The following is a 72089-nucleotide window of genomic DNA, read 5'->3' on the forward strand; positions in this document are numbered from 1 at the left end:
CTCGCCGGTGATCGTCCAACTCCACCGGTCCTCTCGCCACGCATGCTGCGATGGACTGTTTTCCTGGCTGCCTACCACTACCGGCTCGTCCATCGCCCGGGGAAATCGATGGGCCATGCCGACGCCCTCAGCCGTTGCCCTCTTCCAGCATTTGTGGAAGACCAGGCTCCAGCTTCATCGCTCCTTCTGATTGAGGATCTTCCGGCAGCGCCTGTATCAGCTACCACTGTGGCCTCCGCGTCTGCCCAGGATCGCACCATCAGCCGGGTGCTCAACTGGGTGTGGAGGGGGTGGCCACAAGGGCCTTTTGCATCGGAGTTCCAGCCCTTCGCAACCAGACAACATGAACTCTCAGCTCATCGCGGCTGTCTGCTGTGGGGAGACCGCGTCGTGATTCCCCAGGGACTCCGTCAGCGCGTCCTGGAGGCTCTGCACGTTGGCCACCCGGGAATTGTCAAAATGAAGGCATTGGCTCGGTGTTACGTCTGGTGGCCTAATATGGACGATGCCATCACTGCCTGGGTGTCCGCCTGTCAAGCGTGCCAAGAGTCGAGGCCTGCACGACCGGCAGCTAAGGGACACACCTGGGAGACGCCAAAGACACCCTGGTCGAGGGTGCATATCGATCTGGCTGGCCCCTTTCACGGCCGGACCTTTATGGTAGTGGTGGACGCCTATTCCAAATGGCTGGAGGTCACCCTGATGCCCTCCACCACTACCGAAGCTGTCATCTGGGTGCTGCGAGGCCTGTTTGCAACGCATGGGTGTCCTGATGTCCTTGTCTCTGACAACGGACCGCAGTTCACGTCAGGCACCTTTGAGCGGTATCTTTTGGGACTGGGCATCCGCCATGCCCTAACGGCACCCTTTCATCCATCCAGCAACGGGCAAGCGGAAAGAATGGTGCGCTCGGCAAAAGAGGCACTGGCGCACCTGGACCGGGGAGACTGGCATGAGCGGGTCGCCGAATACTTGTTCGTGCAACACATCACCCCTCATGCGGCCACAGGGAGGAGTCCTGCTGAACTGCTTATGGGCCGCCGCCTCAGGTCACCGCTCGACCGGCTACACCCGGACTTTGCCGTGGCTGAGCCCCCAGGCTGTGCCAACGCGCCACGGTCATTTGTCCCAGGAAACCAGGTCTTTGCCCGGAACTATGTGGGGGACATTCCTTGGGTGCCAGCCACAGTAGTGGGAGTCACTGGACCTCGCTTGTACCAGGTGGCACTCGAAGATGGACGCTTGTGGCGACGGCACATAGACCAGCTTAGGCGCAGGGTTGGGAACTTGGACACTACCAAGGTGCCCCCAACTGCGCTTGCAGCTCCAGAAGAGACACGTACAGATGGCGAGGCCCCACCTACACCTCCCTCGCAAACTGCCAGCGTGGAGCCGAACCAAGCCGCTTCAGAACAGACTCAGACCACTCCACTTGCGGAGGCTCCACCCACAGCAGCGGATCCAGGGGAGTTGGTTCCAACGCCACCTAGGGTCGCACCACAGCCTCAGCAAGAACTGTGTGGCCCTCCGGACATGGCTACCAGTCCCCGGCGGTCTGGCAGAGTTTCCAAGCGCCCAACTTATTTAAAGGACTATGTTGTTGGACATGTATCACTGTTGGTCTAAGTATGGGAAATGTAACCGATATGCTTTTGTGCCTAATTGAACCATTACGCGTAGTGCTGTATATAAGGAAACCATTACGATTGTAACTAACACCTTATCTCGGTGGGGAGGGGTGTTATGTAGTGTAGTTTCACCCTGGGCCAACAGGGGGATACTGTATATAGTTTTCACTCAGGTCTGTAGATAGTTTTCACTCAGGTCCGCAGCAGTTATTTTAGGCGGGAACTCTGGGCTGTGGTTGTTACAATGTTGACAGCCGGCTGCCTATAAAAGCAGGCCGGCTGAGCTGTTTGCAGTCAGTTCTATTCCAGCTTACAAAATAAAGAGCTACTTGAAGAAATCGCTGGGCCGGCTGCTATGTCAACCCACAACTTAATAATAGACATTTTAAATTGCCCGCCCTGGAGTCCAAGACCACCCCCAGACACATCATGCATACATCACAGAAGGGGTGTTCCTCAAGACCACCCTCCCAGACACATCATACCTACCTCACAGAAAGGGCGGTCTACAACAGAAATTTGAGTGTGTTATTTACCCCCTTTCTGGCAGGTTACCTGTTAATGCTTACTTGATTGGATACCCTGGGGAGCCTGGCCAGTCTTTTGTAATGATAAATACTTAGTTCCTGAGCCAGGTCACAGGTTCACTCTATTCATACACAGACATACACTTAAGACAGGATTTGTGAAGGAAAGACAATGGGGAGGCTTTTCAATTTTCCTTGACCTTGCAGAGAAATCATTTGGTCAGTTTGGGACTCAAAATGGTTTTCAGGGCTATTTTCCTGTGCTGCTTCAGACATGTGGTTTATATATTTATGTACGTGTTTGCTTGGTGCATTTATTATATATATAAGACCTTAATTTTTTTATTTCAGTAGGCTTCAGAACTTTATCCATGCAGGCATTTTTTTAGTAAAAAGCAAGAAGGCTTCGAACGGCTGACACATCAATATGCAGACATGGACATCGCAGAAAGTTGTATCCAATGGCTTTTTTTGCCAGTTACCCTCTGCAGTTGTCTGGGGGCTTCTGGTTGGATTTTATATGTATTTTTTTGTGTGTGTGTGTAAATCCTATAAAAACTCCGGGTGGACAACACCTAGGGGTTCAGCTTTTGGGAAATATCCCACTGCATCTTACTTTGTGCAAAGTAATATAATTGCTGGACTCTCTGTCTCATCTGGCTCCTGTGTCTAATTGGCAAGATCCAGGAAGAACAGTTTTTTTTAACCTTCAACGCTTTCACTCACCTGAAGATTCAAGCCCTCCACCTGGAGGGGACCAAACAAACCTGGAGACTTCAGGATTTTGAATAATCTGGTTTTTGGTATGTGTAATGTTATGTACTGAAGTTCTCACCCTGGGCCAGCAGGGGGATGCTGTAGATAGTTTTCACTCAGGTCCACATATGCAAATAAGGGATTGAAAGTGACGTTCAGTGATTGGATAGTTACAGAAAATGGTTACTGTTGCGTTCTAGTGGAGCTCTATATAAGCAGGCTGGCCGAACCCTTCAGTTGAGTTCTGTTCTGGCGTAATAAAGAAGAGCTGTTTGAAGAATCGCTGTGTCGTCTGATATGTTCACCCACAACTTAACATGTAACATTCATCAAGCTGCAAGGGCCAAACTGTACACGAGTGGTTGCATTTTAAGAGGTCTCATTTAAAAAAGAAAAGAAAACCAGTTGTGGGGAATGTATAAAAGGATGAGGGTCATGGCATCTAGTGAGGGGTAGCAATTCTTTCTCTCCTGCCATATTTCTTGCCTCCTAAAGTTACTATCTGTTGCAGGAGGAAAACGGCCCCAAAACACCTTCACTGTTCTGTCAAAATAGTTGGGGGGGATATTTTCAATGAAAGATGACTAACTTCCTGTCTTGTGTCCTGAAGCCCATCAATTGTATCTGCTGTTTTAAAACGAATCAATACCGGACGTATTCTGTGCAATCAGATATTTACCAAATCTAGTAATCTGGGTCTTAACTGAGACAGGTCTACCACTGCCTTGGCAGAGAAAATTGGAAAGCATTTATTGAATACATGGGAAATAATTGTGTACAGTTGGCAGCATAAAGATAAATTCAACAGTGTAAATAGGTTTTGATGGATGCAATAATAGATTACTGAATGGTATAGTTTTTAAAAAAAATATGTAGGGATTTATGAAGAAACATGGAAAGAGAAGAAGGGAAGTCGTTGATATTTCAAGGATGTAAAAATGAGTATTTGAAATTGTAAAACAAAAATTTAATTAAAAAAACTTATAAAAATACATAAATACCTTGATCCTCACCTTCACCGACAGAGTTAATCTTTGTGGTGATTTCCAGTGTCTGAATTTCAAGCATGAGTATGAGGTTCGTTTTCCACAAGTGTACAAAAATGTATGATTAATGCCATTATTCACACAGCTATTAATGAAGATGAGATATCCTGTGTCTGGCCTCAAGTCCTTAATTGGGCATTAATCATGTAATTCTGGGAGTTAGTAGCCAACAGAGGATGCATATGATGGAAAAAAGAACTGGCACCTCTTTTTTTAAAAAAAGAAAAAAGCAGCCGACAGTACAGTAACTTAAAAATCAGCTTTCCTTTATTATTCCTTTTAGGATTGTCACGGTGGACCACGCAGCTTGCCTTAACAAGCATACATCAAATCTCTGGTAAGGAATGTGATTCCTTGCCTTCATCAGAATCTTTGTTGATGTTGAATGGGGTCTGATTCATCAAGGTTATTTAAATCACAAGCAAGCAGGTGCAGACAGAGCAGTATGAGGAAGAATGTGTCACAGAAGTCAAAGGAATGTGCTTGGATTTTTAAAGAACAAACTAGGCGTTTCCAAGTTACCTACGGTGGTAGTCAGCTAACTTTTACCTCGAATAGATCTACTGAAATTCACATGAGCAGCTTGAAACACAGCAAGGTCACTATCCTCTGCTGCGTTACAAGTCGCATTCTTACATTGCAGGCACTCCTGTCTTCCACTGCCTCCCGCAGTTTGGTCAAACTCATGCTGGTAGCTTCGAGAACACTGTCCAACCATCTCGGCCTCTGTCATCCCCTTCTCCTTGTGCCCTCCATCTTTCCCAACATCAGGGTCTTTTCCAGGGAGTTTTCTCTTCTCATGAGGTGGTCAAAGTATTGGAGCCTCAGCTTCACGATCTGTCCTTCCAGTGAGCACTCAGGCCTTGGAAATGAATTAACTACAGCTAAAATATTGTGTTCATTTTTCACATGGTCTAGCCTTCCCCTGCCCACCCCACTAATATTCCTAAGAGGGTCTCTTCTCCAGGCTTCAGAGAGTAGCTGGAAGTGGGGAGGCAGAAAAAGGTCCTCCTTTCCTTCCACTCTGAGGTTTAATCTGAAATCTTAGGCGCCCAGAGCTCAGAAACTGCTCACGCTAATGAAATTCCTTGTCGCAAAATGCGCCTAGAACAATGGGAGTTTTGAACACTGCTGGCCCCTAAGCAGAAATGGTTCTGTCAGAAGGGAGGATACGGGTTAACAGTACACTGTCATTCCTGATTTTTCACCAATGATCCATAACCAATTACCGTATTTTTCACTCTATAACACGCACCCGACCATAACACGCACGTAGTTTTTAGAGGAGGAAAATCCGTAGGCATGCCACCCGTAGGCATTCCCTCCATAACACGCACAGACATTTCCCCTTACTTTCTTGGAGGAAAAAAGTGAGTGTTATGGTGCAAAAAATACGATACATGCACATCAAGCAGCACCAGAATGATGCCATTTTGAGCAAAATTCCTGCCAATTTGGGACCACCAGCAAACCAAAAACCGGTAGTTCAAATTTAAGTACAGTAGTTACTTAAGATGCAGGTAAGCAGCGGTTAACTGTAAACATCATTTTATTTCAGGTTTGAAGAACTCACACATGTAAAAAAAAGACCCTTTGCATCAACATGTCCCTCTCTATTAAACACAGAAAATGCATATTTTTATTATTAAAAAAAACAGCCTGGGATTTAAGAAATTACAGCATTTTAAGACTGTGGAACAGGAACACTGTGGATTTCAGTCAGGTACAAAAGTGGCACAAATATTTACAATGACAGTATCATGTAAGACAACACTTCAAATGCAGCATTAAAAAAAAGAGGACTATACAGTGAATAAGTTATTGAGCGGCATATAGAAATAGTGGCATCAAAACAAGTAACTTGGGGGATAATTATGCAACTCCAGTCTGAGCCTGCAATTCTCATGAAGGTTTTATTGCATAGTGTTCTGCATTCACAGAGGCTACAAGAAATACAATTCTATCTGAGGGGGGGGGGGATTGTCACACCGCCAGGAAACGAGGTTTTACGCAACTTTAGCAAGACATAACATACTTTCCCATTTATAAAATAGGCCCAACCTTCCAGGACAAATTCGTATGATATATGCATACAAAAATGATGTTTACGGAGACCCAAGCCTCATCCATTTCACAACCGTCCAATGGGAGATGCCCAAGAGTGAACACGAGGCCAAGATATTTCACACAGACCACAGAATGAACTGCAAAAAGACATCCTGACTACTGTATGTAATTTAACTGATCAGAGCCAATACACAGATTAGAAGTACTATTAATGTGAAAATTAAATGCTAATGATGGAAACTGGAGTTACTGGCTTCAACCTATACACATTTAGAGTGAAAAGATCTGAGTGGTACAAATTTACATGGCTGCACAAAATTTACTGAATGTGTTACTTCGAAGGAATCCAGAAAAGTTCTTTGTAAAACTACAAGGTGCTGCTCGTTTTTGCCAGCTCAGAAGTCACGGCTGATATTTCACCTGAGATTCAGAAGCAACTTAAACTTAAGGCAAGTGCAGCGTCTTTGGGGAAGGATGCCCCAGAAAGCCCCATTGCTCTCACACAACATCACCAAATAGCCTTCTGGATTTTAACTATTATCCTTTTTCTGTGGCTAGTTAAAACTGCGTATGATGCACACGCACGCCCACAGACACACGCTGCCTGAAGCAGCCCTTGCTCAAGAACTGCTGAGGTAAATGGGAGTTCTGCAAGAGGCCTTGCGCAACAGTCAAACACTTATGTACAAAGATGAAATGCTAATGTCGAGTAGCTGCCACAAAGCCCAATGGAAATGTTTCCCCACATTGTATTAACTGCTGAATATTTCTGAGTGAAGCCTGTGTACGGCAATCGTATTCAGTCAAGTGACATAGTGTTATGTCATTTAAAAAAAATGCAAACTTTGCCTTTCCATCCTTTCCTAACTTGCATTCTGTTTAATCATCACTTTGCAAGAGTTAATTCACACTAAGCCAGCTGGCGCCTCTCTGGAAGTCTAGCACAGTGTGCAAAATTATTTATGTTCCACAAAGCGGCTCACCTACCCACAAAATCAGGCACTTGAATACATAGGTTTGGGGAAATTTATCCTGCCAAAATCCAGAGTCGTACAGGCCATGAAAATGGCATTGTTGTCTTCCTTGTTCTTATATATTTGAAGGCAAGGACTTAGCCATTGGTTGCACATATGCATAAAAAGTTGCATATTTTCACGTGTCTTCAGAACATAACATCTTTTAAACATCCATCGAGGTCAAGCCCATAAATAATTTTGAACATTTTACACTGAAGTCTATCGTTTTTGCACCATAAGGGTTGCGCAGATTAGCAGCCTCATTCATGCTGAACTAATCATTTCTTTGCACAGGAACCTTGGCAATATTATATCATTTGCATATTTGCTGGCGAAGTGGAAACTGCTATGTTATATGCATGAATAAAAATTAAATAATTGTTTTTATTTAAATAAAAATAAAAAAGAACCTGGACGACACACTGGTCTTAGTTTTAAAAACATCACTGGAGGACAATCACAACAAAATTATAGATGAAAAAAGAAAGAAAATGAAATGTCCTGAACTGTATATATACATACACCATACAATTGATTGAAAAGAGAAGTAGAATTCTTTTTCACAAATAGCACAATAACTTTTGCTGTTCAGTTGTTGTAGGCATTGTCCATTCAAGGACTGGTGTAATCCTCGTCACATCCAAGGAAGTGAATCCACGTGAATAATAGAAGTCATATTCCTATGACAAGGCTACGGTGTGAAAAAACCATCTTCAGACTATGCCATTCTACACACCCACATTTTTTATTCTGTAGTATGGCTGAAATCTTCACAAGAAACACAGGAAGGAAGATATTTTTGGCAAAATATCCAGCTTCGTTCAAGCTCCAATGTGCCATCTCTTCTTGCCTTTTAAAAAACACAGGTCTGCTATTACGACGACCGAAAATACAGCTTTGCTGTCCTTTTCCATGTTCAAAGTTACTTGTATCCCTGCAAAACATGCTACGGAAATACATCGTCTGAGCACGTTCATTCGAAAACTGGAACAGAGTTGCAGCAGCAACCAAAGTATTTTGTTTTCATTTTTTTGGAAAAGGTAAATCACGGAAAAATGGGTGCAAGATTTAGTTTATTATCTGAACCGTCAAATAAACATTAGAGCTCTGAATTTTCCTGTTCGTTTTCCTCAAGCAAGGACTTGCCGACATCTCCATTACCACTCGAAGTCACGTCACCATTGGCCTGGAGTTCTTCCGGTTTGCGTTGTGCAAAGGTATAGATCTCACTGTCAGTCAATATCGTGAAAGAGGATTCCTCCATACTGGGCACTTTGGATATTTTCCTGATCGGAGGCGGCGAAGGGGCCGTACTCACTGGTCCAGTAAAAGGCTGGTACACGCCTATTTCGGCATTTTCCGGTTTCATAGAGTCATCCAGCAAGTGCCCATAAACCATGGTGTCATCAATAACTGCATAGATATGAGACTCGTTCTTTTTCCTCTTTTTGAATATGCCCTGCTTTCCAGGCAACTGGGTGTTGACGTTACCGTTATACACTCCTATGGGTGGAGTCTGGTTTTCCTGTTTTTTTCTGGGGGGGGGGGGGGAGAAACAAGAAACGTTAAAAATAAACTTGCATTCTCTGCCCGGCCACCCAAAAAGAGCTCCTGAAGCCAATCGGGAAGTCCTGTCGGATGTTCGGGTTCCAAAGAACATTCGCAAACCAGAACACTCACTTCCGGGTTTGCGGCGTTCAGGAGCCAAAATGTCTGAGTACCAAGGTGTTCAGGATCCAAGGTATGACTATATTAACAAAGACAACAGCAAGTATAAAACACTCAATTTGGCCCAGAAGCTTCATGGAATAAAAACAGCTAAAGCGAGAGGAATTGAACTTGAAGATAACCAGGTGACAGCAAAAACTGCAAATTGTTTAGCAGGTGCAATTAGGATAAGATCTGTTATTTGATTATTGATGTAAACCTCTAGAATGCATTTTGCATAGCTAAGCCTTTACCCTTATCTTTAGTGCATTTTATTTTATTGCTATGGCTATGGCTAGTGACTGATGCAAATAAAGATTCTTCTGATCTGAAGCTTCATGGAATAAAAATAACTATAAGGAAAGGAATTGAACTTAACAGGAAAGGAGTTTTACAGCTAAGGGGACTGTGCTAAAGAGGCCTTGGGCTGCATGGCCGCCAGCCTAACATATCTCAGCCTAACATGTATCACAGTATTTTAATATTCTTTTGGAAGCCGCCCAGAGTGGCTGGGGAAGCCCAGCTAGATGGGTGGGGTATAAATTATTATTATTATTATTATTATTATTATTATTATATCTCAAGATGGAGCGTTGAATTTCCCACTTTATTTTCACACAGGGAACCATGTGAAATAGCCACCCTGCAAAAACGCTGCTGTCAGATAACACCCTAATTTTAGCATTTCCTCTGGTGTAACTTCATTTTATATGTCTCCCCGTTCACATAGTATGGGAAGATATACACATCTTAAAAATAAACGTGATTCAGAACTCTTAAGAGTTCATACGGGCTAAAGTCTTCGTGACATTGGCCCAAGTGCCTCTGAATGGGGGCTAAATGCAGACATGAATCACAGCCACTACTGCTTCATCACGATGTGACTTCCATAAGCAGAAGAGAATTGGGAAACTCGGGTCTCTCCCTTCCTGACTGTATTCTGACCGAGACAGCCAAGGGGGTTGCTTTGGAGGGGTGGCATTTGTTGGTGCTGGTAAAGGGAAACTTGCATGAAGAGAGGTCAAGAAGTCTGTGGTGGAAACCACCAAGTTCAACCAACCATCTATATTAAATTGGAGTCGCCTTAAACAGGGAATGAGGGGGAAAATTACTTTTAGAAGAAATGATTCATAACAAGCAGGCATTATTGGGAGAGAGAAGTTGGAACAGTTTTGGCAAGTTTTCAAGCACTAAGAAATAAATCTCAGGGGAAGAACTTGTCCTTCAAGAGGACCAATTAGAATTCAGCCTTAAAAATCATTGCTAGTCACCTCCTGCTACAAAACGGACTTCTGGGGGAGGCTGCCAGGGGTCTGAATTGATTGCTTACAGAGGGCCACAGGTGGCCCATACCTGCCTTAAGGTGTGCAAATATAGCTCTTGTACCAGTTAACATGCAGCCAGTGTGTGCCAGGACGACAAATTTCCTGCTGTGATTTCTGCCCCGATGCCATCGGCACTGCAAGTTCTAACAGTGCAGGTCACATCAGGAAGAGATCAAAGCATGTTCAAGGCTCCAGATCACAAAGGAATAGTGTTCAGGGTTCCCTGGTTTGGGGCCTGCAATACTCCGTTAAAACCTGTATCTGCCTCTGGCAGAAAATGGGACATTTTAATCTGCACCGAAAACCTCTGAGAACAAGAGAAACCTACTTCTTCCTCTTAGTGCAGAATATGGCAAGCCCGATAGTTGATAGCAGTGCGAGTCCGCCAACCACCACGCCAATGATGACTGCCAAACCTGCAAAAAGTTAAAGTGAGATGTTCAGTGATATACAGAGAGGTGGCTCATCTTGTCCTGATTCACAGTCGCTGCATTCGCTAGCTTCTGAAACATTCCAGATTTTTATAAGCGTGTGCACATAGACACACAATCCAAAGGAACGAAAGAAGAGAGATAGAAAGGGAGGTCTGGAGGGGAAGGGGTTAAGCTGCGGGGTTCTCTCCTGACTAAACTTTCATGCCATGCATTTAACACTTGAGAGAGATTTACAATCTAAAATCCATATATTGCAATTTAGCAGGGACACGGGTGGTGCTGTGGGTTAAACCACAGAGCCTAGGACTTGCCGATCAGAAGGTCGGTGGTTCGAATCCCCGCGACGGGGTGAGCTCCCGTTGCTCGGTCCCTGCTCCTGCCAACCTAGCAGTTCAAAAGCACGTCAAAGTGCAAGTAGATAAATAGGTACCACTCCGGCGGGAAGGTAAACGGCGTTTCTGTGCGCTGCTCTGGTTTGCCAGAAGCGGCTTAGTCATGCTGGCCACATGACCCGGAAGCTGTACGCCGACTCCCTCGGCCAATAAAGCGAGATGAGTGCCGCAACCCCAGAGTCGGCCACGACTGGACCTAATGGTCAGGGGTCCCTTTACGTTTTTATTGCAATTTAGTACACACACTGGGGGAAGGCAGGGGGAGGAAATGCACAGCAACTTGTAAATCAGGAGAATTTCAACAAATGCAGTTAACAGCTGGATGGTGGGAAGGGGAAGAGAGAAATAGACGTGGTGGGAAATCGCAAGAAGTTACGCAACTGCAAAAGAGTCATGCACAAGATATTCTCTCTTTTAAAAAATGTTCCCACGTATGACATCCTGAATAGAATAGAAAAAGAAGTTTAGATAAAATAATCTCTCAACTGCTATGACTATCTAGCCTCATTTAAAAGTTCAGCTATGACAGGAAATATGTTCCAGATTTGCTCTTCAGCAGCATGAATATTTATACACTAAAAAAGTGAAGTTATTCCCTTCTATATGCAATGTTCCCAGGTAGTTGCCATGTTTCAACGGGGAGTTTCACTAAAAGCACCCCTGTACATCTCTGCCATGGTTGCGCCATGAAAATATGAACCATGTGTGTCTTGTTTGGGTGGATATAAACACAAGGGAAACGCCATAAATAAGACAGAAATGAGATCGTTTCAACATAAGAAAAAAATCTCTATGGAAAACGGGGTTCTAAAATTTCCTGCTCTCAGGCGCCATCTGGTGTTGCATGTTTATAGCGCGTTCCATTCACTGTTTCTTTACTAATGCAGCAGAGTCCTCTGATAGCTCCATCCCATTTTACACAAAGTTAAGAGTTTATGATAATAATGGAAGCACAGGTAAACTTGCACCTACACCCTACACCCAACAGGTTTTCCTCGCTTACCAGGCTCTGGGAAGGTTGTGCGAGGGCCCTGGTTGCTGGCAGAATCCCACATACACCTCCTTCCGAAATCCTTGTAAGCAACCTCTCCCCCACCTTGCGGGCTGGCGGGAGAAGTGGTCCAGTGGTTTGGGGGATACAAGCTTGCTGAAAGCAGCTGAAAGGATGCTCAACATAGGTAGAAGAAGTGCGTAAGAGAAGGAAGTCCATGTTGACAGCTAGGAACTACAGTGGTACCTTGGTTCTCAAACGCCTTGGTTCCGAAGCGCCAAAAACCAGGAAGTAAGTGTTCCGGTTTCCGAACATTTTTCAGAAGCCGAGTGTCCAACGTGGTTGTCGGCTATTGTTTCCAGGGTGCCTGCACCAATCAGAAGCTGCGTCTTGGATTTCGAATATTTCGGAAGTCAAACGGACTTCCGGAACAGATTAAGTTTGGCACTTTCGTTTTGCTATTTATTTCACATTTTTGTTTTTGAGGCTTTTTCAGTTCATTTGTTTTTGCGACTGTGTGGAACCCGGTTCAGCTACTGATTGATTGATTGATTGATTGGTTGGTTGATTAATTGTGTGACTGCGGAAATGGATAAAATCCCCCCATCCAAACAATGACTATCGTCAGTGCAAGTAAGAAAAAAAAATGAATTTTAATTTTTATCATCTACAACACTGTCTTATTTATTTTATGGCACAGTACATTGATTATTGCTTTCATTTTATGGATCAATGGTCTCATTAAATAGTAAAATTCATGTTAAACTGCTGTTTTAGGGGTTGTTTTTAAAAGTCTGGAACGGATTCATCCATTTTGCGTTACTTTCTATGGGAAAGCGTGCCTTGGTTTTAGAACGCTTTGGTTTTGGAATGGACTTCCGGAACGGATTAATTTGAGAACCAAGGTACCATTGTAGCCCAGGAAATTAACCCCTGTGTGACTGAAACCAGGTAGAAAGTTCTTCCCCAACTCTGTAGGTTCATGGGAAAAGAACACAGAACTGAAAGATGAACAATTGTCAGGACAGGACCTCCCTTTGGTTATTGTGAAACAATGCACAACATGTGGTACCTCACCTGCTTTTTTCTGAACAAACTTCACCCTGAACTGCATGCTCAGTTGCTGATTGGTCGCCGGCTTACAGTTAGTGATGTTTACCCAGAAATGATGCTTCAGATCGAGAGTTTGAGGTAGTTTCTGATCTTCGCGGCGCACGGTTTCTTCTGCATTCGGTCTCTGTTCCTGAATATAGATGTTGGCCCGGCTCTGTACACAAGTAACACCCATTCGGTCCTTTGGGAACGACAGCTGCGCAACTTGTTTTGCCGGGACGGTGATGTTCCAATACACAGAGGTGAAAGGAGGCAGACCTTCCAGCCAGTTAGGGGTCTGCAGGTAAACTTCGGTTTTCGGATCTGGAGTAACGCTGAATACACACTCTTCTGCGGGGGCACAAAAAAACAAATGTGCGAAGTCATTGCTGCCCTTTACTTCGGTGCAAGACAAAATAAACCCTTTGTGAAAGAAAGCTTAGCTATCTCTAAGACATGCAGATCCTGCAATTTAAGCTGTGCTAAAAAAAATTGTGTACACCCCGCACAAAGGAATCTGCCTGGTTTCACATCTCACTGAATCACTTCTCATAGAGTCATAGAATTGTAGAGTTGGTCATCTATGTCAGTGTTTTTCAACCACTGTTCCGCGGCACACTAGTGTGCCGCGAGATGTTGCCTGGTGTGCCGTGGGAAAAATTGAAAAATTCGAAAGATTTAAAAATAAAGTATTTTATAATTTTTCATATTTCTGTTTACTTACTATTTCATAATAAAGTAATTATAAAATACTTTCTTTGTGTTTATTTGATTCCTATTCAAGAGAATTACTTTATATATAGTCAATATAGGCACAGAGTTAATTTTTTTAACATTTTCTAATGGTGGTGTGCCTCGTGATTTTTTTCATGAAACAAGTGTGCCTTTGCCCAGAAAAGGTTGGAAAAAAAATGATCTATGTCATACGTGTGGAGGAAAAGCTTAAACACATAGCAGTTTCCCAAAAAGTAGACCAGAGGCAATTGTACTTCATCCAGCAGCGCTTTACTGCTACTGAAGGCAAATGAGCATAATGGTCACAAATCCAATACATTCAGGATTGGCACCGTCCATAAGAAAATCCAGTTGCAGCAGACTTAACTAACTTACAATTACTTAACCTATGATAAGATAAAGGTGGATTTGATTTAAATCAAATTGATTTAAATCACTTGTCAGTAAGACTTGATTTAAATCACTTTCTAACAGAAAGACTCATTCTTGCTGGCATAATCTTAATATTTACAACCAGATGAAGGTTTCATTTTTGGAATAATAAATTTTCAGAGTAGTTTTTACATTTACAGTGGTGCCTCGCAAGACGAAATTAATTTGTTCCGCAAGTCTTTTCGTCTTGCGAAGCACGGTTTCCCATAGGAATGCATTAAAAATCAATTAATGCGTTCCTATGGAAACCGCCTTCAGACCAGGTCCGGGGACAGTCTGTCCCCCAACCTCTTCTGAAGGCTGGCGGGGGGCAAAAGTCTTTGCTCCCCCCTGCCTGCCTTCCCGGGAGAGCGGAAAAGGCAGCGCTGCCTTCCCGCTCTCCCAGAAAGGCAGGCAGGGGGGACAAAGACTTTTGTCCCCCGCTCGCCTTCGGAAGAGGTCCAGGACCTCTTCCGAAGGCGGGCGGGGGGCAAAAGTCTTTGTCCCCCCTGCCTGCCTAACCGGGGGCTTTTAAATCGCCCCGGGACTGTCTGGGGCGATTTAAAAGCCCCCGGACGGCTTTTGAAGGCAGGCGGGGGGGAGCAAAGACAGTCCCGGGGCGATTTAAAAGCCCCCGGTTAGGCAGGCAGGGGGGACAAAGACTTTTGCCCCCTGCCCGCCTTCGGAAGAGGTCCTGGACCTCTTCCGAAAGCGGGCGGGGGACAAAAGTCTTTGTCCCCCCTGCCTGCCTTTCCAGGAGAGCGGGAAGGCAGCGCTGCCTTTTCCGCTCTCCCGGGAAGGCTGGCAGGGGGGAGCAAAGACTTTTGCCCACCGCCAGCCTTCAGAAGAGGTCCTGGACCTCTTCTGAAGGCTGGCGGGGGGCAAAAGACTTTGCTCCCCCCCCGCCTGCTTTCAAAAGCCGTCCGGGATAGCGGGAAGCGCTTCCCTGCTATCCCGGACCGCTTTTAAAATGCTGGCGGTGGGGAGCAAAGCCTTTCGCCCCCGCCGGCCTTCCTGGACCTCTTCTGAAGTCCGGAGGGGGGGGGAAAGGCTTTGCTCCCCACCGCCAGCATTTAAAAGAGGTCCCCGGAGATTTCCCTATGGGTTTTCGTCTTGCGAAGCAAGCCCATAGGGAAAATCGTCTAGCGAAGCGTCGCAAAAAACGAAAAACCCTTTCGTCTTGCGGGTTTTTCGTCTTGCGAGGCATTCGTCTTGCGGGGCACCACTGTATATCAAAAATTACTGATTTGGTGATACTAGTAGAAATACAAAGACAGGTAATTATGAAACTATTTGGACAACTTTTCCGCTGTACTTTGTTGGAAGGAGAAAAATAATCATTTCCTTAATAACAATTTATTTAACTGAAACAGTAACATTATAGCATATGTATCCATGTTTGTTAACTGATGTGATTAAACAATTTAAAAAACAACAACAACAGAGTTTTAGCACACATGAAAAATTTAAAACAAATCCTTATTTCCTGATGAATAGCCTTTGGACTATAATGTAACTTAAATAGAAAACTATCTTTAGAAAGGTTTTTCCTCCAAAAGCATTTTATTTTTAAAATCCGATTTAAATTTCAAAAAATCCAATTTAAATAAAATAAATCAGACTTAATTTTTCAAAAAATCTGATTATTATTTTTTTAATCAATGATTTTTATCCACCCTGGATAAGACTAAACTTTAGCACTAAGCATACTATGTACAGAACACCAGTCCCTTGAAATACAGGAATCTCATCTAAAGCATCCGTGACAAATGGCCATCCAACCTCTTCTTAAAAACTTCCAAGGAAAGAGAGTCCACTACCTTCTAAGGGAGACCATTCTACTGTTGAACAGCTCTTACTGTCAGAAAGCTTTCCCCAATATTTAGTCAGAATCTCCTTTCCTGTAACTCAAAGCAACCAGTTCAAGTCCTACCCTCCAGAGCAGGAGAAAACCAACTTGTTCTCCCTTCCATGTTCCATTCTCCCTGCTTCTCTATTTCAGCTATCCTAGAGCTGCAGCGAAACATGCTGTGGAAGATCTAAGCTCGCCCTGCCACAAAACCTGTCTGCAAGCAGACATGCTAAACTCTCCTTTGATAAATAAACCCATGCCCCTTTCCCAGACCATTCGTTTCTCTCTGTGCCGCCCCCCAATTAATTTTTATTAGTTTTCAATTACAAAAATCCAAATTATGCCTCATTATATCCATATCAAATCACAATACCAAATCAAATATAAATTAATCAAATATCCAATTGTATAATTTTGGTGGCCCCTCCACGTGCTAGAATTACAGGTTTAATAAAAAAAATCATTTCTGCTTCCAAAGTCTTATTTGATCCAACTGTATTCCAATCATAATAATACTATATTATTCAACAGCTGCAATATTTATGACTTCTATTCGTATTAATACATTCAATGATTTATTAGTCCACAAGTGAAGATCTTTATCCTTGCTGCTGCGTGTTGTAATTATTTGTCCGTATTTACCAAATCACACCCCTTGGTTTCATGGCAATCTGATTTTTTAAATTATTATTATTTTCCAAAATGTCTAGGCACAGTCATTGCAGACAATGCTTCAAAATCCATGCTGGCGACGTCTGCCGAAATCTCAAACTGAAGTGAATTTTGGTGGGATTTTAAACATTTTCACAGGGATGACTTTGACCCCACGAAAGCTCCCTCTCTTGCTCGTGGATCCTTAACCATATAACCCTTTCAGATGACAACCACCTAGGCTTCCTTGCCATAATCCAAATTTTACTAGATCTCAGATATTACACCCCCCAAAAAAAGAATAGCCACATTTCAACCTCGGGATATTTGACATCAGTTCTGGAAAGGGCATTTCACTCGGCTGATACAAGATTTTAACTTTCTTTACTTTCTGAATGCAGAGAAGGAGCGAAACAGAATAAACTCACCTTGAATAACGGGCATAAAAAACAACGTGAGGTTCGGTTTCAGAGACTCACTAATCCACCTTCTGCCATACGTCTTAAGCATTACAGTGATGTTGTCTTTCATCTGAATTTTCTCAATGGCTCCACCAGGGCAGAAGACACCCAGTCGCAACGCCTTTTCTGGGGCGCTGCCATTAATGGAGTAACTATAACCCCCAGAGCATGCTTGATTCTGGTTTGGGATATGTTGCTTAAGTTTCGAGGCTAGAGACCTGATTTCTATGAGGGTGTCTGCCGGGGCCTGGAGTTTCCACGTAAACGTGTCAAGCAGGATTGGCAGCTCAGTAAGAAATGGCGGTACAAGCAGATGGAAGCGTCTCATCTGGCAGGCTTTGGAATTCCAACAGACTGCAATGAGAAAGACACATGGTTATAGCCATAGGCTCTGGGCCAGAGAAACAGGCAGGTGGCTACCCATAGAAGACATATGGGGTATTCAAAGAGATATGCAGAAATTTGATGAGTCTGGGAGAGAGGAGTCACGGAAAAAGGCCTACTGGGGAGCAAGGAATTTTGCTAAGAGTCGGGTCAACCATGGGGCTGTTGTAGACTAGGGCTAGAGGATGGCAGGGGGCATACAAAAGAGGGGTGTACGTTGTTGTGGACAGGTCTCCCTTCCCTAGGAGGTACCTAGGAATGTGGTCATCACCACCTACACAGGCGACAGATAAGTGGCCCATGGAGGTGATTGTGGTCTCTAAACATGGGTAAGAAGAAGGAAAATATGGAGAACGTCCATTTCACATGATCAACAATCTGATGCCAAACACACATTAACATTTGTGGTTGGAGTCATCTCCGTTTATTTATTTTTTTTAATAGTCAACTCCACTAATTTAAGGGGGGGGAATTAAAACAGTGAAATAGTTATAGCGTTATAAGAATATATTTTTTTTTAAAAATGGAACCCAGCAAAAAGGGTTAAGTCGTTTCCCCCCCCAAAAAAATTATTCATTTTATAATACAAATAAAGGGTTAAGTCATTTTTTAACCAGGCAGAGGGCCTTCTCGGTGGTGGCGCCCGCTCTGTGGAACGCCCTCCCATTAGATGTCAAGGAAACAAACAACTACCTAACTTTTAGAAGACATCTGAAGGCATCCCTGTTTAGGGAAGTTTTTAATGTTTGATGTTTTGTTGTGTTTTTAGTATTCTGTTGGGAGCCGCCCAGAGTGGCTGAGGAGACCCAGCCAGATGGGTGGTGTATAATAAAATTATTATTATTATTATTATTATTATTATTATTATTATTATTATTAATTAAAATGTCATGGATCTGTGATCAGCAAGCGGGAGTGAGATACAAATTAAATACATATAATAAATATATATTTGTTCCCCCAGGCTTTGAGGTTATGAGTTTCCTTTACTGAACAGGTTGCTATTATGTTGTCACACTGCTATGTTATCTTTTTTTAAAAAACAACTGCTGAATATATTTATTGTGTTTTATTGTCAAAACCCCACGCTTTTAAAAATAATGAAGACAGAAGAGTAAGTTTAAAAGCAATGGCATCTGTGGAGACTGAGCTACACTTTTGTTTTCCTGAAAAGAAAGTGGGACTTTCTGCAATCTGATAAAAGATGGGAACTTGCATTCGGAGAACGTACGATGGTGGTCCCATCAACTGACAATTTATGTCAGCTCCATCTGCCCATCTGAAAGCTCAAATGTTATTTCTAATTAGTCAAGCCTAATGAGCAACAAAAGGACAGATGATGAAAACAAACAGCATTTGGAAGGGCGAGTAAAAATAGGAATACATTCTTGTCAGATGTCTCCCCGCCAAATACACACTTTAAGGGAACTAAATTCCAGACATTTTGTTCATACCTTTAGACTGCACAGCCGTTACCCTCACATTCTCCGTATTTTTACACAGTAAGGCGATAGTGTAACTGGAACCGGATACTAAAGTCACGTTGGTCTCACATTTTTTACTACGATTAATACAGATCAAGCATAAACTTCCAGGCTTCGAAAATATTGTAAGGTTTAAGTCCCTCTCTCTCATGAGGTCAACTCTGTAGGTTACATCTGAAAACAAGAAAACAGAGGAGATCATTTAGAAGAACTGCAACACCTAGTCCGTTTCTTAAAAATAAGAAAATAGTGCAGCTGTTGTTCCATGATTTGCAAGATCTAAAGAAGAATCTAAATTACCGTATTTTTTGCACCATAACACTCACTTTTTTCCTCCTAGAAAGGAAGGGGAAATGTCTGTGCGTGTTATGGAGGGAATGCCTACGGGTGGCATGCCTACGGATTTTCCTCCTCTAAAAACTACATGCGTGTTATGGTCGGGTGCGTGTTATAGAGCGAAAAATACGGTACTTAGGGGCATTATGTTTTGAAACCGTTAAGCTGTTCACCTCTTTCTAATTTACAAGGACAGGTAAAGAAAGTTACTATGAAATACCTGAATTCTCCATATAAACAACTGTCATGGCATATTAATGGAATACTTTATCAATCAGTGTGTCATCGATTGTGGGTCCTCCTTTTAAGTTTGTGCTTTTGTAAAGTTAAATGACTTCAATCGACCAACAGGCACAAAAATGTCCACTCAATCTCTCCCCCTTCTTCCAACAGCAGTTTCCCAACCTTGGCGACCATCTCCTTTGCAACAATCCCATTGTAACCCCTGAAGAGGAGACGGCCCCAAGGTTTGCTTTAACGTGAAGTTCTTCATAATGGTATTACTGACAAACATAGTAAACTTTAGCTAGCCCAAAATACTGAATGGATGTCCAACGCCCCTGTCTAAACTTAATCTCTGACAGGGAAGTCATGTTGACAATGGCCTTCTAAATTCAGGAACTGAATTTATTATTAAATCCAATTTCCAATTGTAACCAATATAAGGTACAGCTCCGACTCCATTCCTACTTATGGGCATGAAAATTACCAGAAAGCAGTGCTTTACTTTTTTTATTTTTTATTTTTATTTTTTGAGACCATCTTTTCCAGTACAGTTGTACCTTGGAAGTCAAACGGAATCCGTTCCGGAAGTCCATTCGACTTCCAAAATGTTCGGAAACCAAAGCGCGGCTTCTGATCGGCTGCAGGAAACTCCTGCAGCCAATCAGAAGTCGGACCAGACATTTGGCTTCCGAAAATCATTTGAAAACCTGAACACTCACTTCCGGGTTTTGGTCGTTTGGGAGCCGATTTGTTCGGGAGCCAAGGCGTTCAAGATCGAAGGTATATATAGTGTGGTGTTTTTCCAAAAGAAAAAAGGGTACCTGTATTATTAACCCATAGTGCATATTTTGCCCCATTAAGTTTTGCTGTGCACTCTCTCTTTTACACACACACACATACACATGAACCAAAGAAAAGAGAAAAGGGAAAGAGGGAATTGGTTACTTACTCTCTTCATTTTCAGGGCGCTGAACAAAAACTTTAAAATGCAAATTGTGAGCCCCAGCATTCTGTTGATATTGCTTACAGCCTTGCATGGAAAGGTTGAAATTACCAGCAAGAACGACCGACTGCCCCTCTTTGGGTGTCAGCTCTTGAGGGTGCTGCCCGGGTAACTGGTACTCGACTGTCTGAAAGTTCCGCTCACATTTTGCGGTGGTGTAGTTGAGGATAGAGATACGTGCTCTTAAGTTGAATGGAATGACAAATTGCCAGGCCACCAGTTCATTTTCTGGTAACCCCACCGGGTAGTTGGCAGATATCAAGGTTGCTTCTCCTTCTGTTTGAAATGTGGATTCAACAATGCACAATCCTATTTTAAACACAAAGGGAGACAAGCATTTGTGAACACATACAATCACAGGTGAACCTCAAAATTATAAACTTGTTTGAACTAGACAGTGCTTGCATTGCAGTCCTCCTTCCCAGCCCAGCAGTCACCAGAAACCTCAGGATAGTGACCCTTGCCTTGTTAGAACTACTCTCAAGGCCAAGTTGGTGCCAGAATTAGACCACCAAGAAAAATAGTTTCAATTACCTTTGACTGAGAAAGTACAGACAGACAGACAGACATGGCCACTATGAGCATAAAAGAGAGCCTATGTGTTTAGGCACAGGCAAACTCGGCCCTCCAGATGTTTTCGAACTACAACTCCTATGATCCCTAGCTAACAGGACCAGTGGTCAGGGATGATGGGAATTGTAATCCCAAAACATCTGGAGGGCTGAGTTTGCCAATGCCTGGTTTAGTTTCTAAGGTGATATGTGTGTTGTATTCTCTCATGGGCTTAGCTTGCAAGTTCTGGCTCAAGTGAAGACAGTGACATTGTGGTTTTTGGGGGGTCCCTCATTGTTGGATTTACATATAAGCTAAACAAGCTATAGGCCCCACTCTCTTGGGGGCCCTCCAAAAATTTAAATGGGAAAAAACTGGATGTAAATTTCCAAAATATAAGATAAAAAACAAATAAAACCTACATACAGCAACAGTGTCTTGTGTTGTGCAGGTCCATAAATTACCATACTATATAGCATATATTCAACACACACAAAAACAGTGACAATTTGTTGTTGACAAAGGACAGCTGGACAAATATAGGGCCTCATTACCTTCAGTAGCTCAGGGCCTGATCAAACCTAAACACGGCCCTAGGGTCCCTCTATGTGTATGTGGACTGGTATAAGCTAACTTACTCTTTATTCTTACTAAGCAGCTTTGGCTTATAAGAAAAACCCATTCTGAACGGTCTGGTGGTCAGATTGAACCATGGTAGTTTGGCAGGAAGTATTATAGGTCAATACACAGTCAACAAACAGTACAGATGAGAACGTTCACACACACACACACACACACACACACACACACACACACACACACACGTAATATATATATAGAGAGAGAGAGAGAGAGAGACAAAGAGATGGGGAAATTAGTCCACTATCAGTTTGGTTAAAACGATTTTCAGTTGGTTCAAGGGAGGTTGTTTGAAAGCACACTCACATTACACAGATAAAGTTGTTTTTTTTTTTTATTAAGAGCAATTTTGTCACAGGGCCCTTTCAAACAACCCTCGCCCTTAGGTTATATAGCTGTGAAAGAGAACTGCAACATGCAACATGAAAGAAAAAGGTAATTTCCGTTATGACAAAAAGAATAAGTATATACCAGGGCCACTCCTCACGTTACTTTTTGAGCACATAGGTCACACACACACCTCTTTAAAAGTGTGAGGAGTAACATGCGCCTTCATCCCATCCCACATCCATTCTACTGGACAGGCCTTTAGGATTTTACCTAGTCTGCATCTTCCCTAGATACACGTAAGACCATTCTTGTGTTATGTTGGCACATTATTTAATATACAAATGCACACTTGTGTTTAAGAAACAGCCCAGTGCATTAATTTAGGCCCTTCCATATTGCTCGCAAGTAGGCTTAGGATGCTAAATGAAGGTCAGGATTCTCCCTCCTTTCCTTCAAAAGCTTTCTACTTCCAACCCCGTCCTTCAGTGCCTTCTCTGATCTCCTTCACCCACTGCAAAACCGGAAATGTCTTTGAGAGAAACCTACTCCAGGAAGTTCCCCCTCCAACCCACTTAGAAGAAAGCAAGCCTACAGAACCACATTTAAAGATAGTGTCTTAAAATACCATTAATTTTTTTGCTGACAACATAAGCAAATCGTAAGTAACCTCCTTATACTCACGTTGAATGGAAGACCTCCCTTCGAGCTTAAAGCCAGAGACACGGACATTAGAGTCCCATGGAAGCTTCAGGGTCATAATAACTCCCCCCTGCACCTTGATTCGTGACACAGTACCATTTCCACAGAAGTTTCCGATGTTGACTCTATTCGTATTAAGGAGGGTGCCGATGTTGTAAAGAACTTGGTCAGGGCAAGTCTCTCCAGGCAGAATTTGCCTTAAGAACGGAGAGAACTTCAGTTCAAGCCCATCTAACCTTCTGGCTTTAACATCCCATATGAAGGTCCTGTTAAAGGGCAGGAACCCAGAAGGCAGAAGCAGAACATCTCCGAAGGGACATGGTCCTCTCATACAATCTAGAAACACACAGACACACGTAATGTAAGAATGATCATCACACAAGACCATCCAGTTAAATTATAATCCCTTTACTCTTTCATTTATGTTAAGAGCTTTTAGTAATTCTCTATGCACATCCTAAGCCAGGGTTTCCCAAACTTGGATCTCCAGCTGTTTTTGGACTACAATTCCTATCATCCTGGACTACTGGTACTCTTAGCTAGGGATGATGGGAGTTGTACTCCAAAAACAGCTGGAGACGCAAGTTTGGGAAACCCTGTTCTAAGCAAACAAGGCACTCAAGTTTTTTATGTTTTCTTTTTCTTTAACAACCACCCAGCCTAGTTTATTATTTGAAGACTGAAATCCATGGTTGTGTCTCTACTGAAATCACTATTGTGGTGTTCAGAACTTCTGGGAAATGTGCGAAAGTTGAAGGCTTCGAATGTGATGTGATGAAAAATGGTATTTTATTAGAACGGCATTGATGCTGCAATAACGTAGAGGGTTCATTGATGGGAACTCACTCTCATTCTGACCTGAGAAGTAGGTGCTATTATATTTTACTGTGAACTCACATCATATAGGAAAATAAATGTCACAGTCTCAAATCAGTTGGACTTTGACAGAGGGGAGGCTTAAATAATGCATAGTAGCTATCGATAGTGGCACTGTGGAGGGACGCGGGTGGTGCTGTGGGTTAAACCACAGAGCCTAGGGCTTGCTGATCAGAAGGTTGGCGGTTCGAATCCCCGCAATGGGGTGAGCTCCTGTTGCTCGGTCCCTGCTCCTGCCCACCTAGCAGTTTGAAAGCATGTCAAAGTGCAAGTAGATAAATAGGTACCGCTCCGGCGGGAAGGTAAACGGCGTATAAAAACAGCTAAATAATCAGTTAAAATGAAGATGATTTATACAGTTAAGTTATTTCAGTTCTGTTGACAGCCCCAAGCCCTTATTTAGCAACAAAGAGGGTGGTACTGTAACAAGTAGAAGATAAATAATATTTACCCTTGTCGTTTAGGCTTTCAGCATGCAGCTCAGGTTGACAAATATCCAAATTACTTTTAGAAGCTCATAAAAACTGGATAGCATAGTGCAACTTACCAATATCCCTCTCAATCACCAATTCCCAATAATTCTGCGGCCTTTCACAATCAAAATCAAAACGAAGCCACTGCCCAGAGGTTATTTTCCTTTCGGAATAAGACTTGTTTCCTCCTACAACCAGTGCACACTTTCCTTGCGCTGCAGGTTTAATCCTAACTGATGTGTTGTCAAGACGTTCAAGGGAGATTTCATAGGCACCTGAAACGATTGTTAAAAATGCAGGTTATGTTTTTTGGTTCCAGAGTGGTAGCCATATTAGGCTGCTGCAGCAAAACTAACGAAGATGCCTGTCATCGTCGTCGTCCGTCCCCACACACACACACTTCAAGACAAGCAGATTTATACTGGAATAAACTTTTCCTAGATTAATGTTCACTTTATCCAAAGAACCAGACAGCTGGTTATGAAAACTTATGCCGTAATACATTAGGGACCACCAGATTCTTTTCCTATTATGCCTTTGATAAAAGGATATTCAGCTATACATGTACATATTCCACCCCACCCCAATCCAAGGAAATACAATTTTCCTGCTGGGTGTTTTAACTATTTAATACTTTAGTCTTAAGCCTTCAAAAAATAAAAGTATGGCCTTTTTTGGACTATTTAAATACCATATTTTTCCATGTATAACACGCCTCCGTGTATAAGATGTCCCCTATTTTGGGGGGCTCCAAATTAAGAAAATGGTGGGAGATGGTCCAGAGTTGTTGGTGGGTAGTTGGTTGGTTTTAGTGTGTTGGCTGGTTGGGAAAGGCAGTTGGAGAAGCAGTTGCCAGGCAGTTGGAAATAGAGAAACGGTTAGAGCAGTGGGTTCTTGAGTGAGGGGAGGTAGAAGAGATAGAGAGAGGAAAATAAGACTAAGAAAGTAAAGAGTAACAATGTTTGGAATGCCGGAAAAGTTTGTTTGTGTCTGAAATAAAATACACTCTTCTTTATTAATTGAGCAGCTGACTGAGGCTGAAGTGATTTTACCAGGGAGGACCTGGTTGGTGGCCGCGGATTAGTGGTGTAAGGGTCAATAGTCCGTGAGACTATTGCTCCGTACGAACGCTCCGTACAAACGCCACAATCATAAATTATTATTATTATTATTATTATTACTACTACTACTACATATTTGTAGCCGCTTTAACTATTGCTCATTTGTTGCTTAAAGAGTCAAAAAGGAACCACATGTGTACTGGCACACCAGACTATGAGAGGAGCCTAATGTTGGACAGAGGAGTCACACTGAACTGCTTCGTGGAGTCCAAGGCGGGGGCAAGATTTAAAAATAAATTTGAGCCAACCATTCTGTCAGGAAATAGCACAGTAAACAATTGCATTTTGTATAGGCAAAAGGAAGAAAAAGTTCCACTGTTGCATGAGCAAAACCTCTTTAAAAGCCAAAAGATCTACCCAAAGTAAGGCAAACACAGTCGAAAAGTGTAAGCAAAGATCTCCGCTCACTAAACATTACGGCCCATTGCATAAGCAAAGATAATTACTTACTCAACGTTCAGGAGGGTCAAATGGCTTAGGAAGGATATGGTGAAAGAAATATATATATAACATTTCATTTATCAGTGCCGTTCGCAAGCACCATGATAGCAATGATTCATGTCTTGCTTTTTTCCTTTCTTAAGCCTATGCGTCTCTCTGCATGTATTCTTTTTAGGATTACAAGAAATGCAAAACTTGCTCATAAGGAGGGGAATTCTTTGTGTGTAAAAACCTCGGCTTAGCATGATGACACATCAGATGATGAAGTGAAGGAGGGCAAGCTAAAATCTCCCAACTACCACTGCGCTTTCTTGCTCCGTCGAGGTACACACACACACGATGCAGGCTGAGTGTACACTGAAAGCACATCACCTCCCCCAATGAATGCTGGGAATTATTATTATTATTATTTATTATTATTATTATATATACCCCACCCATCTGGCTGGGTTTGCCCAGCCACTGTGGGCTGCTCCCAACAGAATAACAACAACAACAATAATAAAGCAATCAAACATTAAAAACTTCCCTAAACAGGGCTGCCTTCAGATGTCTTCTAAAAGTCAGGTAGTTGTTTATTTCCTTGACCTCTGATGAGAGGGCATTCTGCAGGGTGGGCGCCACTACCGAGAAGGCCCTCTGCCTGGTTCCCTGTAACTTCACTTCTCGCAGTAAGGGAACTGCCAGAAAGCCCTCAGGCACTGGACCTCAGCATCTGGGCAGAATGATGGGGGTGGAGACGCTTCTTCCAGTATACTGGGCCGAGGCCGTTTAGGGCTTTAAAGGTCAGCGCCAACACTTTGAATTGTGCTCAGAAACTTACTGGGAGCTGATGTAGGTCTTTCAGGACCAGAGTTATGTGGTCTCGGCGGCCGCTCCCAGGCACCAGTCTAGCTGCCACATTCTGGATTAATTGCAGTTTCCGGGTCACCTTCAAATGTAGCCCCACATGGACCACATTGCAGTAGCCCAAGCAGGAGATAAGTAGAGCATGCACCACTCTGGCATGACAGTCTGCGGGCAGGTAGGGTCTCAGCCTGCGTAACAGATAGAGCTGGTACACAGCTGCCCTGGACACAGATTTGACCTGTGCCTCCATGGACAGCAGTGAGTCCAAAATGACTCCCAGGCTGTGCACCTGGTCCTTCGGGGGCACAGTTACCCCATTCAGGATCAGGGAGTCCCCCACTGCCTGTTCCCTGTTCCCCCAAAACAGTACAGTGGTAACTCGGGTTACATATGCTTCAGGTTACATACGCTTCAGGTTACACACTCCGCTAACCCAGAAATAGTACCTCGGGTTAACAACTTTGCTTCAGGATGAGAAAAGAAATTGTGGTCCGGCGGCGCGGCAGCAGCAGAAGGTCCCATTAGCTAAAGTGGTGCTTCAGGTTAAGAACGGACCTCCAGAACGAATTAAGTACAGTGGTACCTCGGGTTAAGTACTTAATTGGTTCCCGAGATCCGTACTTAACCTGAAACTGTTCTTAACCTGAAGCACCACTTTAGCTAATGGGGCCTCCTGCTGCCGCCGCGCTGCCGGAGCACGATTTCTGTTCTCATCCTGAAGCAAAGTTCTTAACCTGAAGCAATATTTCTGGGTTAGCGGACTCTGTAACCTGAAGCGTATGTAACCCGAGGTACTTGTCAGGATTCAACCTCTGTAGTTTACCCTTCCCAGAGCTACAGTCCCCAGCACCCTTAACAAACCACAGTTCCAAGGATTCCTTGAGGGATGTTATGGACTTCAAATGTAGAACAGGGAAGGGCTCATACCCATTCACATCTCCTCAGGGATGGCCAAGAAGCATTCTGGTTCTAGGCAGAGATGCTCATTTTATTCTTCATCATTCCCCATACAAGATTCCCAACTCATTTCAACTTGCTGCAACAGCGAGTTCATTACTTCTTGTTCAGGCCTGCATTAGCAATAACTGGTGTTGACAGACACGGCTGCTTTTGATTTAAGACCCCCCCTTGCCCAGATTCAGGCAGTTCTTGCCTTAATAGGCTTTGCTCAGCCAGTCTCCTTTCTTTCTTTCTTATCATATTCCGTGTTCTCACTATGAATTTCTTCCAGGCTGTTGCTAACATCACATGCAAGGAAATTTAAAGATTGCCTCCAAACTGGAGCTATTTGCAGAGGCTATGAAGTACCGTGAGAATTATCTTATTTAATATTCCTTGTAGTGTATGGGCTAAACAAATTTAGACATTACACAGGAGAATCATACAACCGATACGGTTTTTAAGAAGATGCTGGAGGCTGCGAATTTAATTAGAGGAATGGCAGAGGAAAGAGAGTCATCACTGAATTTTCAGGTAACATATTTTGTAAGTTCACAATGTGCTGCGCAAAGAATTGTTTTGTCTGCCCTGGTGCTACTGCCAAACAACTTGGAGGAATTAAAGACAACATTTTCTCTCTGCCAGCACCATATGTAAATTTTGTTTTTAAAAGCAGAATTTCACGTCATTTCTCCTGCTTCAATTCATATTTGTACCTTGTTTTTCCTTCTGAAAAGAAGCCCAAAGCGACTGACAATAAATAAAACACGAATCAACAGACAAGCTGTGTAAACACACGCAAAGAATAAATAGTTCAATACCATACTAAATCCATAATGGCAAACCAATGAATAAAACAGTTCCAGCAGCTTAACAGCTAGCAAAGTATCACAAAAGCAGTAACATACAACAACTATATTGCCAACCCAGAGCAGCAATAGTACATTAAAAACAAAGGAGTTTCTCCCAGGCTTATACCTTTGGGCAAAACTTGAAAGAAAGAACTCCAGAAATATGCTCTTTGATAGGGCCTCTGAATAAATAATACTGGATAAGAAAACCAGCTATGGGAAAGAGCTTTAATACGTGACAGAAACGTAGATAGCTTAACGGAATAGAGAATTATATTAATATACAAGAGGGGAACTTAAATGATGCAAAACTTAAATCATAAGGTTTTGAACAGCTGATGGTAGAATTAATAGGCTGACTGCAAGTGTTAAAAAGAGAGTAGAAATATTAGGCATGTTAAAGACTTTGTGACAAAATGATATGGAGAAAGCAAACAAACAATACAACAAAAACAACACAACAGTTCAGTTGTGCAGGAAGACATGGCTTTCTAGGCAGGCACAAGCCTCTAACACGCCACAAAGTATATATAAGGTTCCTTTGAAGTTGTTCATAAATTCATTGGAATCACAGAATTGCAGAGCTGGAAGGGATCCAAGGGTCATCTAGTCCAACCCCCTGATATGTTCTAGCCACAGTATTAATAAAATAATACAGAACATATACCCATCATATCCATATACCACATCCATGATGTGAGAGAAATAAGGTACCAGAGGCAAGCAGAAAGCTTAGATCTAGCTCGATTTCAGATTAAACCTCCAAATCAGCCAAACAACTTATAGCGATTTTATCTTAACTCCTTTTTAATGATATTTTTTTTCCAGCCGGAGAAGAGAGCCACTCTCTGTGTTATGAAGCTATGATTCTCACTCAAAAGAAACTGAACCATTTCTGCGGGGTGTGCCTGCACGCTTCCGAGAACAAAGGTTTCAGAAAGCTATCTCTTGGGTCTCTAATACAGGGGTCAGCAAACTTTTTCAGCAAGGGGCCGGTCCACTGTCCCTCAGACCTTGTGGGGGGCCAGACTATATATTTTTTTAAAAATAATATTTATTACTTTTAGAGGTTACAGAAAAAGAAGAAAAAAGAAAAATAGAGACAAGAAAGAAAACAAAAAGTGAAAAAACACCACAATACAATACAGTATACAACCCAAACCCATTAAACAAAACACATAAATAAATCAAAACAAAAACAATTTAAAATACATCTCTCCTTTTCCATATTCTATCCTTCATTTCCTTGTTTCCTCGACTTCCTCACACCTCCCTTTTTGTATTCCAGTTCTTCTACTTGTTTCAGCAAATCCTTTCCATCTTTCTCTGTTTTTTATCATCTTGTAAATAACATATTTTTTAACCTTATTTCCCTTTAAGACTAAATTACTTATCTATACTTAACTTCTTCTAACATTTCTACTAAATCCATATAATGTCATTCCACCATTTTTCTAGCAGTCATTAAATTTTACAAAATTTCTAAATATCAACTTTAACTTCCCAATCTTCTTCCACCCTCTCCTCTCCCTGGTTTCGGATTCTGCCAGTCCTTTCCGTCAAATCCATATAGTCCATCATGGGGGGGGCAGACTATATGGGGGGGGGAATGAACGAATTACTATGCCCCACAAATAACCCAGAGATGCATTTTAAAAAAGGACACATTCTGCTAATGTAGAAACACACTGATTCCTGACCATCTGCAGGCCGGATTTAGAAGGCGATTGGGCCGGATCCGGGCCTTAGTTTGCCTACCCATGCCTAGTATATATAAGGTAGGACCCACCCAGGTGACGAATTTTGAGAAAAAAGTCCAGGGTTAAACACATGCACACACTTGAACAGGGACTACATTTAAACTGGCCACAATATCTTCTGGCTTGGCAAGATTCTCCCTTACTCATTGGCCTGACCAACCAATTAGTAGGATTTATGTTGCGTTCAAAAATTACATCAACTCTTTGCCCAAGGCGTTAGATTATTAGAATGGGATGTGTGCACTGATGTGAAGTATTGCTTATAAGAGCTGCAGTGCATTGTAGAATCGTAATCAATATACGAGTGAATAAAGCATCAAAAGAGGCACTTTTTGTCTGTCTTCTCCTGGGTCCATAAAAAAGGAATACTGGTGGTAACTGGCTGCTGCACAAAATCCCTTTTTAGTACAGTGGCACCTTGGTTCTCAAACACCGAAAACCCAGAAGCAAGTGTTCCGGTTTTTGAACGTTTTTCGGAAGCCGAACATCCGATGTGGCTGTCGGCTATTGTTTCTGTGGAAATGGATAAAAGCCCCCCCATGCAAACAATGACTATCATCAGTGCAGATAAGAAAAATAATAATTTTAATTTTCATCATCTACAATACTGTCTTATTTATTTTATAGTACGATACATTGATTGTTGCTTTCATTTTATGGATCAATGGTCTCGCTAGATAGTAAAATTCATGTTAAATTGCTGTTTTAGGGGTTGTTTTTAAAAGTCTGGAACGGATTAATCCATTTTGCATTACTTTCTATGGGAAAGCGTGCCTTGGTTTTGGAGCGCTTTGGTTTTGGAACTGAGTTCCAGAATGGATTAAGTTTGAGAACCAAGGTACCACTGTACAATCAGGCACTCCAACCATGAAATTATGAAAATTGGGAAAATCAATATTCACTGAAGTTCTGCACATGATGCGCCTTTGCCTGATTTTGAGAGATATTTCTCTCCATATTTCCTCCGTATTTCACACAAAAGCTCAACCCATTCAGGAAAAATCCCTCTAACCTTCAGGAGAAGCTTTTGGATGGCTGGACTTTTTGGATCCACAGGATTTAGCAGTGTAGGGGTCACCTTCCACCTAGCCCCTGCCTCCAGTGTCCATCCATTTTATATACTGTAGAAATGTTTAAATTTGCTTTTACATTGAGAGATCAAGGCGATACAACACGACTTTTGTAAAACAAGCTCTACCACTACTGCCAAGTATAAAAGGAATGGAAGATAGTAACGTGAATAGCCTTTGGTGCACAATAATTTTAAAACGTGCACCCCAGTTTTTGGGTATCAGTATAACATTAAGTCCAGCAAAAACAGTGGATGTGTGAACACTGCTAAACATGAGAGGGAGGCAGGCAAATTACCGTATTTTTTGCTCTATGACTACTTTTTCCCTCCTAAAATGTAAGGGGAAATTTGTGTGCGTCTTATGGGGCGAATGCAGGCTGCGCAGCTATCCCAGAAGCCAGAACAGCAAGAGGGATCGCTGCGCAGCGTTCCGTCTTGCTGTTCTGGCTTCTGAGATTCAGAATATTTTTTTTCTTGTTTTCCTCCTCCAAAAACTTGTGGTCTGGTGCATCTTACAGAGCGAAAAATATGGTAATGCCCTGTTCTTGGAAATAAGTCTAGCTCTTCTTTCAAATTCAAAGGAAGTGGTTGCCACACTCCAAAATCACTTTCACGGTTTATTCCACAATACCAAATGTGGGAAGAATATTGTGAAATCTTGTGTATGTGCACACTCGCTAATGAGATTTGGTTTTCATGAACTAGTATAAAAAAAACCTTGTTTTCATTCCACATTCAGCACAACAGAGGAACTCTTATTCGGGGGATATGTAACAGATTTTCAGAACAACTGCAAATGCTCTCAAATTATCATTCCGGTATGAGCCTGGTACAGATAGGACTAGCCCGGAGGCGTGTGTCTGAGAAGGAATACACACATTGCCAATAAGAGCTACAAACTGTAGCCGGTCCCAAATGATGGAAGCAGTAGGTACTAAGAAGTAACAGGCAGGCTGTTGACCAAATCTGAACCCCATTGGCTGCTGTCTACATTGCAGATTTTATAGCGCTCAGTAGTGCTCATGGCAGTCAGAAAGGGCTAAAAAGCACCAAGCCAGCTGGGAATTAATGAACATGGAGGGGGAGTTAAGAAGTAGGAGGAATTATGTAGACATAAACGTAGCAACTAACAACACTCTTTCCTCTACATTCCCTATCTCCTTGTCTAGAGAACTTCATGAGGACATGTGTGTCCTAATTCCCAGCAGCTCAGAATCTCCAGGCCAGCAAGAATAGAGATATTTGGATGGGAGGCATTGTGACAAGGAAACCACCGCAAACAGAAAGTTTGCACAAATCCGCATTAAAAGGGACAAACTACGTCTTTGCAGCTAAGCTGCAGGTTTTTCAAAATGTATTGCCTGTGCATTTGGGATATGTGTGTGTGATATTTGATGGAATCAGAGCAGGCACAGGAAGGGGATTTAATTATTATTAATACTACCTTTTTTAAGAAATTGCTTCTTGTGCAAGAACTGTCTCAAAGTGACTGAAAGGTAAACGTAAAGGGACCCCTAACCGTTAGGTCCAGTCGTGACCAACTCTGGGGTTGCGGTGCTCATCTCGCTTTATTGGCCGAGGGAGCCGGCGTACATGTGGCCAGCATGACTAATTTGCTTCTGGCGAACCAGAGCACAGCACGGAGAGCGGTACCTATTTATCTACTTGCACTCTGACGTGCTTTCGAACTGCTAGGTTGGCAGCCCGTCGATTCGAAGCGTGGAGATCAGCAAGTCCTAGCCTCTGTGGTTTAACCCACAGCGCCCCCCCCCAAAGTGACTTACAAATCTGTAAAATACACAAAGCTTAAGGGACCCTGACCATTAGGACTCTGGGGTCGTGGAGCTCATCTCGCTTTATTGGCCAAGGGAGCTGGCGTACAGCTTCGGGGTCATGTGGCCAGCATGACTAAGCCACTTCTGGCAAACCAGAGCAGCGCACAGAAACGCCGTTTACCTTCCTGCCGGAGCGGTAACTATTTATCTACTTGCACTTTGACGTGCTTTCGAAATGCTAGGTGGGCAGGAGCTGGGACTGAGCAACGGGAGCTCACCCCCCCCCCCGCCGACCTTCTGATCGACCTTCTGATCGGCAAGTCCTAGGCTCTGTGGTTTAACCCACTGCACCACCCGAGTCCCCTTACACAAAGCTGACAAATGCTCTGTTTCAAAACAATCGCCCTTCCCTGCTGTGCTCCTGGGGGAAATCCTTCTTCTGAACCTGGTATTTGCCTTTGATGTGGGGGGGGGGAGGGAAGAATTTGCCACAAAGAGACATTTCCCCTTAAGGCATTAGCACCTTTCCCAAGGTGGATTTTCCTCCAGACTACAGCAGGGGAGAGTAAGGATTAAATTCCCTCTCTCTGCTCTCACCCTTCCAACCACACCTGCTGGTTCAATTTGCATTTTGAAAAATCAGCAGGCTAGATGCAAAGATACAATTAACACCGTGTCTAACTTGTCCCAAAGAGATATACGCACACCTCGGGCTGAAATGAGAAGTGAAACAAGGGCAAGAGTGTGAGGCAAGATAACAGACATGAAACACACACACACACACACCATTCCAATATTTTCTGCAAGGCACTGCTCGGTGCTGCGCAACACCCAGCACGTAACACTCATAAGCGAGGGCACGACAAAAGAACAAGGAAGTTGTCAGCTGGACGCAGAATCAGTCAGTCCAAAGACGCATGTTTACACTGGTAAATGAAGCTTCTGCAAACATTGAGCTACAAAGCTAAGCCTGCCTTTCAAAGGACTAACTAAGCATGCATTTCTCCTAGATTGTTTACCTTGGACCAGATTGCTTAGGTGCCCTTTAGGCCTTACAAGAGTGCTGAGGGAGGCGCTTTTCTGTGAATTCTTCCCATGGTGTTCCTGTAAGGTCCATGGTACTGTTGGGGTCTGCTAATCAGGCCCAAGCCGCCTCGGTCACTGAAAAGCCAATAAATGCCAAAGGCAGAAGAGATTCCCAGAATCGCTCCTTTATTCAGCTGAGTAAAACAGAGTGGGCAAGCCACACTCACCAGTGTGATGGTGAAGCCGCCCCAAATAGCCTTTATTCGCATTTTTTATAGGTATCCCACATCCCTTTCCCTCTTTTGAGGTTCCTTGCGCTGATCTAAACAGGACACCCTGCCTGGAGACCTTGAAGGGGAGAATTGCCTGGCAGAGGGAGGTTTTCCTGAAAATCGCCTAGCAACGTTATCTGGTCTTCACATATTTGTGGCTCACCCTCCTAAATTCTAAAGCAGGCAGTTTTCTACAGAAGCCAAATGGCATCAGTTAGGCTAACAAAAAAAAAAACAGGACAAGAACAGGCCTCTGTGGCTCTTCCTGAGAGCCCACAGTACCAGTGAACAGGCCTGATTTTAGTGGCTGGCATGCCTGGATATCTGCAAGGCAAGACCACACGGGTAAATGGTGCCTCTGAAATCACTCTGATCTTAAACCTCAGCAGCCTTGTGGGCTATCTTCGGGAGAAGAAAGGACTAAGGAGTAAATACATGCAGAGTGGAGCCCCTAAGATGGTTGGATGGCGCCTTGTACACTTCATTCTGTCAATTTCTTCAGCCAAGCTGGTGCCAAATGTGACATCAGGCCGAGAGGGGAATCTTGTCTTCTTGGCAGCCCAGGACCTTCTCCATACACGCTCCCTCAGGCTTGTGCCCGATGGAAGTCACTTTGGTGCTGCTAACTGCAATGGCGCAACGGCACTTTTTCCCTGACGGCATTGGGCCGACCCTCCCTTAAATATAGTGCACCCCCCTCACAGAACACCCCTTCCACAAATTCCCACAAACTACCCCAGATTATCTAGTGGGGGACTTGTGTGAGGGAAAACTTAATGATTTGGAGTCTCAGGCAGGGTTTGCTCAAATAAACAAGAATGATTTTATTGAACAAAGGAGGTTTATGACACAAAGTGGGTAAAACATAGGATACTTCAGATTATAATGTTATTTCAGGTAGCCGTACACTTAATAATATTTATACTAAATCTAACTGATGTTATGGACTTCTAATCAAGCACAGCTTCTTTTAAACTTCAGTCGCTTATGTTCAGCTACTTCGCTTCAGGTAGATGTTACAGGTTTTTGGACTCGGCGGTAAATGCTCAGCTTATTTCCAGTTATTTCACAATTCTTTCTCAGTTGCTGCACAGCTGCTGCCTGATGCTTTGGTTCTTAAACAAGGTGGTATTTTCTGTCAGTTACACACCCCTTTGACAACCCTACTCCTGAGATACTCCAAGTAACAGACCCAAGGGATCTCCACACCCTTCTTAACTAGTTTGGGAGTCTCAGAGACTCCTTTCTCTAGCTTGTGATATATTCCTCAGAATGGATGTTTCTACCCAGAACCAACTCTCTCTCCTCTCACTCCCTATCTCCTCAACTGTCTCTCCAAATCCTCTCCTTTTCAACTCTCCCTCCTGGAACCCCGGCCAATCAGAGGCTGCCATTCATTAACTGTTTGATGGCAGGTGAAAAAAGCAAAATAAAACACTTGTTGACCCAACCTGCCCAGCAAAACAAACTTTTCCGTCACACTAACACAGTGGCTGGACTTCACCCCCGGAGTGGCACTCCATTGTTTCTCCAGACAATTGTTTCTCCCAAGCCAATGGCAATGGGGGGGTGATGGTGAGGATCAGGTGAAACATGGAGCATTGCAGATGAAGAAACAAGACGTCATACTTTTGATACTTCGTTTATGGTGCAGTCCTACACAAATCCACCCAAAAGCAAGTCCCGCTGAGTTCAGTATGGCTTCCTCGCAAGTAAATGGGTACAGGGCTACAGGCTACAGCTGTCCCTTCCTGAATACTTTGAATATGCTTCTATGTCACTCTATCCTGGCTAGTGATCAGTAGTAGATCCTTTCAAACAAAACACTGGGAATATTTATCAGCAGATGACTAATGCTACATAATAAAACATTATAATGCCATTAGCACCAAGTTGTAGCCATTGATGTGGCTTGTCCAGGAAATTGTTATCAGTCAGTTTATTAGTAATACTGGTGCTCCAGACAATTTTGAATCAGATGTACAGTCATACCTCAGGTTACAGATGCTTCAGGTTGCGTTTTTTCGGGTTATGGACCGCCGAAACCCGGAAGTACCGGAACAGGTTACTTCCGGGTTTTGGCGGCCACGCATGCGCAGAAGCACCAAATCACAACCCGCGCATGCGCAGAAGCACAGCTGTGGGTTGCAAACGCTGCAGGTTGCAAACGTGCATCCCGCACAGATCACGTTCGCAACCCAAGCGTCCACTGTATTTCCAGAAAATGTTCTGATGTTCTAAATATTTTAGGACCTGATTTCACATGTTTGACTTTGCATTCAGTAAACAACACCCAAAGGAGTGTGCCGTGTTAATTTTGGTGCTATGATATAAGTATCTCATGTATTCCCAATAGCCAAGGTCCTGTTTCATCGGTTTTACTTGGAAAATATTTACTGGGGTAGTTGCAAATGCGGGAAAGACCCTGGCATCTCCAAGCAGGGCTAAGACTCTTTCTGAAACCCTGGAGAACAGCTACAAGTCAAGGCAGGGCTACTTGGTCTCATCACAAGGCGGATCCTTATGTTCCCATTGTAAAAGCCAACAATTCAACGGCAATTACTTCCTCTACACTGCTAAAACTCTTGAGGAAAAAAGAATGAAGGAGCTGAAAATTTCTAATACAGTGGTACCTCGGGTTAAATACACTTCAGGTTAAATACGCTTCAGGTTACAGACTCCGCTAACCCATAAATATTACCTCAGGTTAAGAACTTTGCTTCAGGATGAGAACAGAAATCATGCTCCGGTGGTACACCAGCAGCAGGAGGCCCCATTAGCTAAAGTGGTGCTTCAGGTTAAGAACAGTTTCAGGTTAAGAACGGACCTCCGGAATGAATTAAGTACTTAACCTGAGGTACCACTGTATACTGTTACTCAAAGAGCTCTGCACAGCTTCCTGAAACGCTTAATCACATCTTAGGGCAGTTTCGGTTTTTCTGGTGTCGCCTCCATTGTGCTAGTTATTAAACAGTTCACGTTCAGAGGCAGCATACTTCTGAAGAAGGTGCCGCAGAGCAGGTGGAAAGTGACAAAGCCACAAGGGAAACATCTGTGAAATCTCCATCTCCAGCTTTAGCTAATGGTTGGACCAAATGACACTTGGGTCTCTTCCAACTCCACAATTCGGTGATTCTATGACATATGCTACATAGGATGGAAGTACTCTGGGCACTTTCAGGTATCACCAGGTCAGTCCACATCTATGATTCCACCAAACATAAACTGCTTGGAGCCAGCTTTGTGATGTCAATGATTTTGGATTTGGAGCGGCTGGCTGGTAAGTCCAGGGAAGTTCTCTGAAATGTACAGAGCTGCTGTCAAGTTCTGCAAGGGTTTAAGGAATGCTTTTATTCAATTGATTTGCAATTCAGCCCATCTCAAATGTTTGGAGTGGCTAACGAAAACAAACTAGTTGAAACAAAATACACTAAACCTTAATAATTGCACATGGTACATCTTACCATTCACACCAGTCATCAAAATCTAGTTGAAGATGACACGTCTTGAAGAAGACGTTTGCTGTCAGACTTTATGAAGCCTCTTAGATATAATATTCTGCAATTAAAGAGGCATTATCAAGAACGCCTCTCCACACCGACCTTCTCATCCCTAACTTGACACATAGCTAAGTACATATAAGATAGAGAACTCTTCTCTTGTCTTAGGAATGGCAATAAATGTTGAGTCCAAGCTATATAAACAAGCACATAGAAAAACAACAGGGAACAAGAATAATACAGTGGTACCTCGGGTTAAGAACTTAATTCGTTCTGAAGGTCTGTTCTTAACCTGAAACTGTTCTTAACCTGAGACACCACTTTAGCTAATGGGGCCTCCTGCTGCCGCCACTGCATGATTTCTGTTCTCATCCTGAAGCAAAGTTCTTAACCCGAGGTAATATTTCTGGGTTAACAGAGTCTGTAATCTGAAGGGTATGTAACCTGAAGCGTATGTAACCCAAGGTACCACTGTAGATACCATAGGGATGTACTCCCAATGACATATCTAACATCTGGAGTAAGGCCATGGCGATCGGAACTTCCTGTTGTTGTTTAAGCATTATAAAGGTCACTTCCCTGTAGAGAACTTTACAGTGGTCTAGCTTTGAGTTTACAAACCTCCCTCTCTTTCTTTTTTCTTTTCCTTCTCCTCCTGCAATAAGGCTACATTTAAATATTTTAATGTTCCATTATTTTAATGTTGTATTTTATTTTTGTATTTAAGTTGTAATCATTCATCTTGTTTTTATTATTGCTTGTAAGCCGCTCTGAGCCCGGCCTTGGCTGGGGAGGGCGGGGTATAAATAAATATATTATTATTATTATTATTGTTGTTGTTATTGTTATTGTTATTATTATAAGACATGAATGGTGGCTGCTATGCACCAGGGTGGATTTTATTTAAATCAAATTGATTTAAATCACAAGTCAGTAAGACTTCTTCTTATTATTATTATTTACAGAAAGACTCATTCTTGCTGGTATAATCGTAATATTTACAACAAGATGAAGGTTTCATCTTTGGAATAATAAATTTTCAGAGTAGTTTTCACAGTTCTATCAAAAATTACTCGTTTGGTTATACTATTAGAAATGCATAGACAGCTAATTATGAAATTATTGTGAGGTTTAATAAGTTAACTGTTTATATTTGGACAACTTTACTGCTGTACTTTATCAGAAGGAGAAAAATAATCATTTCCTTGATAACAATTTAAACAATTTATATAACTAAAACAATAACATTATAGTGTATGTATCCATGTTTGTTAACTGATGTGGTTAAACAATTCTTTTTAAAAAAACAGACTGAGTTTTAGCACACATGAAAAACTTAAAACAAATCCTTATTTCCTGATGAATAGCCTTTGGACTATAATGTAACTTAAATAGAAAGCTATCTTTAGAAAGATTTTTCTTCCAAAAGCCTTTTATTTTTAAAATCCAATTTAAATAAAATAATCCGTTTTTTTTAATCAATGATTTTTATCCACGCTGGTTGGTCAATAGGATTTTTAAATACCATTTCCCCCCCTCTGCAAATCTGGATCCATATATATATATATATATATATATATATATATATATGCATAATGCTGTTTTCTAAAATCTTGCTGCTGTCTCCAAGAGATTCATAATGTATTTCTCTAGACCTGAGTTTGTAAATAAATAGCAAAGCCACAATATGTTTTCCAATTTTCAAAAAAGATATTGTAGGGCTGGGAAAAGGTGCAGAAAAAAGCGATCAAAAGGGTGAGGCACCTTCATTCAAGTTATTTCAAGTGTGGCGATGATACTATATTGTTCAGGGTGGTAAACAAAACAAGGTATTAAAAGGAGCTCCAAAACGACCTCTCCAAACTGGCTGAACTGGCATTAAATTAGTAAATGCAGTTCAACACAAGCACATGGGGACAAAACAACAACAACCCCAACTTCACATATACACTAATGGAGTCTGAACTGGTAATGACTGGGCTGTGATGGGCCCCTGTGTGAAAATGGCAACTCTGCGTGTGGCAGCTGTGGAAAAAAATGAATTCTGGTGGGAAAAGAAGAAAAGGGCCCAATAATAATAAAAGTACTAATATCGTCATGCCATTATAGAAACCAAATCCATGTGTTGTTTTGGTCACCCCATTTCAAAAAGGATATGGAAAAGGTGGGAGAAAGGGCAGCTAAAATTATCCCTATGAGGAAATTTGGGGATAATTAGCTGAGAAAAATGGTGACAGGGTAGAGGCGTATAAAATGTTGCATGTCTTGGAGAAAGCATGTGGAGAGTTTTTTCTCCCTGTCATAAAATACTAGAGCTTGGGGCACTGAAACTGGTTAGCAGTAAAGTCAAGGCAGGACGCGGGTGGCACTGTGGGTTAAACCACAGAGCCTAGGACTTGCCGATCAGAAGATCGGCGGTTTGAATCCCCGCGACGGGGTGAGCTCCCGTTGCTCGGTCCCTGCTCCTGCCAACCTAGCAGTTCGAAAGCACGTCAAAGTGCAAGTAGATAAATAGGTACCACTCCAGCGGGAAGGTAAACGGCGTTTCCGTGCGCTGCTCTGGTTCGCCAGAAGCGCCTTAGTCATGCTGGCCACATGACCCGGAAGCTGTACGCCGGCTCCCTCGGCCAATAAAGCAAGAAGAGCGCCGCAACCCCAGAGTCGGCCACGACTGGACCTAATGGTCAGGGGTCCCTTTACCTTTACTTTAAAGTCAAGGCACAACAATGGTCACCAAAGGGAGACTAGACAAAAACCATGGAAGGTTTGTTTGTTGGGGCTATACAACCACGAGGGTTATGTGGGAACTTCAGGTTTGGAAACTGAATGCCAGTTGTTGAAAGAGAAACATTGGAAAAGGGGCTACAGCCTTCATTTTTTCCTTGTGTGATTCCCAGGGGCAACTATGGGAAGCCGGATGTGGAACCTTTGGTGTAAGCCAGTCAAGATTTCATGTTCTTATTTAATCATTAGGGATAATATCCAAAACCTTCCAGCAAGATAAGTCACATCCTTCAGGATTTTTTTTTCCTTTTATGCACAATAATTCAAGAGTTATCTTCCAATGCTGTCTGGCTGATATTTAGTCAACATTCAGCTATGCTGTTGCCTGACTACAAGCCACAAATCTTCCTACAGTGCAGCCCATCCCTAGATAAAAATAATAGCCCTCATTCACACCTTTTTTGTTTTCTAGAACAGAGCCTTCCCATACCATTGCTCCTGTTTCTAATTCTACAGCCATTGTACAGGGACAGAATGCATTGGAACTTCAGAGATAAGACTTCTAGGGAATTTCTGTTGGTCAGCTTAGTAGCTTTGTTTAGATTTGTTGACATCCAAATCCAGTAAACCAACTGGGCCTATTCCATTCTTATCAGTAAAAAGGCTTTGGGGATTTACTGAAGCTCCACTTCTCTTAAAGGACCAAGAATCTGGATTTCCTCAATGAGCTAATAAAATTGACTTGAAATGTGTAGGATAACAATCATGTTTTGTGCATAGCATCCGAACCGTCAGTGATGCAAATATAGCATTAAGAAGGAGCCAGTTAAAAACTGCTATTTCCTGCCTCTCTTGTCTCAGGGAGGCCTAGTCGAATGAGTAACATCGGCTGCATGTTGTAAGAAGATTGCTCTTTTTTATAACAAAAAAAGTAAGACGTAGAAGGAGCTTGGAAGGAAAAACCACTTGTATTCCAGAGCAGGGAATTAAATTATGTTTAAGTGTGCTGGGACAAAAACTGGACGTACTATTTTTCCTTTGGTGTCTGGAACACCTTCACAAATCATTAACTCGCTCAAATGAGGCAACATTTGCATAAGTTGTGTATAATTAAAGCTTTGGGGGAAAAGCTCTGACAACACAAATATCGAGTGTGAGTGCATCAAAGCTACTACACAGACAACACCAGAAGTGTTGGGATCGGATCAAACAACCTTCTAGGTCAGTGTTGCAACACTTCTTAAAAAGCTGCTTTCTGACAAACTGTTGGAAGAGTATGGCCAACTAACAGTGTCCCCAGTCACAACCTGACTCTGCCAGCAGAAAAACATCAGAATGATATCCTGACACCAGAACCCTAACCCAACCTAGCAGTTCGAAAGCACGTCAAAAGTACAAGTAGATAAATAGGTACCACTCCGGCAGGAAGGTAAACAGTGTTTCCGTGCGCTGCTCTGGTTCGCCAGAAGCGGCTTAGTCATGACCCGGAAGCTGAACGCCGGCTCCCTCGGCCAATAAAGCAAGAAGAGCGCCGCAACCCCAGAGTCGGCCACGACTGGACCTAATGGTCAGGGGTCCCTTTCCCTTTACCTTTAACCATCATGCAAATACATCGAAGCATGAAGTCACTCCACACAAACTAAGAAGAACTCTATGCTCCACCCTCTCATAAAAGGGATTACTCTCCTTAAACTAAGTCAAGTTGCCATTTTGGGGTAAGGACCCCTGACAGTTAAGTCCAATGGCGAACAACTCTGGGGTTGTAGCACTCATCTCACTTTACTGGCCAAGGGAGCCGACGTTTGTCCGCAGACAGTTTTTCCGGGTCATGTGGCCAGCATGACTAAGTCGCTTCTGGCGAAACCAGAGCAGCGCACGGAAACATCGTTTACCTTCCCGCCAGAGTGGTACCTATTTATCTACTTGTACTTTTTGGCATGCTTTCAAACTGCTAGGTGGGCAGGAGCAGGGACTGAGCAACGGGAGCTCACCCTGTTGCCGGGAATTCGAACTGCTGACCTTCTGATCGGCAATCCCTAGGCTCAGTTGTTTAGACCACAGCGCCACTTGCGTAAGACAGCACAAAAGCCTTGTTTTTCAAATGATGGACTGACTGTGATTGATTATCAGTTAAACATCTGGCTAGTTCCGATGACAACCTTGAGCTACATTAAGATCTTTGAGAACGTAAAGAAGAAAAGTCACTTGATCCAGGGACAGCCCACATATATATTGGCCTATTCCGGCCTCTTTTTCTGCACATAAAAAAGCATTTTGGTTCCTGAAATTCATTCCAATTGTGCAGATAATATATAACTGATAGAATTCTACAAGATGGGGTATTAGTGTGTGATGACAATCAAGATCTAATGATCCCCAGTCATGCACCTCCAGATAATGGCACTGTCAGGCACCTTAAACCTAAGTTATGGGTGCAACAATGTCTAGGCGCACTTTTTTCATAACAAGAATACAAAGCTGAAAATGAATGAACTGCAGCTCAAATTCATTTTTCACATGGTCTAGTCCTTCCCCTGCCCACCCCCTAATATTCTTAAGAGGGTCTCTTCTCCAGTCTAGCTGGAAGTGGGGAGGCAGAAAAAAGTCCTCCTTTCCTTCCATTCTGCAGTTTTAATCCAAAATCTTAGGCACCCAGAGCTCAGAAACTGCTTGCGCTAATGAAATTCCCTGTCGCAAAATGCGCCTAGAAAAACGGAAGTTTCAAACACTGCATTGGAGAGTTACGGCGCCTGCTGTGGCTACAGTGACTGGTATGGGAGAGACATGTTTTGCTGCAGGTGGGAAAGATAAAGGCGTCCAGTTATGCCGCTACATGCGAGGATAGTACTGGAAGTATATACCGTATTTTTCGCTCTATAAGACGCACCAGACCACAAGACGCACCTAGTTTTTGGAGGAGGGAAACAAGAAAAAAAATATTCTGAATCTCAGAAGCCAGAACAGCAAGAGGGATCCCTACACAGTGAAAGCAGCAATCCCTCTTGCTGTTCTGGCTTCTGGGATAGCTGCGCAGCCTGCATTCGCTCCATAAGACGCACACACATTTCCCCTTACTTTGTAGGAGGGAAAAGTGAGTCTTATAGAGCAAAAAATACGGTACATAGAATCATAGAATTGTAGAGTTGGAAGAGATCCTGAGGATCTTCTAGTCCAACCCTCTGCAAGGCATAAACAGGCAGCCGTCCCATACGGGGATCAAACCTTGGCATTATCTACCCAATTGAGCCATGAACTGTGGTATAATCGCATCTGCAGCACTAATCAGTTGACCCAAAGCAGCACAGATATACCAAAAGCAACAATAGTGGAAGTGAAAAATATTGCATTGTTTCATTAAAACAAGCAAACAAACGCACTAGCAGACACCAATCACTTCAGCTTTAGGATATGCAGTTTAAGAACAGCCCTGCAGGATCAGGCCAAGGGCCCGTCTAGTCCTGCATACTCACAGTGACCAACCAGTCCAACAGTGACCAACCAGCCTATATGGGAAACTGGCAAGCAGGCCCTGAGCACAAGAGCATTCTCCTCTGCAACTGAAGCATAACTGTCTCCTACCATGGAGGCAAAAGCACAGTCATCAAGGCTAACAGCCACTTATACAGCCTGTCCTCCATGGATCTGCCTTCTCCTCTTTTAAAACCACCCAAGCTTGTGGCAGCGAGTTCCGCAGTTCCACTGCGCCAGCTACCAAAAGGAGACATGAAAGTTTTCCTTGGCAGAGGAGATAAGTAGAGATGCCCGTTCACTTCGTCCGCAACCCTTTCAAGTTTCAATGCCATCTCCAAACCATCCCGATCCCCTTTCCTCAGACGGAAAGAAAGAAAGAAAACTCCGAAACGAAAGGAGCTCCCCACCAACTCGCTTTCAAACTTTCCAGGGTCCCGCGCTCACGGGTGGCGAAGGCGCGGCGGCGCACGCCAGGAAGTTGCCAAGGCGCGCTGGCTGGCGCGACGTCGATTCTCCGTGGAATCGGAGACTCGCAGAGTTGGAAGGGACCCCGATGGGCATCTAGCCCAACCCCGCGCGACGCAGGACTCTTTCGCCCAACAATGAGTTCGAACCCACGAACCCCAGTCCCACGCGCTACCCACGGTGCTCTCCGGTTACTTCTCCAACCCGCCCTCCGCGATTCGGACAAGCCTTACTACCCGGGGGGGGGGGGAATCCCCGGTTCCGATCCGCCGGGCGGACCCCACCCAAAACACGCGTGGGGCACAGGCGCCCGATCGCCGCTTACCTGCGCGCTGCAGGGTCACAGCCGCCAGCAGCAGGAGTTGGGCCAGAGGCAGGAAAGCGATCCAGAGACCCGCAGCCATCTCCGCGCATCTGCGCCCCCTGCGATCCTGCAAGGAGCGGGGGGGGGGGCGGTAGTTTCTCTCCTCCCTGGTCGCCGGACCGTGGAGGAGACTCCTCCGGGGTGGCTGATCTGGTGGCGACGCCCTCCTCTTCCTGCTCTGCCTCGGGTCAGGAGGAGGGAGGCGACGGCTCCTCCCTTTCCCTGCCGCCCGTCCCCAGGTGCAAAAAGGGACTCCTCCTCTTCCCCGGTGCGCGCGCTTGTGGGAAAAGGTCTGGGCTGCCCCGGGGAGGAAGTCGAAGGTCCCGATTCGACGGCGTCTCCCACCCACGAGCTGCCGCGTCTGGTGCCCCTTGGGTGTGTCCACTTTGCGCACCCTAGTCGGAGAGGATCCATGGGATTTTCAGCCCATGCGCCTACTCTTGCTGATGTGCCTGGGCGCACCAGGAGATCTAACTAACTGCCCAAAATCTACGAAGTGTAAAGCAGGGATCATGGAATGGTCGAGTTGGAAGGGGACTCCCGAGGGTCCTCGAGTTCCAACCCCCTGCAATGCAGGAATCTCTTGACTCGAACTCAGGACCCTGAGATTAACAGACTCCCGCCTTACCCGCTGAGCTAATCTCAGGCTCTTCTTAAAGGGACCTCTGACCATTAGGTCCAGTCGTGACCAACTCTGGGGTTGCTGCGCTCATCTCACTTTATTGGCCGAGGGAGCCGGCGTACAGCTTCTGGGTCATGTGGCCAGCATGACTAAGCCGCTTCTGGCGAAACCAGAGCAGCGCACGGAAACGGCGTTTACCTTCCCGCTGGAGCGGTACCTATTTATCTACTTGCACTTTTGACGTGCTTTCAAACTGCTAGGTTGGCAGGAGCAGGGACCGAGCAATGGGAGCTCACCCTGTTGCAGGGATTTGAACCACCGACCTTCTGATGGGCAAGTCCTAGGCTCTGTGGTTTAACCCACAGCGCCACCCGCATCCCTCAGGCTCTTCTTAGCTCTTAACAAATTGCCTGCTTTTGTATCAATGGGAAGGGGGGGGGCTTGAAGATGGGGGCTGTTGGTGAGCATTTCATGAGTAAATCTGGGTGTTAAAGGTCCAGCCCTCCAAATATTTGCTTCCTAAGTAGCAGTGGGCTCAACTGGCCAGAGAAAAGTGTGGGGCAATTGCATTGCTGCACTGATATTTGTAGAATGTGGTTGGTTTGTGTAGAAATTGCTACCCAATTACAGTGGTACCTCGCAAGACGGATGCCTCGTAAGACGAAAAACTCGCAAGACGAAAGAGTTTTTCGTTTTTTGAGTTGCTTCACAAGACGAATTTCCCTATGGGCTTGCTTCGCAAGACAAAAACGTCTTGCAAGTTTGTTTCCTTTTTCTTAAAACCGTTAATACCCAGGGAATCCGTGCTTCGCAAGACGAAAAATTCACAAGACGAAAAAACTTGCAGAACGAATTAATTTCGTCTTGCGAGGTACCACTGTATTGAAATTACGCCCCCATGAAGAAAGTGGGACTCACTTCCCAATAGTATTTTGAGACGCGGGTGGTGCTGTGGGTTAAACCACAGAGCCTAGTGCTTGCCGATCAGAAGGTCCGCGGTTCGAATCCCTGAGACGGGTTGAGCTCCCATTGCTCGGTACCTGCTCCTGCCAACCTAGCAGTTCGAAAGCACGTCAAAGTGCAAGTAGATAAATAGGTACCGCTCCGGCGGGAAGGTAAATGGCATTTCTGTGTGCTGCTCTGGTTCGCCAGAAGCGGCTTAGTCATGCTGGCCACTTGACCCGGAAGCTGTACGCCGGCTCCCTTGGCCTATAGAGCGAGATGAGCACTGCAACCTCAGAGTCGACCATGACTGGACCTAATGGTCAGGGGTCCCTTTACCTTTTTATGGGGTGTGTGAAAAAGCCAAGAGGATCTCAGAAGTGTGGCCTCCATCTGCGCATGCCTGGTGAACTGTAGTTTCCAAGTTCCTGCTCCCCCTGCCCCGCATCCCTGTGGCTTGAGAGATTTGAGTATCTGTTGGCATCAACTTCCCATTAATTCATATAGATCACAATAGAACAGGAACCCCGTTCAGTTCAATGGGATTGTGCAAGTGGAAGTGCCATGTGGCTCAGGCCTATTCTCTCCTATCATCACTGGTGCCCCAAATTCATTGTCCATTGTGTATGCATATGTGTGGTTATTTGTGTATATGCTAGGGAGATAGGATTGTCCAGATCTCCCCACTGGATGTAGGGGTGAGAGGGGCAAAGGTGTGGTTCTGCTGTGTAATATGCAAAGCTGTCCTCAGAAGTGAGAAGACACTCTGTGCGTGCTCAGAGGCATTCTTTTTTACATCCTTGCTTCCAGGCTCTGACCTTGGAAAATAAGCTTTCAGGGCGGAATCCCTGTGAATCCTGGTTCCGCTTGCACTTTAACTGCAACCCACTGCCCTACAAACGTGTAAGAAAAATTCTGGGCTTATTTCTTCCAATCATGGCCTTAGGATCAAGGTGTGCATCTTAAACTGAAATAATTTTCAGAGCAATTGACTTTAAGCAGAAGTTTATCTGTCTTAGAGGGTTGGGGATTCACACCTTTACACTCCAGCTTGTACAAATTAATAGGACTACACCGCAAGCATTGTTGCTTGGGCTAAAGTGGTAGAGAATCTTTCCCAAAGATCAGTGGTGAGGAAGACGCCCTGTAGGTTTGCCTGCTTTTTAATGTTTGCTAGCTTTCTAAAACTTTTCTAAGCTGCCGTTACTGTTAAAGTCAACCCACTTTGTTGCAGTGTGCTTTCTGAGCCTCTTGGGCTTGCCGGTCAGAAGGTTGCTGGTTTGAATCCCCGCAATGGAGTGAGCTGCCATTGCTTTGTCCCAGTTCCTGCCAACCTAGCAGTTTCGAAATCATGCCAGTGCAAGTAGATAAATAGATACCGCTGCGGAGGGAAGGTAAACAGTGTTTCCGTGCGCTCTGGTTTCCATCCTGGTATTCTGTTGCGCCAGAAGCAGTTTAGTCATGCTGGCCACGTGACCCAGAAAGCTGTCTGTGGACAAACGCCAGTTCCCTCTGCCTGAAAGTGAGGTGAGCGCCGCAACCCCATAGCCGCCTTTGACTAGACTTAATCCAGTGGTCCTTTAGCTTTACCTCTTTTATTATTATTCCCTACTCCCTTCCCAAGCCCCTGGATACTGTGTGAATTTTCCTAAGTATAGTTGCTCGGTTTTCACTTGGCCCCCTTCCTCCTTTCCTTGCCCTCCCCTTCTTGCTCCTCTCTCTCTCTCTCTCTCTCTCTCTCTTAGAATCATAGAGTTGGAAGAGACCACAAGGGCCATCGAGTCCAACCCCCTGCCAAGCAGGGGGTTTCTCACTCTTTTCTCTTTCTCTCTCTGTCGCTCCTGCATACTGTTTTTAGCTCTCCCTTCACCCCTTCCGCTTGCCACAAAAAAAAAAGTCATGAGGCAATTTTGACCTAACGAAAAAACACGCACAGTCATCATCAGTAACCGACTGGGTGACAGAGTGCATGATTAATGGAAGTGTTGTAAGGGGGATTTTGGAGGTATGGAAGAGACATCCGCGGTCATCTGGTTCAAAAGGCCTTCTTGGTGGCAGCATCTGTCATGTCCAGAGCCTTTCCTATCCTGGAAGAACATGGTCTGCTGTGATGGGAGCAAAGAATGCTCATTTATCAGGCAGAGAGTCCAAAGTTCTCTGGCTTCTAAAATAAGGGGCGTGTTGTTTACATTATAATAAACACAAACTGCCGAAATAAATGAAATGTACAGTGGTACCTCGGGTGAAGAACTTAATTCGTTCCAGAGGTCTGTTCGTAACCTGAAGCTGTTCTTAACCTGAAGCACCACTTTAGCTAATGGGGCCTCCTGCTGCTGCCGCGCCGCCAGAGCACGATCTCTGTTCTTATCCTGAAGCAAAGTTCTTAACCCGAGGTACTATTTCTGGGTTAGCGGAGTCTGTAACCTGAAGCGCATGTAACCCAAGGTACCACTTTACCATGATTTACAGTAGGAAAGGGGGGGGTGGAATATCATGTGAGTCATTATCCAACCTGACCGGATGTACTAGCAAATAGTATGTGGTTTTGTAGAGTTTTGACTGAGCAATATCGTGAGAAAGAGAGGGTGACTTTAGATGTGACGGGGAGGCAGAAAATGCAAGTTCCTTATGCTGCCCTGCCTCCTCTGTGCTTCTCTGACAGGCCTAAAACAGAAATTTGCCATCTCTTCCTACCACTCTTGCCCCCAAGTAAAGGTAAAGGGACCCCTGGCCGTTAGGTCCGGTCGTGACCGACTCTGGGGTTGCAGCGCTCATCTCGCTTTACTGGCCGAGGGAGCCGGCGTACAGTTTCCGGGTCATGTGGCCAGCATGACTAAGCCGCTTCTGGTGAACCAGAGCAGCGCACAGAAACGCAGTTTACCTTCCCGCCGGAGTGGTACCTATTTATCTACTTGCACTTTGACGCGCTTTCGAACTGCTAGGTTGGCAGGAGCAGGGACCGAGCAATGGGAGCTCACCCTGTCGTAGGGATTCGAACCGGCAACCTTCTAATCGGCAAGTCCTAGGCTCTGTGGTTTAGCCCACAGCGCCACCCGCGTGCCCCCAAGTAGACATGTGCAAACTGGCATGTTCTATTTCTAGAAGTTCTGCTTCTGCTGTGACCTTAGGGGAAGGCATAACTCACTGCCACAGAGCATCTGTTTTGCATGAGTAAGGTCTTGGGTTCGATCCCTGGCGTTTCTTGGTCGGATAGGAAATGTCGCCAACCTTGATGAAGAAGCTAAAGCAGTTATGATACATTGGGCTAGAGATTTTGGTTACAATATTCAGCTTTCATCTTGGGAAAAGTTATGGAAAGAGGAAATAAAATTTAGTGCATGCTGCTCGTTGAAAGAAAACTATATGAAAATGATGTGTTGTTGGTACTTAACACCGAGTGAAATTGCAAAAATGTACAAAACGAGCTCAAATTTATGTTGGAAGGAAGGTGGACGTGTGCACTGGTAAAGGGTTTCTGGGAGATAATATATAATGAATTAAGGAAAATGTTTAAAAACACATTTGTTAAAAAAACCAGAAGCCTTTTCGTTAGGTATAATAGGTGAAGAGGTATCAAGAGAAGATAAAAGACTTCTTATATATGCAACAATGGCAGCGAGAATGCTACTAGCCCGGAGATGGAAGGAAGAAGTACCAACAAAAGAAGAATGGCAGACAAAACTGATGGAGTATGCAGAGATGGTGAAACCGATAGGGAAGATCCAAAACCAGGAAGATTAAGTATTTTAAAAAGACTGGAGTGAATTCTTAATTTGTTTAAAAGACCACTGTAAACAGTTAAAATCATTGGCAGGGATGTAATAACACTTGTAATGTGGAATTAATTATGATAATTATGGGTATATAACAGATGGACAAGGGTAAAAGATGCAGTAAATTTAATCTTTAATGTGGAACCGATGGAAGGAGGTCCGAAGGTTCAAAAGAACCCTTTAATGTTTGAAATGGTGAAGTTAAAATATATAAAATTGTGGAAAAAAACCAATAAAAATATTTAGAAAAAAGAACTGTCCCCAACCTTGAACTTTGAAGAGCATCGCCAGTCAGAATCATCAATACTGAGCTAGGTGAACTAATGTCTAAGGAACTAATGTCTTAGATTCTGTCTAAGGCATCTCCCTAAGTGACAGAGAAATGGAAGTCAAAAAGCCCAAAATACTGTGGGAGATAGTAGTCAAAATCCAACAATGCATATTCTTGCTAGTTAGTAAGTTTAGGCACCAGCAACCATAGAGCTGTATTACTAATAGGCAAAGACTCAGCTCATAGAAATGTAATTGGTAGAGAGGGCTCTGTGTGATGTCATTTCCCCTCCTCTACTGGGAGGGAAGGAGCATATCTAATTTCCTGTTCCTCTCTTCCCCACCCCCTTTGTCTTCGACCAGCCATGAAAGAGAGCCGGTGTGGTGTAGTGGTTCAGAGCGGTAGTTTCGTAATCTGGGGAACCGGGTTCATGTCTCTGCTCCTCCACATGCAGCTGCTGGGTGACCTTGGGCCAGTCACGCTTCTCTGAAGTCTCTCAGCCCCACTCACCTCACAGAGTGTTTGTTGTGGGGGAGGAAGGGAAAGGAGAATGTTTGAGCCGCTTTGAGACTCCTTAAAGGGAGTGAAAGGCGGGATACCAAATCCAAACTCTTCTCTTCTTCTTCTTCTTCTGCTAGCTCTGCTTTTACTGTAAATGTAAGTATTTTACCTGCATGTGAAGACACTGAGTAACTTTGGCATGTAAATCACTGGGTAAGTCATCATTTGGTGACTCCTAGCTGAACTTGTGAGTTGTTTCCGTGGAAAAGCTTTGAGTATGAGATGGTGTCGGGTGAAAGATGAAGCTCTGCGTGAGACAGTGGCTCTTGGGTTTCTGCACGGAGTGTTATTAAATGAGCTGCTCTGTCAGTGGAGGCTAGTGGCATCGCAAAATTAAAGTCTAGGCTGTCAGGTGTATTTTTAGAAGAAGAAGAGTTTGGATTTGATATCCTGCTTTATCACTACCCTAAGGGACACGGGTGGCGCTGTGGTCTAAACCACTGAGCCTAGGGCTTGCCGATCGGAAGGTCGGCGGTTTGAATCCCCGCGACGGGGTGAGCTCCCCCTTGCTCGGTCCCAGCTCCTGCCAACCTAGCAGTTCGAAAGCACATCAAGTGCAAGTAGATAAATAGGTACCACTCTGGCGGGAAGGTAAACAGCATTTCCGTGCGCTGCTCTGGTTTCAATCTCCTTTCCCTTCCTCCCCCACAACAAGCACTCTGTGGGGTGAATGAGGCTGAGAGACTTCAAAGAAGTGTGACTAGCCCAAGGTCACCCAGCAGCTGCACGTGGAGGAACGGAGACGCAAACCCGGTTCACCAGATTACGAGACTACCGCTCTTAATCACTATACCACACTGGCTCTCAAATCTTAGATGATAAGATAATGCAAATTTTCAAATAATGGAGGGATAAGAGTAGGGCTAGGCAACCTAAGGTCCATGAGCCAAAAGTGGCCCACGGGGGTCGTTTAACCAGCCCATGAGCCACCCCCGAACCAAACCACCTGCTCAGAGAGTCCCTGTGCGCTGCGCTAAACCGGTGCAGCACGGCATGGTGACTTATTTCCACGGTGCCATAAATTGTGCCTTCACATGCTCAGATGCTGAAATTCACATCTGCGCAGGCACAGATGCCAGAAATTGCGGCCGTGTGTGCGATCCAGCCCAAAGAGGGATCTCTGCTGGAGTGAACCGGCCCAGGTGAGGTAAACCTTGCTGACCCCTGGGTAAGAGGAAACACCAAATCTTCTTGATCTCTGGACATAATTCTGGCTCTTCTTTAAGCATTAAAGGGAGGTACAGAATATCACTTCCTTTAGCTTACCATTTCTGACAATTGTCGATGAATAAAATCTCTCACCTTTTAATGAACACTGGAAAATGACAATTAAACTTGACTTTAAGCAGCAGAATGCGGGAAATCGTTCTAAAGTAATGACCCAGGAGGTTGAAATATATTGTAATTACAGGCAGCAGGACGACAGTGAGCAAAGGGTAACTTTTTACATGCAGGAACAATTACAGATTGTAGGAAGTATTGGGCTGGGTAATGATTTCTCAAGGGAGCAAGCGAAACGCGACAACTTGATTAAAATCGGGCTCGGAAGCATATCAGTGCAATTTGGAATATAAAGATTTATATCAGGGCTAAGAAACCTTTGACCATCTAGATGTTGATATACCCTAACACCCATAAGCTCTAGCCAACCTGGCCAATGAGAGCTGGAATCTACCAACATCTGGAGGGACATTGGTCCCCCACCTCCTGCTTTTTATACAGGATATTGTTCAAACAGTGTTTCCTCCAGCTGTGAAGTCCTTGGATTTAAGCTATCTAGAGAGCCCTCTCTACTGGTGTGTGTGTGTGGCATGGGAGCTACATCATTTTCTACGACCCCATGTTGCTGAGACCATTTATGTGAATCAAATCACATGGCTGAAACCACTTGGAGAAGTCACACTAGGCTGGCATCCTTTCTGCTGGAAAGATGTTGACCAGGTGGGAAAGAGCTGCCTGACTGGTCCCACAAAACAAGCCATGGTTTCATTCATACACACTTTCCAGTGGCACGGAATCACACTGTATGGAAGAAGATCCCATGAAGTTTATGTGTACAATGGTACCTCAGGTTAAGTACTTAATTCGTCCGTACTTAACCTGAAACTGTTCTTAACCTGAAGCACCACTTTAGCTAATGGGGCCTCCTGCTGCTGCCATGCCGCCAGAGCACAATTTCTGTTCTTATCCTGAAGCAAAGTTCTTAACCTGAAGCACTATTTCTGGGTTAGCGGAGTCTGTAACCTGAAGCGTATGTAACCTGAAGCGTATGTAACCTGAGGTACCACTGTATATGAAGATGGCCTTAGAAGGTTTATGAGACGGGATGTTTGCCTTTTCCCATGGTTCCATTCCATGCCATTTTGGCTAATTGCTTTGTACATGAGATTACTTAAGCCATTTTAATGACATGGTTACTCTCCTCTTGCTTTCCTTTAAATGGAGGAAGGGATGCCCTGCATTTGTTATATCTATCTATCTATCATCTATCTATCTATCTATCTATCTATCTATCATCTATCTATCTATCTATCTATCTATCTATCTATCTATCTATCTCTATCTATCTATCATCTATCTATCTATCTATCTATCTATCTATCTATCTATCTATCATCTATCATCTATCTATAATTTTATTTATAATTTTCATCTATATACATTACAACAATTATTCAACCATAATTTTAACATCTTCGACTCCCTTCACCCTCTTTCTGCAGTTCTTTACATTTATTTTGGTCTTTTGCTGCATCCTCTAAATGATCTTAACTTATTATTTTATTCATCAATCTCATATATATCTCATTTTCCACACTATTTACTGGGTTATTATCATTGAATGTTGCATTTGCAGTATCTTAATGTCCTGTTTCACTGTCTCTTTTTGAGGGTAATTTATTAATTACTTTTATTCTCTTTTTATTTCTTGTAAAATTTCTTCTTTTCCCCCTGCTCCCTTATCTTTCTATGGTTCGCGCTTAGCTGTATTTTTTTTAAAAAGCCCCTCATTTACTGCTTTGCTCGCATCCCAAACCACCTTTAAATCTGTCTCATGGTTTAAATTAATTTCAAAAGAATCCTTTAAATTTGTTGCCCCCTTTTCTAAAATTTCTTGATCATTTAATACATTTTAATTTCATCTCCATCTCATCAGGAAACATTTCCCTGTTCTTAATTCCACTATTATAGAGTTGTGGTCTGATAATGTTTGTGGTATAATTTCTACCTTCTTTACCTTAGTATACAGTGGTACCTCGGGTTAAGTACTTAATTTGTTCCAGAGGTCCGTTCTTAACCTGAAACTGCTCTTAACCTGAAGCACCACTTTAGCCAACGGGGCCTCCTGCTGCGCCGCCGGAGCACGATTTCTGTTCTCATCCTGAAGCAAAGTTCTTAACCTGAAGCACTATTTCTGGGTTAGCGGAGTCTGTAACCTGAAGTGTATGTAACCTGAAGCGTATGTGACCCAAGGTACCACTGTACAAGTCTCTAGAAGTCCATACAGAGTCTATTCGGCTTGCAGAATTGTTCGCGCTCAAATAAAATGTCAATTTTCTATCTCTTTGGGTGTTTTTCTCTCCAAATGTCCTGCATTTGGGCTAGAAAAGACTCATCTCTAAAGTCTTTGACTGACGTTGTAGGCAGTGTCATTGTTGACAGTCTGGAGTTGGATAGACCAATGGTCTGACCTTTGTTCCACCTCCCTAAGTGTGGCCGGTAGCACCATGATGTAGAAATAACCACCTTATTGAATTGTCCTGCATAATTTCCTGTACAAAAATACTAGAGCCTGATGAAGTGGTAGCCACGGCAATGAATGACTGAGTTCTTGTTGCAGTATTAAGCTTAGTTTCCTGAGAAAGAAAGCCCAATGGAAATTAATGGCATCTGCTTCCAGTAAATAGATTTTTAATTGGATTGATGTTTTAATAGAATTGTGTTCATGGCTGCAATCTTACAGTAATACACCTGGGTTTAAGTCTTAGTGAATACAGTGGAATTTGCTTCTGAGTAGACACACAATGGATTGTGCTGTAAGGGTTACTCGTCTCCTACGTTTTGCTAAAAACTGTGAAGGGGAGAGCACAAACAAGGTTTATAGCATGGGTAGGCAAACTAAGGCCTCATTCTGGTCGCGAACTCTTCCGGTCAGGTTGGGTAGCTTCAAAAAGTCCATCATCTTTATCTGCCAAACATCTTTATTGTTTATTATTGTATTGCACCATTCTGCGTTTGTATCATTAAATAGTCCCCCTTGAAGCAGTGATGTCTGTATGTTTTGCTTTCGCCACAATGCTGCTGTTGATCAGACACATTTTACTCTCTGGGCTGGAGCTCAAATGGTCCCCAACGAGGGCCAAAACTTTAGACCGGGGGTAGGCAACCTAAGGCCCGGGGGCGAGATGCGGCCCAATCGCCTTCTCAATCTGGCCTGCAAACAGTCCAGGAATCTGTGTGTTTTTACATGAGTAGAAGGTGTTCTTTTATTTAAAATGCACCTCTGGGTTATTTGCGTGTCGATGTCCCCAGGTCCACCCCAATAACTTACACATCACACAGAATTTTTTGTTTAAGATTTTTGGCAATAATTTTGGCCACAACTTTATTAAAATACAAATTTGTGAGTGGTTGCTTAGGCATTGGTTGCGACTATCTGCCCCCACCATGGGGGACAGACTGACATTCCGCATGATGCGAAAGTCAGAATGGGGGAATACACTTGGGGGTTACGCGGAGCAGGGAACCTGCCCTCACCCCAAATGCAACCAGGAGCTCATTGCTATGGCCCGAGCCCCCTTGACAGGGTGGACAAGGAATAGTTAGCCCCCAATTCCTTTAACGGAATCCCTCGCAGCAGCAGCATTAGAGGGGCAGGCACAGCCAATCCATGCCCCTCAACCAACCAAACCATAAACCAATGCCTAACCGCAACCTTACAAGTTGTGACGATTTGCTACGCAGTAGGCAAAAACCAAATGGCCCCAGCCAATCAGCCAGATGGACAAAATTCCTACCAGGCCCCCTCTCCAAAGCAGACGACCCCATGACGGGCATAGCAAGGTCAAAGCGAACAACCCTATTCTAGGGAGGGAGGGACGGGCAATCCGCTGCACGGGAGAAAAGAGGAAGCTCTAGCCTCGTGCAAGGAGTTTTAGTATTTCTGGCTGTCAATCAATAAATGGCAACATTAACTTCTTCCCAACAACAAGGGAAGCCCCAATCACATCAGTGGCCAACGATCAGTTAGCCCGCCCCCAACTTTGGAGTGTCCTGGCGGCCCCCACCGCAACACGTGCTCTCCATGAAGGAGAACACGCTTTGTGGGGCATAGGAATTCGTTCATTTCCCCCCAAAAAATATAGTCCGGCCCCTCACATCGTCCGAGGGACAGTGGACCGGCCCCCTGCTGAAAAATGTTGCTGACCCCTGCTTTAGACTAGCACAGCAAGACACCAGTTTCTTACTTCATGTCCCTATTCTCCTTGCTGCACTTTGTTGTATGGTAGATCTGGCACTGCACAACAATAATAATGTTTTTTTTAAAAACTCCCTGCTGTTAAAACGTTTGTCAGCATTTCAAAATTCCTGCACAACAAGCTGTTTTTAAAGGGGTTTTTATGGGGTTTTATCCTCAAGTAAGTGTGTATTTGATTGAGGCCTTATTCTGTGCTTTTACTTAAAAATATAACTCCAATAGTAGCAAAAGTCTTAAATTAATAATAGATTGGGTTTTAAAGTAGACGGATGATGATCCTTTATTAGGCATTAGTTGGGGTTTGGAACTTTCTGAGATTTATTTTTCCCTGGTTTTCTTTTCCGACTCCATGTCTGAGACAAGGAACGAGGCATCATTAAAGAGGATTACATAAGAGGAATGGCACCTTCAAATCTGCAAGACTTGAGTGCTGCTGAACTGCACAAATTGTTACAAACAACACTTGTTCCCATTGTTCCCTAATGCAGTTGAAAATCCCAAGCTTTTTTGCTATGGCTATTATAGGAAGTGTTCGCATTCACTGAAACCGTTGATTCCTTTTTCTGTTAGAAGCTTTTCTGTTTTGGAGGCAACCTTTACCTGCTGTTAAAATTCCAAGAATCTGTATTTCCTACGTGTTGTTTTTAGGAAGATGGCTCAAGCCTTATATACAGAGGCTGAGTAGAACTGGTTTGTGCGCAACTTGTCTACACATGCACTGCTAGTTTATGTAATCGTTGATTCTTCCCCAGAGACAGGAATCTTGTCACACTAAGCCAACAGTACAGGGTGGAAGGACTGTAGCTCAGGTGTGGAGCGCATGCCTAGCATGCAAAGGGGGACAGTATTAATCACTGGCGCCTCCAGGTAAGCGGCGCCCAGGTAGACAATACTGAGGGAGATTAACTAATAGGTCTCACCTTATATAAAACAGATTCCTGCGCTCAGTGCATAAAAGGAGAGTTCAGGTGTAAAGGAGAAAGGAGATATGCACTTCAAACCGCTGTACAGAAAATGACTGTGGCTGCAGTCAGACTTTGGTTGCGTGTCGAGGTCCCCAGGTCCACCCCAATAACTCACACATCACACAGAATTTTTGTTTAAGGTTTTTGGCATAATTTTGGCCACAACTTTATTAAAATACAAATTTGTGAGTGGTTGCTTAGGCATTGGTTGCGACTATCTGCCCCCACCATGGGGGACAGACTGACATTCCGCACGATGCGAAAGTCAGAATGGGGAAATACACTTGGGGGTTACGCGGAGCAGGGAACCTGCCCTCACCCCAAATGCAACCAGGAGCTCATTGCTATGGCCCGAGCCCCCTTGACAGAGTGGACAAGCAATAGTTAGCCCCCAATTCCTTTAACGGAATCCCTCGCAGCAGCAGCATTAGAGGGGCAGGCACAGCCAATCCATGGCCCTCAACCATCCAAACCAAAAAACAATGCCTAACCGCAACCTTACAAGTTGTGACGATTTGCTACGCAGCAGGCAAAAACCAAATGGCCCCAGCCAATCAGCCAGATGGACAAAATTCCTACCAGGCCCCCGCTCCAAAGCAGACGACCGCATGACAGGCATAGCAAGGTCAAAGCGAACAACCCTATTCTAGGGAGGGAGGGACGGGCAATCCGCTGCACGGGCGAAAAGAGGAAGCCCTAGCCTCGTGCAAGGAGTTTTAGTATTTCTGGCTGTCAATCAATAAATGGCAACATTAACTTCTTCCCAACAACAAGGGAAGCCCCAATCGCATCAGTGGCCAACGATCAGTTAGCCCGCCCCCAACTTTGGAGTGTCCTGGCGGCCCCCACCGCAACACGTGCTCTCCATGAAGGAGAACACGCTTTCTCAAACAGCTTAGTTGTCGAACAAATCAGCTCCCGAAAGCCGAAAAGTCTTCCAGTTTTCGAAAGTTTTTTGGAAGCCGGACGTCCAACGGGGCTTCCACTTGAGTGCAGGAAGATCCTGCAGCAAAATTGGAAGCCACGCCTTGGTTTTCGAACGGTTTTGGGAGCATAGCTGTCAAGGTTTCCCTTTTTTTAAGGGAAATTCCCTTATTCTGAATAGGAAAGGGAAAAGTTGACAGCTATGTATGAGAGTCAAACGGACTTCTGGAACAGATCATTCATTCCTTTTTTTATTTGTATTCCGCCTTTCCACAGTTAAAAAACAATGCTCAAGGCGGCTTATAGCATAGCAAGATTTAAAAAGGTAAAGGGACCCCTGACCATTAGGTCCAGTTGGGACCGATTCTGGGGTTGCGGCGCTCATCTCGCTTTATTGGCTGAGGGAGCCGGCGTACAGGTTCCGGGTCATGTGGCCAGCATGACTAAGCCGCTTCTGTCGAAACCAGAGCAGCGCACAGAAATGCCGTTTACCTTCCCGCTGGAGTGGTACCTATTTATCTACTTGCACTGTCATGCTTTCGAACTGCTAGGTTGGCAGGAGCAGGGACCGAGCAACGAGAGACTGTGTTTACTCCAAAGGTAAATCACATTATGAATATTCTAAGCTATAATAATAATAATAATAATTTATTACTTCTACGCCACCCATCTGGATGGGTTTCCCTGGCCACTCTGGGCGGCTTTCAACAGAACATTAAAAACAGAAAAAAACTTCCCTAAACAGGGCTGCCTTCAGATGTCTTCTCAAAGTCAGATAGATGTTTATTTCCTTGACATCTGATGGGAGGGCGTTCCACAGGGCAGGCACCACTACCGAGAAGACCCTACCTTAGATAACTTACAATATTTCCCCATTTTTCTGTAAAGTTTTTGTCCTCTTGGTTCCTGAGTTTTCCAGTCAGCTTTGCTATCTCGACATAGTCCATCAGCTTGGTTTGCCATTCTTCTCTGGTAGGGAACTTTGTCTTCTTTCCATCTCTGGGCTAGTAACATCCGGGCGGCTATTGTCCTATACATAAAACATCTTTTGCGGTCCTTTGGAATGTTGGTACCTGTAATTCCTAATAAAAAAGCTTTTGGTTTTTTAACAAAACTTATTTTAAACATTTTTTCATTTCGTTATATATCATCTCCCAGAAAGCTTTTATCACCACATATGATAAAAGGTACCTTCTTTTTCTTTACATTTCCAGCAGATATGTGTACTTGTCCTATACATCAACTTGTCTGTCCTTAAGCAGCTGTGCTGGCTTCTAGCCTGTCCCTGACCCTGCTGCAACCACGGTTTCAAACCAGGAGCATATATTCTGAGACACACCCTGCTCTGGTAGTCTAAATTTACAGTGAGAGCACTGATTTTTCTACTCTGCCCCAACCCTTTTAAGACATCCTTTTGTACAGGAAGCTGAGAATATAATAACTCTGAATTCAGAAGCATGGGATCTTAATTTATATTGGATTAATAGCATGGCATGCAACGATGTGGTCTTGTGCGTCTGTAACGTAAGAAGCTCGTTAGATGAGGCAAGCCTTAAAGAGAGGATGTGATGAAAGAGGCCCTAACGGATGCAGGGTTTGCTCAGAACACAAAGCATGTTGCTTATTTTGCAAGCCACCAGATGTAAAATGCAGAAGTTGTAGTCCGATGGAACGCTGCGGGGGTTTTCGACCTCAAAATATTCCTCCTCAAAGTTGCTGGCATTCAGCTGGAGAGCTGCTTTTGTTGGAGAACCGGAGAGATTTTGCTTTAAATGCCGATTGAACAGATGTATATGACCCTCAGGCTCTTTTGCAGTTTTTCACATACAGTGGTACCTCGGGTTAAGTATTTAATTCATTCCGGAGGTCCATACTTAACCTGAAACTGTTCTTAACCTGAAGCACCACTTTAGCTAACGGGGCCTCCTGCTGCTGCCGGGCCGCCGGAGCACGATTTCTGTTCTCAACTTGAAGCAAAGTTCTTAACCTGAAGCACTATTTATGGGTTAGCAGAGTCTGTAACCTGAAGCGTGTGTAACCTGAAGCATATGTAACCCGAGGTACCACTGTATATACATTCCTCTGTCTCTCAGTCTGTTGTGTACACAGACACTTTATTGAGCAACCACCAGTCCGACAATAATGAAGCAAATGCCCGCCACCAGCTGCAAGAGACTGCTAGGTAACAAAGAACCATGTGAATGGGCAAATGCCCGCTTTTCCTTCCTCTACCACCAACCCCTCAGCAACCACAATCTTCTTACGAACACACAAACCACGCAAACAGGTTTGGAATCAGGACTGTTGCTTCCTAACCAGCCAAGTGCTTCTTACCTTTTAAAACACTTTAAAAATGTTTGTTCCCATTTCAACAGTGCAGACACATTTTTTTTTTTTAATATAATTTTTATTAAGTTTATAGTATACAAAATCCAACTTCCAAACACTTATTTCCATAGATCTAGTGGACTCCCCCCATCTTCCGAACACTGCATTCTCTGTAAATTTAAAACCTCAGCAAATTGTTAACTTATTTTAAACATAATAATATATCTTCCATTTTATCGTGATATCTGGTCTCTAAACATTTCAGTCCAAATCCATTGTTTTAGTTTCAACACAATAAAATTATTTCATTACACCACTTCTGTCTTGTTGTTCCTTATTTTCCAATTCAAAAAATTAACCGATGCTGAAGCTGTAATTTCCTAAAAAGGAGCATTTTTTAACATTCATACAACCTATAATGCCTTTTCAAGTAGTCCTTAAATTTTTCCCAAACTTCCTCCGTTTCTTCTTCTCCCGAGTCTCGGATTCTGCCAGTCATTTCAGCCAGTTCCATATAGTCCATCAGCTGCGTCTGCCATTCTTCCAATGTGGGTAAATTTTGTGTCTTCCAATGCTTTGCCATCAGGATCCTTGCTGCTGTAGTAGCGTACATAAAGAAAATTCTATCTTTCTTGGCCACCCTCTGGTCTACCATGCCCAGGAGGAAGGCCTCCGGTTTCTTGGGTAAGGTAAATCTAAGTACCTTTTTTAGTTCATTATGTATCATCTCCCAGAAGGCCTTCACCTTCGGGCAGGTCCACCAGAGGTGTAAGAATGTCCCTTCCTCCTCTTTACATTTCCAACATTTGTTGTCAGACAGGTGATATATCTTTGCAAGCTTGACTGGGGTCATGTACCACCGGTATGTCATTTTCATAATATTTTCCTTCAGGGCACTACATGCCGTAAATTTCATTCCGGTGTTCCATAACCTTTCCCAGTCTTCAAACATAATGTTGTGCCCCAGATCCTGCGCCCACTTTATCATGGAGGATTTAACAATCTCATCCTGTGTATTCCAATTAAGCAACAAGTTGTACAATGTTGGAAAAAATTGAAGGACTATTTACAAAAATATTACAAGTTGTATGAATGTTAAGAATCTGCATGACTCGGAAATTTTAGCTCCCGCAATTAGATTGGGAAAGTAGAAAATTAAGTGATAAATAAGAAAGAGTCGGAATTTAAAGTTACTTTATATATTATTTTAAGGTACAAATAATTGACAAAAACACTTTAAATTTAGAAGTAAGATATTTCGAAAGATACAAATAAGGTATGAAAACAAGGTAATAATTTGCTGATATACTTTATTGTAAAGAACGCAAGATGTGGGAGATGTGGGGAAGTCCAGCTAGTAATGTAAAAATGTATTTGAAAGTTGGATTGTTCTTTTTCTCTTCTTTTTTTTTTGCTTGTTTTTATTTTTTATCTGTTTTTTTTTTCTAAGATTCTATATTTCTGATTTTGTAAACTGAAAACGCAATAAAAATCTTAAAAAAAAAAAAATACATTGTGTCTGCAGTTAGTATAGATTCCACCCCGCCCCCAATATCGGGATATCAGCTCTGCTCAAGGCATGACGATTTTCAGCAAAAATCCAGGGGGAAAGAGACTGACAAGGACAAGAAGAAATATCAAAAAGAGAATAAATGTCCACACAGGAAGAATAATGATACAGTATGAGATTTTCACTTGTAGTGTTTATAAATTATTTAATGTGTTAACACAAATAGAAGTCAAAAATATTGGAGCTGGTGTATAAGGGATTAATATTATGACGGGAAGGTAATTGAAATTAATAAGAACGCAGAAATAAAGTAAATCATCAAACCAGCTCCTCAATTACATAATTTGGTATTGGAATGATTTGTATTTGGAATTGTATTTTAATTGGCATTGTTGTAATGAGGCTTTTATTGGATGTTGTGACTGAAAACTAATAAAAATTATTATCAAAAATAGATTTTTTTCTCTTCCTGACAGACATTTGAGTAGTTGATTGGCTTGCTCTAAAATTATTGTGAAATGTTCCCTTCACCCCCGTTCCAGGATTACCTAAGTGGGAACATTGATTGCTGATTATGTTGGAATTCCAAAATGTTCTCTCTCTTTTAAACAAATACCTTGAAGGCATGTTTATCCCTGAATAGATCTTTGTTTTACAAGGAGTGCCAAAACTCCTGCCAACCCACTAGAGGCTGTCATATAACCAAAATTAGTCATGAGGAAAGCTTGGAAGACGTACATACAGCCATATCAGCCATCGTTAAATTCCTTTAATCCAATGACATCTACATCAGTGACATACAAGAAGAAGAACATGAAAAAACAATACAGTTGGATGAGAATTAAATTTTAATTAATGAATCAATTTATTTTGATCACTGACCAGAATGGAGAATTTAAATGTAACATACACCCCCACACAAACTACAGATTTGATTTGTCTCCTTCACAATCCCTGAAAATGAGAAGATTATTATTGGTGTTAGGGGGTAGTCATATTTTTTTAGATATTTGTTTTACTTATAAATCTCAGGAAACAACAAATATAGAATCAATTCCTTATCGGAAGCATCTTCATTTGGCTCATCCCATGTCCCCAGTAACACTAATTAAAGGATTGGTTTCAATTCTTGTTTTGTTATTAAATGAATTGCTAGGAACACCATCTCCCCAAAAGTTGCCACTGGGAGTGGAAACATATATTTTTATGTTTTGTACAGAGCCAGCATTTGGGGGACAAATTGGGGTTGTTGTTGTTGTTTAGTCGTTTAGTTGTGTCCGACTCTTCGTGACTCCATGGACCGGAGCACGCCAGGCACTCCTGTCTTCCACTGCCTCCCGCAGTTTGGTCAAACTCATGTTAGTAGCTTCGAGAACACTGTCCAACCATCTCGTCCTCTGTCGTCCCCTTCTCCTTGTGCCCTCCATCTTTCACAACATCAGGGTCTTTTCCAGGGAGTCTTCTCTTCTCATGAGGTGGCCAAAGTATTGGAGCCTCAGCTTCAGGATCTGTCCTTCCAGTGAGCACTCAGGGCTGATTTCCTTAAGAATGGAGAGGTTTGATCTTCTTGCAGTCCATGGGACTCTCAAGAGTCTCCTCCAGCACCATAATTCAAAAGCATCAATTCTTCGGCGATCAGCCTTCTTTATGGTCCAGCTCTCACTTCCATATATCACTACTGGGAAAACCATAGCTTTAACTATACGGACCTTTGTTGGCAAGGTGATTTCTCTGCTTTTGAAGATGCTATTAATACATGATAAAAACATTGGTATAGTGCCACCTAAAGATAATTGTGAGAGTAGATTCTTGATTCAGTTCACTTTTCTTTATTTCTATATTCTAGTATGTCACTGAAGTATATTTCTTGCTTAAATTATTTTTAAAAAACACATTTTTTAAAAAAGCTAACATAAAATTCCCTCATCTGTCTTTAATCACTTAGTTCTACTTTGTGCAAATTTGTTCGGGATCGTATACAGTATTTCATTGCAAAGTAGACACACAAAGTCAGTGTGTGGTGTAGCAGACAGAGTGTTGGGCTAGGATATTTTTTATTACTATGTTTGTTTTGTTTTGTTGTTTTGTTTTGTTTTGTTGATTGAATTTATATACCGCCCCATTACCCACTGGTCTTAGGGCAGTTAACAGAATATGGAATAAAGGAAATTTATTCAGGGTCAAATTTCCTCTCAGGAATTGGAGCTCACTCTGAGCTCCATTAGAGGAAAGGTAAGTTTTTTTTTAAAGGTGCTCAATAAATAAAGTCTCCTGTCTGTCTGTGTTTGTTCAGATTCAAGCATTCATAAATAGGGAGATGGAGTAAAAAAATCAGGGCTAAGGCTGCAATACTATACACACCCCTACCTGGGAGTAAGTCCATTGAACCCAATAGGGCTTATCTCTGAGTAAATAGGTGTAGGGTTACGCTGTAAATCTGAACAACCTTGGAGTGCATTCAGATGTGGGGAATATTGCATTAGTTTTCCTGACCGTAATGCTAGTGCTTCTGTCTTGTTTTCTAATGCTGTTTTCACATGGCCAATACCTGTTGTGTTATGGAATTGTGGCTTTTTGACTGATATACTGGCAGGTCGCATTAAAATTTCATACACACCAGTTGGCATAGTGTGACACGACAATGAATGTAACTGGATGACATCACACATCAGCGCATGCCCCAAATTTCATCAGTTTACTTCCACGATTTTCTGGGTTAATGATAAATAATAATAATAATAATAATAATAATAATAATAATAATAATAATAATACATTTTATTTATACCCCGCCCTCCCCAGCCAAGACCGGGCTGAAGGCGGCTAACAATCAATAATAAAAACAAGTTGATTAAAATACAACTTAAAAAACAAGATTAAAATAAAACATTAAAATGCAGTCTCTTCACAGGAGGAGAAAGGAAAAAAGAAAGAGGGGGAGGGAATCAAATTGATTCTAATGGGGCTTCAAATGGATTTTTTTTTACAATCAAATGAAACAGAAATGAGTGTTAAACATACGCTATGTTCGACTGGAAGTAGCTTTTACATCACGGGAAAGCTGAAACACAATGCAGAAATAAACATTCATGGAAACAGGATAAATTACTTTATGAATGCAGCCTGTTATAATAATTTTAAGGTCTTATATATATAAAATAGATGTTCATAAATGTACCAAGCAAACACATACAAATATGTAAACCACATGTCTGGAATCCACAGAAAAGTCCTGAAACCATTTTCTCTCTCCCAAAAGGACCTCAAATATTTCTCTGCAAGACAGAAGGAAATGGGAAATCTCCCCATTGTCTCTTTCCTCACAAATCCTGTCTTAAGGGCACATTTAAGATATGAATAGGGTGTGAGCCTGTGACCTGTGACCAGGATTCAGGAATTGAGTAACAAAAGAGTGGCCAGGAAGCCCAGGTAATCCAATCAGGTAACCTGGCAGACAGGAAGAAACAACACACCCAGATTTACACCCCTTCTGTGATGTATGTATGATGTTTCTCAGTGTGGTCTTGAGCTATGGGGTGGGCAATTTCAAAGTCTATATAAGCGCTTGCACACCTTTGTCCTGTGCCCTCCTCCTCGCTCAGTGTGGCAGGAGCACCCTGTTGCAACAGCTTTAATAAAGATCAGGTTTATAGCCACTTTGCTTTTGTATATCCTGGTCTGGTCTCTGTTCATTTCCTGATCGGTTTGAGCCTAAAAGGCACGCTCTCTCTGAAGGTCCAGTCTTCCTTAAGAAGCTGAACCCTTTGAAGGGACCCCATTTTTATTCTTATTTCAAGCCAGTGTGGTGTAGTGGTTAAGAGCGGTGGACTCGTAATCTGGGGAACCGGGTTCGCTTCCCCACTCCTCCACATGCAGCTGCTGAGTGACCTTGGGCTAGTCACACTTCTCTGAAGTCTCTCAGCCCCACTCACCGAAGCACAATTTAATGCTTCTGCGCATGCGCGAGTGGCGAAACCCATTCCGGTACTTCCAGGTTTCCTGTGGACCGCAACCCGAGAACACGTAACCTGAAGTGCCCATAACATGAGGTATGACTGTATATTCAAAGCAGCCTCTGAACTATGACAAATGTGGAAATCACTTGAAAAGATGCTTCCCCGGCCTAGCACCCTCTTGATGTCCCAGACAAAAAATCTTTTCCATTCCAGGCAGCAGAGAGTATCCGGCAATTGTAGACCAAGACATCAGAAGGGCTCCCTTGTTGGGAGAGGCTGTTTTAAAGCATAAGTTTTAATTCAAACGATCTGGCTTCCCCAGACTTTTAAATCGCAGGCGTTGCGTTCAGTTCCCATCTCTGTTGCCGCACAAAGTGCGGCTAGAGAGTTGATGGTGTTAAATGCGTTTGCACACTATTCCAGAGCACAAAGGATGATTTGGCTCCTACTAAAGGCAGGTTGTCTAGGAAACCAGAGCTAAAGTTGCTATTCCAGACCTGAGCCAGAGAAGAGACACGTTACTGAATGCCGCAAAACTCGCATGCCTATACTGTAGGTGTTTGGAATTATTGTGGGGAAGAGTAAAAAGATCAGACTTCATCTAAATTGTATCCAAATGTGAAATAGGACTTACATTGTCTACTGCCTTGTGATCTTCGGATGAATTCTAGCATAGTAATTTAATTGGCAACAACAACAACAACAACAATAATGTAGAAACGCTAAAACAGGCACTTAGGGGTGAAACAGGGTTCAAATTGCAACTTGGAGCATTCAAATTGAGCATTCACATGCTGTTTCTTTCCACCATAGCTGTCAACTTTCAGATTTGAAAATAAGGGATCAGCAGCCTCACCTGTCCTGGGGACAGTCTACGGGAAATCTAACAATCCTGGACAGCAGCGGGAAACGGCGCTGGGATAAGGGAATTTCCCGCAAAAAAGGGGAAAGTTGACAGCTGTGTTTTCCCTCCACCCCAGTCACTCAGAATTTTGCACCCAGACACAGTGGCGTAGCGTGGGTTGTCAGCACCCGGGGCAAGGCAAGTAATTTGCACCCCCTAACCCGTGGATTTGCGCCCCCTAACCCGTGGATTTGCGCCCCCTAACCCTAACCCCCAGATGTTGCGCCCAGTGCAGCCGGCCCCCCCCTGCACCCCCACGCTACGCCACTGCCCAGACATCATTCTAGCATCTCTTCCTAGACCACATGGTTTACTTATGCCACAGTCCACATGACGTGACACTACCCTGTCTCTCCACAATATCAAACCAAAGACACAGTATGTTGAAGCACAGGTGGTGCTGTGGTCTAAAGCTCTTGGGCTTGCCGATCAGAAGGTCGGCGGTTCGAGTCCGTGCGAAGGGGCAAGCTCCCGTTGCTCCGTCCCAGCTCCTACCAACCTAGCAGTTCAGAAGCATGCCAGTGCAAGTAGATAAATTAGTACCACTGTGGCGGGAAAGTAAATGGCATTTCCGTGCGCTCTGGTTTCTGTTACGGTGTCCCGTTGCACCAGAAGCGGTTTAGTCCTGCTGGCCACATGACCTGGAAAGCCGTCTGTGGAAAAACGCCGGCTCCCTCGGTGTGAAAGCGAGATGAGCGCTGCAACCCCATAGTCACCTTTGACTGGACTCAACCGTCCAGGGGTCCTTTTTCCCCACACTGGCAAGTCTGTAACTGACTCAAAAGGCTCCCACATATAGGGTATTTATGGCACATGTCTGTCTTGAGAGACAAAGGAGTGTGTCTCCGGGGGGTGAAGTTAAACCATGGCATTAGCCTGGGCAATGTGTAAGGAGGTCCTGGGCTGCCCAGATGACCAAAGAGCCCATTCTTGGCCTTGCTGAGGACAATCAAGCTTGGCTGCAAGAGTTGCTGGAAGGAGACGTTCTAGGCACCCTCCAACTGTCTTAGAGTCTCTACTCCAGATTTCTGTACTTCTTAGCCTTTTCTTCTCCTGAAGATATCCCACAAGGCAAAAAGAGTTTGGATTTGATATCCTGCTTTATCACTACCCGAAGGAATCTCAAAGCGGCTAGCATTCTCCTTTCCCTTCCTCCCTGAAATATTCTCGGAGTCGAGAGTGGATTTCATGCTCTTTATTCAGCTCATAGTGGTGAGGAGGAATGGAGGTTCGTCCAGAATGCCTTATATACATTATTTACACAATGGGCCCCACATGATTGGCTAATTCCAGGATTCTCCTGTAGACCAATCAGGTTGCGGATTCCCTTCCACCTGGAGCTGGATTGGGTGGCTCCTATGGACTAATCAGACTGCTGCATTTTGGATCCTATTCTTCTAGGACCAATCAGACTGCTGCCTTTTGGATCCTATTCCACTTAGTACATCACACTCCCCCCACAACAAGCACTCAGCAGCTGCATGTAGAGGAGCGGGAAAGCGAACCCGGTTCACCAGATTACGAGTCTATCGCTCTTAACCACTACACCACACTGGGTCCCAGAGGTTGAGGATCAGAGTTTTTCTTCTAGAGGGGCTACTTTCCCAGGTTGATGAGCCCCATCAGCCCCTAGAAGGACTATTGATTTAAATGTAGCATATATCCTACCTTTCAGTTTCTTAAGGTGACTAATAGAATAAATGGGAGACTCTCGAGACTCTTAAGAGTCCCATGGACTGCAAGAAGATCAAACCTATCCATTCTTATGGAAATCAGCCCTGAGTGCACACTGGAAGGACAGATCCTGAATCGGAGGCTCCAGTACTTTGGCCATCTCATGAGAAGAGAAGACTCCCTGGAAAAGACCCTGATGTTGGGAAAGATTGAGGGCACAAGGAGAAGGGGACGACAGAGGACGAGATTGTTGGACAGTGTTCTTGAAGCTACCAGCATGAGTTTGACCAAACTGCGGGAGGCAGTGGAAGACAGGAGTGCCTGGCATGCTCTGGTCCATGGGGTCACGAAGAGTCGGACACGACTAAATGACTAAACAACAACAAAAAATTGGGGTGGAGGTTCCGAAGAAGCTGACTAATTTTTTAATGTATGCAATAACTTGAAGCCAGAATCTTACATGCACAGAAATGGAAAGAGGAAGAGATTTCAACCAAAGAATAATATTTCTGAGGCTCAGGTTACATTCTATCAAATGTGGTGGAACTGTAAAAGGGTAAAAGAGTATTGGGAAATAATTCATAAAGAATTGAAAAAAATGTTTAAAAGTACTTTTCCAGAAAAATCGGAGTCCTTTTTGTTGGGGATAATTCAGATGGAAATTCCCGGGTGTCAAAAAAGGTTATTTTCTGTATGCCACTACTGAGGCCCATGCTTTGTTAGCCTAAACGACTAAACAACAACAATAGAATAAATCAAAATAAAATTTGAGCTCGTAATTTTAAAATGGACTAAGCAGATATGGTGGCCAGAAGTGTGTGATATGGACACCTGTGGTTTAACTTGCTTGCTGGAGTTTCCCACAGTAGTCTGTCTGAAACAGATCTCTTCCTCTGCATGTGGCAGTCCAGTGGCCTGGACTGAGGAAACTGACCTGTAAGTAGCTTATATATAATGTTCTCCTCAGCAGTTGGGCGGGTAGCACTGAACTCAGAGGTTTTTCGTCTCTTAAATCTAGTTTCTAAATTTTCTTGTCATCTTTTTGTTATGAACGTGTTTTTGCTATTCTCATATTTTGATAGCTCCGTGCGTTTGGATTGCTGATGTCCAGAGAATTCTCTTCAGTACAGAACAGTCCTTTATAAAATCTAGCATCTAAGCATTTTTGCCCGAACATCAAACTGGATTTCCAAAATCTGGGATTTTAGAAAGTATGGCATTCAAGTGGAAATTTGCATGTTTCAAAGGAGGAAAAAAGCCCATTTCACGGCAGAACACAATGTTCTCTCACCCCCACTCTCGGCTTTTAGAGGGTGCTTCTATTGAGGAGGAAATTATAGCTAGCTGAATAACAAGATACTGTGCCATAAGAGAGTTTTAGAAGCATAGATAGAGACTCTGTTACTGAAAGAGTCATGTGTGTCCTTAAAAAAAAAGAAAAGTTCATTGGCAGATAAAGACTCCCTGTGATGCCGCTTCCAAATTGCTCTGCAAAATACAAGTAGTCACATATTAATGTTTGCTGTAAAGTAGGAAGAAAATGTAGCCTTGGAGCTGAATTTTGATTACAGTATGAGTCTCTCTATAATCATACCCTGCAAAGTCCAATTGTCTAATTGGAGAACAAGCAGCGCTTTGCACATTGCACTCTGGGAAATAAGCACTATTGAAATGCATGCTGGGAATAACAGTACTCTTAATTTCTCCCGTTGGTCATTATTTTCCAAACAACAATGTTCCTCATCTTACTCTGCCTCTAATGCTATTGGCAGAGTTTTACATCGCCGGCATCAGAGCAGCTAATAGCAATGGAACTGGTTGCAATTGCTCGGGGTCCACAAATATGAGCAAAGTGTACATTTGGCAAATTATTTACTAAACATAGCTAATTTGTATTTCCATGATACGGGTCTGAATGAGTTTTGCTATTTTCTGTTGCTTCGTTCTTTGTCTTGGCATGTCTTTACGTAACCAGGACTCTTTCAAATTTCAGGGAAAGGGAGAAATTTTTTAAGGGAGAAGAAGAAAGCGATGTTTAGATGCCTGCTGTTCAAAATTAAGGCAATTGGGAGTGTGCTTTAAAACGCGTAATTGCAGAAATGTTACCGACACATGTTGAACAGTCCTTGTAGCAGCCTCTTCGCAACTTTATACCTTTCCTGTCTCGCCAGAAATTTGAGTTATTCCGTACAGAAGTAAGTGCAGGCCTCATCAAAAACTCAGTGGGGAAAATACCTGAAAATGCCATATTTTATGGTGTTCAGTGAACATAGATCTGTTACCATGGAGATAAGTTTGACAAAGAGCGATATGCATGATGATTTGCAGGCAACATCGCTGAAGGAGAGCAATCCCTACTTGTCCAACTCCTGCCCCTCTTACCTTAAAAGAAAGAAAAAACCCACAGCAAGATAACTCACATTCTCCCTGCCCTTAATTTTATTATTTTCATAATCATCACATTCTATATACATTTTAGAAACAAATATGTTTATCCCCATGTTTATCCCCAGAGGCCCCAGAAGCACATTATAAAAGCTTGTATTTTTGTAAATAACAGTATCCATCTGCAAAACATGTTGTTATTATTTAATCCACAAAATAGTAATAAAGCTTTGGGACTGTTTTTTGGCTTTCTGGAGTATTTGTGAACGAAATAAACCTCTACCATTCCTCTTGCCAGTCTCTATTTTAAAATATTTTTTTTTAAATTGATTTTCAAAAATAAAGAAAGAAAAGGAGGAACAAGAACAAGAGAGAAAAAGAATAATGTTACATCAAAATATCATAGAAATTCCATATATCGAGATTGCTCTGAATCTCCTGACTCCATCCCATCCCATCCATGGGTCCTCTGATGTGTGTGAGAAAAATGAATGCTTAGGGCATTCACCAATGCTCTTTAAAGTTATGCATCAAGTGGTTGGGGAAATGACAGCAGCTTTAATTAGGGGAAACAATTGTCCTATAATGGTGTAAATAACATTGAAGAGTAATGGAGCCCCATCATTCATTTCCAATTGTAAATATACACAATGCACATCTTATTAACTGAATTTACAGTTGGAAAGTTATGGTCATTGGTAAGTTGAAATTAAAACTATAACCCAATTATATTTGCTCTTTCAAAACTCGATTTTCCTGATCTGTAGGCAGAAAGTAAATCTCAATTAAATTGATGTTTGCTACAAATACAAAGTGTAATAAGAGTACAAATATTGTCCACTGGCTATTCAAACGGTTCTTGTAGTGCATATATTCATGGTTATGATCTGAATACTAATCTGGGGATATCTACAATAAAAATGAAATTAATAGAATTGAGCATTGCCTGAAATCATTGCAGGTTTCTGGGTCGGTGGGTGAGAGACACAGAAACGCTACAGGCTTGTGGTGTGCAGATTTTAACTTCAATGAAGTGTCATTCGCCGCCCGAAAGTGTGGTTTGGATTAGGAAC

The 72089-nt window shown here is 43.3% G+C and overlaps 1 protein-coding gene across 4 annotated transcripts; it reads right to left on the reverse strand.

Annotated features, from left to right (window-relative positions):
- Positions 1–5593: 5593 nt before the first annotated feature.
- Positions 5594–44906, reverse strand: CDCP1 (CUB domain containing protein 1). 4 transcript variants are annotated; one of them, XR_014161938.1, is made up of 10 exons: positions 44684–44906; positions 24167–24367; positions 22726–23079; positions 20470–20832; positions 18930–19133; positions 17059–17445; positions 12967–13332; positions 10401–10488; positions 7919–8575; positions 5594–7885 (listed from the first exon to the last, which is right to left on the reverse strand). XR_014161938.1 is itself a non-coding variant. In XM_081882948.1 (9 exons), the coding sequence occupies exons 1-9, from the start codon at positions 44760–44762 to the stop codon at positions 8140–8142; spliced, it is 2478 nt and encodes an 825-aa protein (XP_081739074.1). In that variant the 5' UTR covers positions 44763–44906; the 3' UTR covers positions 5594–8139. The 4 variants fall into 4 exon arrangements, 3 of the variants coding, with proteins under 3 accessions (XP_081739074.1, XP_081739075.1, XP_081739076.1); XM_081882948.1 differs by having other exon boundaries at positions 5594–8575; XM_081882949.1 differs by lacking the exon at positions 44684–44906 and adding an exon at positions 24784–25188 and having other exon boundaries at positions 5594–8575.
- Positions 44907–72089: the final 27183 nt, after the last annotated feature.

The sequence above is a fragment of the Podarcis melisellensis genome, assembly GCF_964234715.1.
Source record: "Podarcis melisellensis genome assembly, chromosome: 12".
Taxonomy (NCBI): Eukaryota; Metazoa; Chordata; class Lepidosauria; order Squamata; family Lacertidae; genus Podarcis; species Podarcis melisellensis.

Excerpts from the sequence above, each read along its gene's own strand:
- CDCP1 (XM_081882948.1), bottom strand. The coding sequence starts at position 44,762 with ATGGCTGCGGGTCTCTGGATCGCTTTCCTGCCTCTGGCCCAACTCCTG. Across the intron at positions 23,080-24,166 it reads GGTGATTGAGAGGGATATTG|ATTGTATGAGAGGACCATGT; the intron begins GTAAGTTGCACT and ends GTGTGTTTCTAG. Across the intron at positions 10,489-12,966 it reads GTTTGTTCAGAAAAAAGCAG|GTTTGGCAGTCATCATTGGC; the intron begins GTGAGGTACCAC and ends AACTTTTTGCAG.